General features: G+C 43.7%; 1 protein-coding gene and 1 long non-coding RNA gene across 2 annotated transcripts; one reads left to right on the top strand and one right to left on the bottom strand.

Moving 5' to 3' along the window:
* Positions 1-7,616: 7,616 nt before the first annotated feature.
* On the bottom strand, positions 7,617-10,201 carry LOC108710750. Its single transcript, XR_001934778.2, has 3 exons — positions 10,084-10,201; positions 9,343-9,573; positions 7,617-9,254 (listed from the first exon to the last, which is right to left on the bottom strand). It is a non-coding gene; the product is annotated as an uncharacterized LOC108710750 (long non-coding RNA).
* Positions 10,202-24,309: 14,108 nt separating this feature from the next.
* Positions 24,310-69,387, top strand: LOC108710748 (importin-8-like). Its single transcript, XM_018251908.2, has 25 exons — positions 24,310-24,525; positions 26,115-26,196; positions 26,309-26,465; positions 26,973-27,131; positions 27,281-27,437; positions 27,683-27,772; positions 27,857-27,951; positions 28,145-28,229; positions 29,054-29,188; positions 29,321-29,420; positions 39,838-39,914; positions 39,989-40,105; positions 42,976-43,065; positions 43,151-43,316; positions 43,412-43,572; positions 44,258-44,383; positions 44,470-44,536; positions 44,787-44,912; positions 56,510-56,607; positions 56,698-56,793; positions 56,992-57,212; positions 57,997-58,202; positions 58,283-58,474; positions 58,809-58,925; positions 68,193-69,387. Exons 1-25 carry the CDS (start codon positions 24,442-24,444, stop codon positions 68,258-68,260), a joined length of 3,072 nt encoding a protein of 1,023 aa, XP_018107397.1. The 5' UTR covers positions 24,310-24,441; the 3' UTR covers positions 68,261-69,387.
* The last annotated feature ends 2,702 nt before the right edge of the window (positions 69,388-72,089 follow it).

The following is a 72,089-nucleotide window of genomic DNA, read 5'->3' as shown; positions in this document are numbered from 1 at the left end:
ATTGATGTCCTTCACAAAGCCATATGCACAAAAGGTCGTCTGTGGATCCCTTCACGGCTGCCGCCCCGGCCGGCCCCCCGGGGCCCCCCGCCGGCGGGAGCGGGCCCGGCCCCCCCCCGGGCCGCGGCCCCGCGCCCCCCCCCCACGACTCAGACCTCAGATCAGACGCGGCGACCCGCTGAATTTAAGCATATTACTAAGCGGAGGAAAAGAAACTAACCAGGATTCCCCCAGTAACGGCGAGTGAAGAGGGAAGAGCCCAGCGCCGAATCCCCGCCCGCCCGGCGGGCGCGGGACGTGTGGCGTACGGGAGACCGGACCCCCCCGGCGCGGCTCGGGGGCCCAAGTCCTTCTGATCGAGGCCCAGCCCGCGGACGGTGTTAGGCCGGTGGCGGCCCCCGGCGCGGCGGGACCCGGTCTCCTCGGAGTCGGGTTGTTTGTGAATGCAGCCCAAAGCGGGTGGTAAACTCCATCTAAGGCTAAATACCGGCACGAGACCGATAGCGGACAAGTACCGTAAGGGAAAGTTGAAAAGAACTTTGAAGAGAGAGTTCAAGAGGGCGTGAAACCGTTAAGAGGTAAACGGGTGGGGTCCGTGCGGTCCGCCCGGAGGATTCAACCCGGCGGGTCAGCGCCGGCCGGACCGGGCCACTCGGCGGACCCCCCGCCGGCCCCCTCCCCTCGCCGGGAGGGCGGTCGCGCGGGGGGGACGCGGCCCGGGCGGCCCCGGCGCCCGCAGGGCGCATTTCCTCCGCGGCGGTGCGCCGCGACCGGCTCCGGGCCGGCTGGGAAGGCCCAGGGGTTCAGGGGAAGGTGGCCGGCCCCCCCCAGGCAGCAGCACTCGCCGTCGCCCGGGGCCGAGGGAGACGACCGCCTCCGCGGCCTCCTCCCCGGAACCGTCCCGCTCCCCCCCGGGGGGGCGGGCCGCGGGGCGGGGAAGGGGCCCCCCGCTCCCGGCGCGGCTGTCAACCGGGGCGGACTGCCCCCAGTGCGCCCCGTCCGCGCCGCCGAGGCGGGAGGGCCCGCGGGAGCCGCCAGGGGTCCGCGGCGATGTCGGTGTCCCACCCGACCCGTCTTGAAACACGGACCAAGGAGTCTAACGCGCGCGCGAGTCGGAGGGACTCTGCGCGAAACCCTGTGGCGCAATGAAGGTGAGGGCCGGGGCGCCCCGGCTGAGGTGGGATCCCGCCGCCCCTCCCTCCGCCCCCCCGGGGGCGGGGGGGGGCGCCGGCGGGCGCACCACCGGCCCGTCTCGCCCGCCCCGTCGGGGAGGTGGAGCGTGAGCGTAGGTAAAGTTTTAGATGTTTTCTCTGTTCCATGGAGATGTGGGTTTCCTCCCACCACCCCATATACAAATTGGCATATGAGGGGGCGAATGTTGCACCCATCCCTGTCCCTCGCTTTAATTATGCTCCAGGAGGAACCTGACGGCATCCAGCAGGAAGTGTATCAGTTCCCTTGAATAGGCACTAAATTTCGTCAAATGATACTGGATTGCACATATGATTTTATCATGTGGGATCGAAGAATACAATGAGACCACATCCAGTGTACCCCATGCATTATTCTCTGCCCATCCAGTATCATTTAAACATTGTAGCACGTGTGTGGTATATCTGGTATAACTATCTAGTCGTGCTACCAATGGTTGAAGGTCTGCATCAATCCACTCAGAGATGCTCATTTAGGGAACCAATCCCAGAGATGATTGGTCTCCCCAAGGGGTCTCTCTTTTTTATGGACCTTCGGGAGACAATAGAAGGTGGGGATAGTTATTGCCTGCGGGACCAAATAATCCCGCAATACAACATCTATCACATTGTTCTCCACTCCCTTTTGGACCAAACATTCTAATTCCACCTGGAACTGTCTTGTAGGATCTCCCTTTAGTTTCACATATGCATCCTGATGGCTCATCATTATAAAAACAAAAAGGTCTTGGGATCACGCCCTATCTGCTAATTATTCTGCTTGAAAATAATATTGCATACCTCTTTTTCTGTAACAGTGTATACCATGTAGCCTTACGATTGGATGCGTATATGTAGATTCTAGAATTTGGCTCTAAGGGGAAATTGTTTCATGTGACTTTAGTGTGCACTTAGAAATGTAGAAGAGTGCAGTGACCTATGTATGTGTAATTGAGGGTTGATATGCATATGCTACCCCTAATCTTATAACTCTGCATAAGGACCTCAATTAATAGATTCGGGGTTATTGTGGCCTAATTGAGGGCACAACTCTGGATAAAGTTACTGGTAACTGAGTTTGGACATATTTCACCTTTAGTAATTCGATAGGAACTATCAAGCACCCCAAAAGGGTTGTAATAAGTGACCTACTATTATTTATTATAGTAGAAGACTGTGTATTTATCTCTCCAATTAGGCACCTCTGAGCACATCTCCTTTATATCACTCTCTGGAATACTCTGATATTAATCATATCTTAATATTCTCTAATTAATATATTAATCCATTTAATAAAAAAAACCCTTTATATATTTTTTACATTTTTTATTTGAATTTTCTCACTATATCACAATGAATGAACTATGGAACACAGATGCACGTATCCTGAAGGCCAACTCTGTTTTCAATACAGATGTGGATACCTCCAGTGATTACTCAAGTGTGTCTAGAATATTTCGGGATTTTGAGCACAAGTTAACAAAAGAACTACACATATGGTGGGAAATTGCTTCACTTGAAAAATGTGTTACTTCACAAATGATACCACGAGGTTTACGTATTAAGAAATTCCCATCCTTTATTGATAAAGATTAGGCCTTCGTGAACAGTTGGAACAAGATTCTGTCATTTAGACTTATGGAATTAATGATTGAATATAAAACAAAAGTGCACCGGAGTGTGAAAGGGGAATTGAAAGTGATTGAGAAAGATATAGAACAGTATAAAACACAGACACGGTTTGATAATTTATATGAATCTAATAAAAAGAATATTAAGAAACTTGATAGTGATATTATGGAGAATAAAAAAGAGAAAATACAATAGAGACAGCCTGGATTACATGAAAGATCAGGTATATAATTGGGCAAGTAATAGACAAGAAAATAGGAGAGTATAACGGTCAACGCTCGATCCTCAAAAATACCAGTACTCCAAAGAAGGTTAGCTTTTCTAGTGTTGATAGTGATTCTCTTGATGGTTCCCTTGCTGGCTCTTCCCCTATCTCTTCACAGAGTAAAGGTGGCCATACACGGGCAAACTTTTATCGTACTGCGATGAACGACCGTATCGTTAAACGATCGTCTGACGATCGTTTTACCATACGATATGCCATCCACGGAGAACGATTATATGAACAGATATAATCGTATCGTTTGACAAAAGAAAAGAACGATTATACATCAACGTACGATGCGATATAAACTTGTGGCGGAAGCAGGATGTACAGCATACAGGAAGTGATGTAAAACATTAGTCATCGGTGGATGTTTGTTTGCCGAAAGTTCCTTTGTGTACGGACGAACGTTGATCAACAAACGATCTGTGGAATGGCTTTGTTTATGGATTCAAAGCAAAGAGCTGCACTTGCTATAGTTTTATTAACATCAGTACAAAAGAAAAAAAAAAAAAAAAAGAGATCATTGTGGAGCAAACGATGGCTTATGAAGCGTGAGCAGTATTCACACATGGGTCTATTGAAAGAGTCGAGAGAAAGAAACCCTGATGATTTCAAAAACTACCTACGGATGTCAGACAGCAGTTTTAACACTCTTCTACAAGCAGTAGCACCACGGATTTCTAAACAAGACACATGCATGAGGCAAGCTATACCTGCAGAGCAGAGATTAATTGCAACACTACGATATCTTGCAACAGGAAGGTCCTTGGAAGATTTAAAATTCTCAGCGGGAATTTCTGCACAGGCTTTGGGGCGTATCATTCCAGAAACCTGCAATGCCATAGTGGAAGCACTGAATGCAGAATATTTAAAGGTAAAATCTCTATTTGTTTAGTTTACAAACTTTCAGATTAAAGCCCTGCCAGGTTTACCTCCCACAGCCATCATTGGACAGACAGAGTATTGTAAAGTTTAACATTTATTGAAATGAAACATAAATAAAATATAAACAGAAGTGTAATAAAAAAAGTGCATTCATTTTGCATTAAGTATGCACAGGGTGTACCAATAATACATACAAACTATATAACTGGAATTATAATTTAACAATATATAATTTATATTACAAAAAAAGAGCAAAAACATCCAATTGTGCACAGGTTTATAGATGAGAATATTGCGGTTGTTCCTGTTCTGAAATAGAAACATTATTGTTAAATCCATTGTTTGTTGGTATAGGAGATACCATCGATGGCCATGCCGTTTGTTGGTCATATGTTACAACAGAATTTGGTGTGGACATTCTGTGTATGTGCTGAGGAAATTGATGTGGAGGAAACCAGTTTGAGTTATTAGTGCTTTCATATGGATTGTCCATGCATCTAGTTGTGTCATTTAGTTTTTTTCTTAGGCCTCTTTGCAGGGCTTCAGTTATAATTGATTCTGCAAACAGCCTCTGTTCTTCATCCATTCTTCTCAGTTTGGAAGCAGTCGCGAATCCAAATGCATCAAACTCATCTGATGGCTTGTGAAGAAGAGCAGCAGCTTTGTTTATTAATTTCTGTGTTGATTCTTCATAATTTACTTTATTTTTTCTTTTCCTGCCCTTTGGCATTTTTTGTGACGTTCTATCTTCTTGTCCATCTGTGTTTGGAAGGCTGGTGTAACGTTCACAACGGGGAACCGCTGTAACCGAGGATATGGTGGGAGCCCAGGGGTGTAGCCATAGGTGATTGTAGGCAAAGACATGATGATGATGATGAAAGTAATAGTAGGTTTATTGGCAGTCAGAACACAGAAACCAAAAGGCAGGAACAGGCAAAAAGGCTAATCAAGGTACCAGATGGTGAGGGAAAAATGGGGAACACAGGAACAAAGGTACTCACTCAGGAAACAAGGTAACAAGGTTTTCAGGAACAAGGCATACAAGGTTTACAAGGTTTTCAAGGTTCAGGTTCAGGTTCAGATTCAGATTCGCAGGTCAGGAACAAACAGAATACATTCAATGACTCAGCCCTGAGCAAAGCTCAGGGCAGGGTTTATAAAGGGAAGGTGATTAGGAAATGGGAAACACATGAGGGTAAACGGGCACCCATCACGGGTGGCGAACCAGGAGCACGGGCACCCATCACAGGTGGCGGACCAGAAGCACGGGCACCCATCACAGGTGGCGGACCAGGAGCACGGGCACCCATCACAGGTGGCGGACCAGGAGCACAGGCACCCATCACAGGTGGCGGACCAGGAGCACCGGCACCCATCACAGGTGGCGGACCAGGAGCACAGGCACCCATCACAGGTGGCGGACCAGGAGCACAGGCACCCATCACAGGTGGCGGACCAGGAGCACAGGCACCCATCACAGGTGGCGGACCAGGAGCACAGGCACCCATCACAGGTGGCGGACCAGGAGCCCAGGCACCCATCACAGGTGGCGGACCACGAGCACAGGCACCCATCACAGGTGGCGGACCAGGAGCACAGGCACCCATCACAGGTGGCGGACCAGGAGCACAGGCACCTGTTAGAAACAGGAAGAGGCAAGCCAGGACAACAATACCACCACTTACAACAATAGACCTGATAGAGACAGGATTAACCGCCCTACCAGGTCCAGTAGCAGGAAAAGTGGAACTATCCAGGGCAGGCAGGTCCTCAGGCCCGGAGGCCAGGGCAGGTAGGTCCTCAGGCCCGGAGGCCAGGGCAAACAGGTCCTCAGGCCCGGAGGCCAGGGCAGGCAGGTCCTCAGGCCCGGAGGCCAGGGCAGGCAGGTCCTCAGGCCCGGAGGCCAGGGCAAACAGGTCCTCAGGCCTGGAGGCCAGGGCAGGCAGGTCCTCAGGCCCGGAGGCCAGGGCAGGCAGGGCCAGGGCAGGCAGGTCCTCAGGCCCGGAGGCCAGGGCAGGCAGGTCCTCAGGCCCGGAGGCCAGGGCAGGCAGGTCCTCAGGCCCGGAGGCCAGGGCAGGCAGGTCCTCAGGCCCGGAGGCCAGGGCAGGCAGGTCCTCAGGCCCGGAGGCCAGGGCAGGCAGGTCCTCAGGCCCGGAGGCCAGGGCAGGCAGGTCCTCAGGCCCGGAGGCCAGGGCAGGCAGGTCCTCAGGCCCGGAGGCCAGGGCAGGCAGGTCCTCAGGGCCGGAGGCCAGGGCAAACAGGTCCTCAGGCCCGGAGGCCAGGGCAAACAGGACAGAAACTGGCTCCGGAAGAAGCAGTCGTCTGGGAGCTGGCACGGGAATGGAGTCTGGCTGAGCTGTAGGCACGGAGACCGGAACCGGCTGAGTTGCAGGCACGGAGACTGGAACCGGCTGAGCTGCAGGCACGGAAACTGGAACCGTCTGGGCTGCAGGCACGGAGACTGGAACCGGCTGAGCTGCAGGCACGGAAACTGGAACCGTCTGGGCTGCAGGCACGGAGACTGGAACCGTCTGGGCTGCAGGCACGGAGACTGGAACCGACTGGGCTGCAGGCACGGAGACTGGAACCGACTGGGCTGCAGCCGGCACAGGAGCAGGTGACTGGAGAGCCGGCACAGGAGCAGGTGACTGGAGAGCCGGCACAGGAGCAGGTGACTGGAGAGCCGGCACAGGAGCAGGTGACTGAAGAGCCGGCACAGGAGCAGGTGGCTGAAGAGGATGCTGGGAAACCGTAGAAAAACTAATAAACTGGGGTTCAGGTCTGAGAGGAAAAGAGGGTGACCTGGGTTTGGCAGCTGCCACAGGAGCAGAAGGTTGTGGAGGAGACAAGGGCCTAAAAACTGGAAGTGGCCGATCTGACACAGGCCAGATAGCAGTTTGTAATTCATCCTCATCCGAGTCTAGATCCTCCCAGTCCTCATCGAAGACTGAATCCTCCCAGTCATCATCAGAGACAAAATCCTGCCAGACATCATCAGTGAAATGGATGGCGTCTTCTGCCTTATCCTCTCCATCCCAAGGGAGTTGCAGTTTAACAACGGAGTCAGAAGGCATGGAGGGCTTTCCCAAAGGCTTCCTGCAGTTTGGCTGAGTCATTCTGTAACGTTCACAACGGGGAACCCCTGTAACCGAGGATAGCCACTCCAAGGGAAGTGGATATGGTGGGAGCCCAGGGGTGTAGCCATAGGTGATTGCAGGCAAAGACATGATGATGATGAAAGTAATAGTAGGTTTATTGGCAGTCAGAACACAGAAACCAAAAGGCAGGAACAGGCAAAAAGGCTAATCAAGGTATCCAGATGGTGAGGGAAAAATGGGGAACACAGGAACAAAGGTACTCACTCAGGAAACAAGGTAACAAGGTTTTCAGGAACAAGGCATACAAGGTTTACAAGGTTTTCAAGGTTCAGGTTAAGATTCAGATTCGCAGGTCAGGAACAAACAGAATACATTCAATAACTCAGCCCTGAGCAAAGCTCAGGGTGGGGTTTATAAAGGGAAGGTGATTAGGAAATGGGAAACACATGAGGGTAAATGAGGTGGGTGGAAAACAGACTGTGAATAGGCAGATAACAGAAACAATAGACACAATGAGTTCAGGACCAGTCCCGAGAGCCCCCAGTGGCTCATGAGGTAAGTGCTGCAAATGACCAGAACAGCACCACCAGAGTTCAAGTCCCGGGCTGATCCTGACAGCTGGAAGCACTAGTACTGCTAGTGTGTTGTGATGCCGGTGAAAATAAAAAAAGTGTGAGAAATGTAACATATCAATTACAATGAATATAATTTTTTACCCTTTTTTTGTTGCAGTTCCCCTCAACTGAAGTGGAGTGGAAAGCAGTAGCTAAACAATTTGAAGATTACTGGAATTTTCCAAGCTGTCTTGGATCAATTGATGGAAAGCATGTGAGGATCCAGCCTCCCTCCAGTTCTGGCTCCTATTATTTTAACTACAAGGGGTATTTCAGCATTGTGCTTTTGGCAATAGTTAATGCCAAATATAAATTTTTAATGGTTGATGTGGGGAAAAATGGAAGAGTCTCAGATGGTGGAGCCATGGAACAAACCTTTTTTTTATCAGCAGCTCAAAAATGACCAATTACACCTACCATCAAATTCTGATTCAAGAGAAGGGATGAATTATGTTTGTGTTGCAGATGAAGCTTTTGCATTACATAAACATGTTTTAAAGCCTTTCCTACAAAAAAATTTGTCAACTGAAAGAAGAATTTACAATTATCTACTTTCTCGAGCTAGAAGGGTTGTAGAAAATGCTTTTGGCATACTAGCTAATCGATTTCGCATTTTCCATTCCGCCATAAATCTATCCCCAATAAAAATTGATAGTGTTCTTTTGGCCTGCTGTGTGCTACATAACTTTCTACGCCGCACAAGCAGCGCTTGCCAGGAAATATGGTGGACAGAGAGGACATCGATCAACAAACTGTTATATCAGCCGAGTGGCGAAGTGAGCCAAATGGACTTTTGGAACTGCAAGCTGCTACATCATGAAATGCTACTATTGAGGCCAAATTAAGCAGAGAGAAATATGTTGATTTCTTCAATGGCACTGGCGCAGTAGATTGGCAATCAGCTATGGTTTAAAAATTGCAATCAGCTATGGTTTTAAAATGCTATCAGCTATGGTTTTATGCTTCAGCAGTTAATGTGTACCTAAATTGTGTCAGCATTCATTTTAAAATAAAGTAAACATAATCTTTAAAATGTATACATTGTGTTTTTTATGAACTTACCTGGGACATATGTTCTGTGTGGTCCCCTTGTTCTTCAAGTACTTGTTTAGCTGTGATATCATGCGCTTGTACGGCTGTTACATCCTCTGATTGGCTTGCCTGAGTCAGTTCTGATTCAACATGACTTGAAAAGTTGGACCTGGAGTCCCTTGCCAACTCCTGATCCACTGTAAACAGTAGCAGATCATAGTACCATAGTTTCGGAACATACAGTATAAGTCATCAGCTGAGGCACCTGATTTTTTGGAAGCTTGCACTTTGTTTAATTCTTTTTTAAACAGTCCTTACATTGGAAATTTTCGTCTTCACAAATTGAACATCAGCTTTAGGGCACACTGATTTGCAAAGGTTTGCCAATTCTTCATATGCCTTTTCTCGTTTCATTTTATTCATGTAATCTCCCGATTTCACTTTCCAGAGACAAGGAAGGGCCCGGTACAATTCAATAAATTCTCTCAGGAATTCTGGGTTGGTAAATTTTTCTGCTGGCATGTTGATAATGTAGCTGAGGAAACAATCAAAACAATGATTAATAGTAATAACTACTGTTGTACAGGTAATTGCATTGACTATGTCATAAAAGGCATACTTACCAAATTATGTTAGTAGATAGCAGCAAGAAAATTCGTAGAAAGACGAAGGGATAATTCTACGATCTAGATCAGCTCGTTCGGTCCCACAAACTGCGCAACAAACGAACGAACGTATTTATTGCAGATTTCACTGGCTCCTCCTACTTCCGGTTGTGACATCACACAGGTTCCTCTGATGCAGCAGCACAGTGGAGAAGCCATGGAGGAACACAGTAGCACAAGAAAGCCTACCTATGAGGAAGACAGTGGAAGGAGAAAGGAGGAAGACAGTGCAAGGAGAAAGTTTACTGCTGAGGAAGGCAGTGGAAGGAGAAAGGAGGAAGACAGTGCAAGGAGAAAGTTTACTGCTGAGGAAGGCAGTGGAAGGAGAATGGAGGAAGACAATGCAAGGAGAAAGTTTACTGCTGAGGAAGACAGTGCAAGGAGAAAGGCTACTGCTATGTCCAAACAGGAGATGGTGTACATGGTGTCCATCCTGGAAAAAAAAAGATTATGACTGCAAAGAGGCAGAGTATTCAAGGCCGAATACAAGGAAAAATAATTTCTTTGACATAGTCATCCAAGGGCTTCACAAGAAGTTTGGAGTAACCAGATCAAAAGACCAGCTTCGTAAAAGATGGTCAGATTTGAAGTTGAGAGAGCGAGAACAACTTCTAAGCATTAGAAGGATAATTAAAAAAAGTGTGTATTTTTAGTACTTCACTAAATCGAAGTTCTAAGTTTCTAAAACGTGTTATTTACCCTTTTTTTTTTTACAGAACAAAAGCGTAAAAAGTTGCTTTGGACCAGAAAATATTCTAGAGGAAGTGCCTCTTCTTCTGTGGGCAAGCCTGATCCACCAGAGTCAGAGGATTGTGAGAAGGATGACAGGAAGGAGAATAATGACTCGGATGACACTGTGACCATTGATCCACTTGAGCAGTCCAAAACCTATGCAACCTCTGATGCAACAGAAAATCCAGTGGAAGAGTTGAGTGACATCTCCTAGCAGCCCATGCATTCTATTAACCAGTACAGGTAGGTTACACATTATAGTTCTAAGCAGCCACCACTGTTAAAAAAACAAGAAAAAAAATATTAAAACAATTTTCCACTTTATTTCACAGAAGAATACTGTAACGTTCAGTATCCCACAACCCAGAGTAAACCCCAATGTCCCGGGCTCGGCTCACGCTTCGGCCTATAACCGCCACCTTTCACGTTGGGTGGAGCCCTCCGCTACTCGGATGCCGCCAGGACTTAATAGTGAGGAGACTGAGGGAAGAACTCTGGGCGAGCAAGGGAACTAAACGTAAAGTTTATCAAAGTCCAGGAACGGGCCGAGTCGAAACCAATCGGAAATGCGGTACAAAATCGGTAAACAGCAGAGTAGTCGAGGTCACAGGCCAGTACAGCAACTAACAGGGTCGCAGTACAAAACGGAATCCAAAGAGTAGTCAGGAACAAGCAGGCGGAAGTCAAACAGTAATCAGGAATAGCCAAAGGTCACAACAAGAATCACAGAAATAATCACACCCAGGAACAATAAACAGAACCTACGTTGGGCAAGGCACAAAAGGACTGCTGGCCATTTAAAGATTTGAATTTGGTGCCATTGGACGCTGGCGAATCAGCAATCGCGCCAGCGTGACTGTCCCTTTAATTGCGGCGCGCTCCATAGGAGCTGGCGCCTGAGGCCTAGCCGCATCGGCGGCGGAGGAGAGAGACGGGCGTCCCCGTCGTCCCCTCGGTAAGTAACTCACATTACCCCCCCTCCAGAGGGGGCCACTGGACCCTTAGGTTTGTTGGGAAATTTAGAATGAAACTGTCTCACCAACCTATCCGCCTTAACATCAGAAGCAAAAACCCAGGATCTCTCCTCAGGACCATAACCCTTCCAATGAACCAGATATTGGAGTTTACCCCTAGAGATACGAGAGTCAATCAACCTGTGAACCAAAAATTCAGATTGGCCCTCAACAGAAATAGGGGGAGGAGGAGAATTCTGACGTACCACTCTAGCAGGTCTCAACAGAGATACATGGAAGGAATTAAAAATCTTGAGTTCGGCAGGAAGATTTAACCTGAAAGTACATGGGTTGATAACATCAGATATAGAGAACGGACCAATAAATTTGGGACCCAGTTTGGCTGAAGGGACTTTCAAAGAAATGTTTTTGGAGGACAGCCAAACCTTGTCACCAACCTGATACACAGGAGAATCCCTCCGATGTTTGTCTGAAGCCCTCTTCTGAGCAGCTACTGCAGAAGATAAGGACTTCTGAACCTCCTGCCAAGTCTTAGAAAAATCTTCCACAAAGGAATTAACAGCAGGAAGATCACAAGAACCTGAAAATGAAAAAACTCTGGGATGAAGACCAAACACTGTGAAAAAAGGAGATTTGCCAGTGGAGGAATGAATGGCATTGTTATAGGCAAATTCAGCCCACGGAAGAAAATTAACCCAAAGTGCCTGATTGCAGGAGACATAACATCTAAGATATTGTTCCAGAGTCTGATTTGTCCTCTCAGTCTGACCATTGGTCTGGGGATGATATGCGGAAGAGAAAGACAAATCAGTACCCATTAATGAACAAAAAGCCCGCCAGAATTTGGACACGAATTGAACCCCCCTATCCGACACAATATTGAGAGGAGCCCCGTGAAACTTAAATATATGGACAATGAAAAGTTCAGCTAGGGTCTTGGCAGAGGGAAGGGCAGAAAGAGGAATAAAATGAGACATTTTACTAAAACGGTCCACCACTACCCAGATAACAGTATGCCCCTTCGATGGAGGTAATTCTACAATGAAATCCATGGATATGAGTCCAAGGTCTCTCAGGAATAGGAAGTGACTGCAGCAACCCTTGAGGTAAAGATCTAGATGGCTTAGATCGTTGGCAGACTGGGCATGACTCAATATATTTGGCAACGTCTTGTCTTAAAGTCGGCCACCAGAGAGTACGAGACAACAAATCGCAAGTCTTCGCACAACCCGGATGACCAGCCACTTTAGAATCATGAGTCTCGTGAAAGACTGCTTCACGTAAATCACTAGGAACAAATAACTTGCCCACTGGAATATCAGGAGGGGAATCTACCTGGGCATTCGACAAGGAGGTAGAGAGATCCGGACTCAAGGCTGCCACAATCACCTTCTTAGGAACAATAGGAACTGGTTCCAAATCCTCCCTAGGCTTGGAGACAAAACTTCTAGAAAGGGCATCTGCTTTCAGATTCCTTTCTGCAGGCCTGTAGGTGATGAGAAAATTAAAACGTGAGAAAAACAATGACCACCTGGCTTGACGAGGATTTAACCGTTTAGCAGATTCAATGTACAACAAATTTTTATGATCTGTGAACACAGAAACTGTATGCTTGGCACCCTCAAGGAGATGTCTCCATTCCTCAAATGCCAATTTAATGGCCAATAATTCCCTATTGCCAATATCGTAATTGACCTCAGCAGAGGAAAAATTTTTTGAGAAAAAGGCACATGGGTGAATTTTACCAGAGACAGGATGTCGTTGAGATAATACTGCTCCGGCACCGATCTCAGACGCATCCACCTCAACAATAAAAGGCAAAGATGAGTCTGGATGCCGGAGAACTGGAGCAGAAATGAAGGTCTCTTTTAAGAGACTAAAGGCCTCAACAGCCTCAGCAGACCAAATACTAGGGTCAACCCCTTTCTTAGTTAATGCAGTAATTGGGGCCACCAATTTGGAAAAATTCAGAATAAATTGCCTATAGTAATTAGCGAACCCTAAAAATCTCTGGATCGCTTTCAAAGAAAGGGGTTGTGCCCACTGCTGAATTGCTTGGACTTTAGTGGGCTCCATCTCAAGACCAGTTTGGGAAATAATATATCCAAGGAAAGGTACAGCAGAGACTTCGAAGAGACATTTCTCAAGCTTAGCATACAGATGATTCTGCCTTAACCTGGATAGAACCTCCTGAACATGAGCACGATGGGAAAACAAATTTGAAGAAAAAATTAGAATGTCGTCTAAGTACACAACGACAAACCGACCCAAAAGATCACGGAAGATATCGTTAACCAGTTCTTGAAAAACAGCGGGGGCGTTACACAGACCAAATGGCATTACCAAGTATTCATAATGCCCATCTCGGGTATTAAAAGCGGTCTTCCACTCATCCCCCTCCTTTATCCTGATTAGATTATAGGCACCCCTTAGATCCAATTTGGAAAAAATAACAGCCCCCTTCACTCTATCAAAGCGTTCAGAGATTAAAGGGAGGGGGTAACGATTCTTGACCGTGATCTTATTTAACCCTCTATAATCGATACAGGGTCTAAGAGTCCCATCCTTCTTCTTGACAAAAAAAACCCCAGCCCCCGCAGGGGAAGAAGAAGGTCTAATGAACCCCCGCTCCAAATTCTCTTTAATATATTCCTCAATGGCTAAAGACTCGGGGAGGGAAAGAGGATATGTCCTACCCTTGGGAGGAGAAGACCCAGACAATAATTCAATAGCACAGTCATAGGGTCTATGGGGGGGTAAGGATTCAGCTGCTTTTTTACAGAAAACATCAGAAAAAGCGGCATAACAAGGAGGAAGACTCTTTAAAGAAGTAGCGGCCAGGGTCTGGACAGACTTAACACAAGAATACATACATGCAGAACTCCATTTCAAAATTTTACCAGAGGGCCAATCAACCTGGGGATTATGACCTTGTAACCAGGGGAGGCCTAAAATGACTGGAGTCTGTGGGCACTCAGTAATGAAAAATGAAAGAGATTCAAAATGATCAGAAATGGACATGTGAATAACCTTAGATCGAGTAGATACTAGTCCGGAACCCAAAGATCTACCATCAATGGCGGATAATCTGAAAGATGGAACCTGTGGTTCCCAAGGAATACCATGTTTTTGAATAAACCCAAAATCCAAAAAATTACCCGCTGCCCCAGAATCCAAAAAAGCAGAGCTCTGCACACAACCACTGTCCCAACTCAAAAGAACCGGAATTAAAATTTGAGAAGATTGGGGAGTAGAAACGACATCACCCAAGCAAGACTCCCCAGACCTGCTTAGGTTCTGTCGTTTCCCGGCCTTTTGGGACAGGTGTTGCGAAAGTGCCCCTTATCCCCACAATACAGACATAACCCATTATTCCTCCTTCGAACCCTCTCCTCGGAAGAGAGACGAGTAGAACCAATCTGCATAGGTTCTTCTAAAGATCTAGGAAAGACTTGAGGGGTGTTAAAGACATTTACAGAAGGAGGTGTAATATAGGTAACCTGCTCCTCCTGGAGTCTCTCTCTATGCCTTCGATCAATCTGGATAGCCAGATGCATGAGAGAATCCAGAGAAGACTGTGCGGGAAAATTTACAAGACTATCTTTAATAGTCGGAGCCAAACCAACCCTGAATTGACTCATAAGAGCCGTATCATTCCAGCCCGTCTCTACCGCCCAACGGCGGAATTCAGTACAATAATCCTCTGCCCGCCGTTTGCCTTGTTTAAGGGCACGTATGGCTGCGTCAGCAGAGGCGGCACAATCAGGATCATCGTAAATAATAGCCATGGCATTAAAGAAAGCCTCTAAGGAGTGACGGGCTGGATCCCTTTGAGACAAACTAAATGCCCAGAGCTGGGCATCACCCTGTAACAGCGTAACTACAAAATTCACCCTAGACTCCTCAGTAGGGAAGGAATAGGGTAAAAAACTGAAATGTAATTTACAGGCCTCTTGGAAAGTAAAAAACTTACTTCGATCCCCAGCAAACTTCTCGGGGAAAAAAAACCTTGGGCTCATGGAAGGTACTACCAGCAGGTGGAGGTAGAGAAGTGCTTGCCTGAGGAGTAGTGTTACTCGGACCAGGAACAGGCTGTTGCTGCATCATGTCAAGTCTGGAAGAAAGACCGTGAAGACATTGCACAATATAGTCTTGCTTGTCCTCCTGTTCACCAAGTCTCTGTAGAAGATTTGCCAGAATCGCTTCCGAAGGAGTGGTGGAAGCAGTAGCTTCAGCTGGCTCCATCTTCTTAGTTTTATGGCCCAATGTAATGTAACGTTCAGTATCCCACAACCCAGAGTAAACCCCAATGTCCCGGGCTCGGCTCACGCTTCGGCCTATAACCGCCGCCTTTCACGTCGGGTGGAGCCCTCCGCTACTTGGATGCCGCCAGGACTTAATAGTGAGGAGACTGAGGGAAGAACTCTGGGCGAGCAAGGGAACTAAACGTAAAGTTTATCAAAGTCCAGGAACGGGCCGAGTCTAAACCAATTGGAAATGCGGTACAAAATCGGTAAACAGCAGAGTAGTCGAGGTCACAGGCCAGGTCAGCAACTAACAGGGTCGAAGTACAAAACGGAATCCAAAGAGTAGTCAGGAACAAGCCAAAGGATCAGGGCAGGCGGAAGTCAAACAGTAATCAGGAATAGCCAAAGATCACAACAAGAATCACAGAAATAATCACACCCAGGAACAATAAACAGAACCTACGTTGGGCAAGGCACAAAAGGACTGCTGGCCATTTAAAGATTTGAATCTGGCGCCATTGGACGCTGGCGAATCAGCGCCTGCGCAATCCCTTTAATTGCTGCGCATGCGCGCGGGGCGCTCCATAGGAGCCGGCGCCTGAGGCCTAGCCGCATCGGCGGCGGAGGAGAGAGACGGGCGTCCCCGTCGAGGGGGCGACAGGCGTCCCTGTCGTCCCCTCGGTAAGTAACTCACAAATACATTGCACCACAAAAACTACTGTATCTTTATACAGAGGACAGCCAGATGTTCAAATTTCAGAAGAGTTTTCCATTGCAGCAGCAACCAAGGACTCTGATCCAAAAAAAGAACAAAATATCTTAGGGGATATTGAAAAATGCAAGCAAATCTTGGCAAACATTAAAAAATCTGTAAATTCATTAGAAACAACACTTGAGAACATATGCAAAAAAGGTTTCCAATGCTGATGAATAATTTGCTGTAAAAATCTTGTGCATTTTTTTCCCCAAGTATGTTTATCACATAATGTTTTGCATGTGTTTCAAATGCAACCAATCTTTTATTCTTTTATTCTTTTAATAGTGTTGAATGCTATAAAAAAAATTGCTGCATAGTGTATGAGCAGAATATGCTATAGCACGTTGCTTGCTGCATGTGCAGCTTAAATAAATATTTTTTTTTAAAAAAAAGTATTGGTCTTGCTTTTATTTCTATTACCTGTTGCATATGTTGCATACATATGGCTTTTAATACATATAGAGATTTTTATGTGGTTTATAATGTTTATAATGTTTTTATGTCTGTGCTGTACAGGTGGCAGCCCCTCTTGTCTTGCCCACCATCTGTCTGGCTGCTGTGACTGCTTTGTGTAGTTGTGTATTGGTTGATATTGTTGTCCAGCACCTGTCTGGTTTTTGTGTATCTGATAAAATCAGTATCTATAAAGAGATTACCTGAGATTAAAATTGTAAATGCATTTTTAACAATCAGACACAGACTGTATACCCTGCACTTTCACACTTGTAGCAGTGTTTTCACCTCATCAGACAGTAGGAGTGGTGCCAGCATTGTGTCATTGTCTGTAGGATATAGTCAGTTTCTCCTTCCATGCCCCATGCAGACATATGGATTTATAAATAAACTTTCTTTCACATATGAGGTTATAGGATGATATTTCTGCAGTGAGCACCAATTTATTTTCTTTACATAGCTTCATATGGTTAATGAAGCTTAAGCAAAGAACGTTCTGGTCCTTCTGTATATTTTCGTTGGCTTGTGCTACAATCCTGACATGCGCAAAGAACGATCGTTCTATGACAAATGTCTGTATTTCACACTCACTGGCCGATTTTATTCCTGAACGACTAAAATTTTTCAACTCATCCGATCAATTTTGCGAACGATAATGTTGAGACGATCGTTCGTCCGACGATCGTTCATACACCATCAACTATCCGATAACTTACCGATATTATCGGAACGTTCTGAGATTGGTCGTTTGGAAGTAAAAAATCTGCCTGTGTATGGCCACCTTAACAGGAGTGAAAAAGCTAAAGATGTGTTTCTGGGGGAACATAATTTTTTAAAGAAAAGCTACACGGGTGCCAGGCAATGGACAATACGAAGAGGGAACTGTGGAAGCGGCAACCAGAAGAACTGACCAGGGAACAAGAGGACAAGAATTGATATGCCCTACGGAAGAAACATCCGAAAAAGTATTGAATATATCATCAAGGGACTTGATATTACTGCAAGTACAAGTGTTAAACAAAGGACTCTCATTTTCACCTTACTATGTTTGATACGATAGTTGATGTGAATAATTTTGTACGGAGGGTTGTTCTTAAAAAACACTTTTTACAAATAAGACAGGAAGGTGGGTTATTGACATCGGAAGGAGAAAATGGTCAACAGATTAACGAGATCAATGGGAGATTTAGAAATAAAAGTGACTTCTATCCAAGACAATTGAGGGGCCCCCTTGTGGAACAGTTCCAGAGAAAAGTCGGGGAGAGCTTATCGGAATTTAGTAATACAGTGAAAGAACAAGATAGTAAGTTAACCAAAGTGGGAAGGAGAAGCAGGCATTGAGAGATTTGAAAGAGGATCGGAGTATAACTATTAAAAATGCAGATAAAGGGGGTATGGTGGTAGTGCAAGATACCATAACGTATAGATCAGGAAGCATATGTGAAACTAAAGGGAGATCCTACGAGACAGTTCCAGGTGGCATTAGAATGTTTGGTCCAAAAGGGAGTGGAGAACAATGTGATAGATGTTGTATTGCGGGATCATTTGGTCCCATAGGCAATAACTATCCCCACCTTCTATCATCTCCCGAAGGTCCATAAGAAAGAGAGACCCCCTTTGGGAGACCAATCATCTGTTAGGCCTCACCTGTCTAGAGTCCAGATGTGAGGAGAAGAGGTCAAGCAGGAGCGTCACAAGCTGTTGCAGGAAGTAGTAGTATTGAAGGGGTAGGCAGAAGAGTAGTCGAAAGGCAGGCCGAAGTCAGTGCAGGTGGAGTTCAATCGTAATCGGATAAACAGGCCGGAGTCAGATGCAGGCAGAGTTCAATCGTAAACAGATAAACAGGAAACAGAAAACCGGAATCAAATAGTCAGGGTTCCAAAAAGTACAGGAGCAAGTTTTTATCATCAAGCACAGAGCCTTCTCCTGAGTGTCCTTTTAAAGAAGGCGTTTTGGCGCCAAATGTAATGACGCCTGTGTCACCACGCACGTTCATGTTAGCGGACGTTTTCGTCGTCACGTGTCCGTTTCAGCGCGACGTAAGATGACCCATGCATCCTCGTCGGTGCCCATCTTGACCCGGGTGCTTATGCACGCAGAATTCGTACATTGCCCCCCCCATGGGGTGGCCTCTGGACACCTTTGTAAGGTTTCTCAGGATGACTCTTGTGAAAGGCTCTGATAAGTCTTGGAGCGTGGATATTCCCAACAGGTTCCCAGGAATTCTCCTCATCTGGAAACCCCTTCCACTTGATTAGATATTGCAATTTCCCCCAACGGAGCCGAGAATCCAAAATTTGTCGAAATTTGAAATTCAACCCCTTCTTGGCAAATGACAGGAGGAGCAGGAACAGGATGCTGACTGGGAAGCAGACTTGAACGGAATCTCTTCAGTACGGCAGCATGAAACACCGGTTCAAAAAGTTCCAGTTCAAAAGTAACAGAATTAATGCATCTCTTAATTGAAAAGGGACCAACAAATTTAGGAGCCAGCTAATTCGATGGATGAGGAAAATTAAGGTTTTTGGTAGCTAACCAAACCTTCTCTCCTACTTGAAAACCTGGATCTGCATCTCGTCTCTGGTCAGCAAAATCTTTAAACTGAAGTTGAGCCCTGCGAATCATCGGTTGTAACACTTCAACACTTCAGGAATGATAGTCTGCCCTGAACTGAAGGAAGCAAGACTTCAGGAAAAATACCAGGAAACATCGTAGGATGAAATCCAAAATTGGAGAAAAAGGGTGTCTTGTTTTGTGGATGAATGAATGGAATTGTTATATGAAAATTCAGCCAGGGAAAGAATCGAAGCCCAATTATCATGCAAATAGGACGAAAAAGACAGAATGTACTGTTCTGTTTGATTCGTCCTCTCCGTCTGCCCATTGGTCTGAGGATGATTTGCAGAGGATTTGACCAAAGAGATTCCAAGAGATTTACAAAGTGCAGTCCTGAATTTAAACCATGAAGACGAACTCTCTCCTTAATGAAGACATCCACAGTCTCAGACGCTGAAGGAAGATGAGGAAGTGGTATAAAATGGGATAATTTCGTAAGACAATCTACCACAACAAAAATAGTATTGAACTTACTAGAAGGAGGAAGTTCCACAATAAAGTCCATAGATATGGAACTCCACTGTGCTTCAGGTGGTGGTAATGGTTTTAAGAGACCCATAGGCTTAAGATCTGGCACAATGTTTACACGTGCGGACATACGAAATGCAATCTTTCACCACAGATGCCCATCAGAAAAAACGCCTCACCAAATCCAAAGTCTTCCTGATTCCTGAGTGGCCCACCAAAGGATGATCATGCATAAGTATCAGAGCTTCACCTCGAAGTGGAGAAGTACGAAAATTCGCTGCTCATAAAAGAGAACTCCATTTTTCACATGTAAAGACTTAAAATGCGGGTAGTCCTCAATAGATTGCTGAATCTTCTCCACTTTTTTGAGAAAAGAAGACTGTAGCAATAGAAAGTTCTTGGAATGAAGAATGGTTATAGGAAGGGTTGTCGTTTCCACCTCAGAAAATTGACGTGAAAGAGCTTTCACATTCTTTGAACTGGGCTTATACGTGATGTGGAACTGGAACCGAGAGAAGAACAGAGCCCATCAGGCTTGACGGGGATACAGTCGTTTAGCTGATCTTAGATATTCAATGTTTTTGTGATCAGTAAAAATTAAGATAGGATGCAACGTTCCTTCCAATAAGTGTTGCCATTCTTCTAAAGCATACTTGATAGCTAATAGTTCTCGATCACCCACACCGCAATTCCTTTCAGTGACAATTCCTTTGAAAAAAAAAAAAGCAACTGGTTTGACAATGTACTTAGCCCCCATTCTCTGGGAAAGAATTGCTCCCACAGCATCTTCGGAGGCATCCACCTTGAGTAGAAAAGGCCTAGTGGGATCCGGATGAATAAGAATTGGAGCAGAGGTGAAAAGTACTTTCAGCCTTTCAAACGCTTCCTGAGTACTAGGAGACCAACAACATTTTCTCTTGAGACTAGTTAAGTCCATGATTGGTTTAATTATTGCAGAATTTTTTTAAAGAAACTTTCAATAGAAATTGGCAAAGCCACGAATCTTTTAACTCCCTTCCGACCCTTTGTAGGAGGTCACTTAAGAATCGCATCCACCTTGCTTCCATCCATTTGAAATCCTGAAGCAGATACAATGAATCCCAAAAATTCGAGAAGATTTCTCAAACTCACACTTAGAGGCTTTCGCATAAAGCTGATGTTTTCTCAATCGGTGAAAAACTTCTTTAACATGTTCCCGATGTTGTTCCAAAGACGAAGAAAAAAATCAAAATATCGTCAAGGTAAACAATAACGAATTGGTCAAGCAAATCCCGAAAAATATTGTTCAAAAAATGTTGAAAAGTAGCAGGGGCATTGCAAAGACCAAACGGCATAACTGTGTATTCGAAGTGCGTGGGGTACACTGGATGTGGTCTCGTCGTATTCTTCGATCCCACATGATAAAGGCATATGTGCAATCCAGTATCATTTGACAAAATTTAGTGACTATTCAAGGGAACTGATACATTTCATGCTGGATGCCGTCAGGTTCCTCCTGGAGCATAATTACTTTATTTTTGATGCAAACTTCTATTTACAAAAGCGAGGGACAACGATGGGTGCGACATTCGCCCCCTCATATGCCAATTTGTACATGGGGTGGTGGGAGGAAACCCACATCTCCATGGAACAGAGAAAACATCTAAAACTTTACCTACTCTATATAGACAAACTTTTGTGCATACATCTAGGGTACCCAGAGGGAATTTGACGGCTTTACCTACTCTATATAGACGAACTTTTGTGCATACATCTAGGGTACCCAGAGGGAATTTGACGGCTTTGTGAAGGACATCAATATAAATGACTTGAACCTAGGGTTTACTAGCCAATTTAGCTTAAATAAAATAGAATTCCTAGATGTAATGCTATTGGTGGAAGGGAATGCAATAAACACGAGTATTTTTCGTAAACCTTGTAGCGGCAACACTCTTCTGCATGCCTCGTCCTGTCAGCTCAACAAGCTAATTGAGGGTATACACGTTGGACAGTTCCTGAGGCTTCGTAGAAACTGTTCCACGAATGGGGACTTTGGATGGCAGGCACAAGACATGCGGAGTAGATTTTTGGAGAGGGGCTATAAGCAAAAAACTATACGGAAAGCATTCCAGGGAAAAAAAGGGAGTGTTTGAAAGGATCTGTTCAAATTTAGTGGAAACAGAAATAAGAGTCAGGATTGGTCAGAAAAAGTGGCACTTAGCACCAGATATAGTAAACAGTTTTTTGAAACATCTAAAGTTGTAAAAAAGTTTTTACCTATCCTTTATGGTGATGAGCACTTGGGCTCATACCCTGAAGGACATGCTATCGCCTAGTAACTTTAGATCAGAGGGTCAGAAATGGGACTTGGGGCCGTTAGCATCGACAGGAAACTATAGATGTGGGAGCTACAGATATATAACCTGTAACCAAATGAAAGTTTCCAAGAAATTCAAATTGACAATGACAGGGAGGGAATTTGATATTAAGGGATACATCAACTGTAACACCACTTTTGTGATCTATTTGATTACATGTTTGCAGTGTCAGAAGCAACAGGTGGGCTGTATGACTAAGAAATTGAAGGAAAGGGCAAGAGAACACGAGTCACATAAAAAAAACCCGAACAGCAGAAAAGAGCAATATTACTAGACATTTTGTAACATGTAATGGGGGAGATATAGATTTCTTCTCAATTCAAGGGATATAGAGATTAAGATTGGGAGTGAGAGGGGGAGATCATTTAAGCCTTTTAGAAAGGAGAGAGGTGTTTTGGATTTTCCATTTGGGGACGTTTGCCCTTAGGACTCAATTATGAGTTTGATGTTACCTGCTACATTTAAATGAGACAGAACATAGATTTGCTGTAATTATTCATTATATCTTTATTAGAGAATCTTCAACAAAAGAATTTAGTGACGGCTTTTATAGTTAAATTGGTTTCTGCACTAAGAATTGTATCCTGATGAAGGAGGGTGTTTCCCCCCCTAATTGATTTGTTTGGTGGCATAATAAAAGGGGTATACTCCCCGACTGCATAAGCTCATGTGTGCGGATCCGTTTCTAAACTTGAATGTTATTAAAGGAGACATATAGGATAAATGAAAAACCCTAATTTTGTAGGCATTTATAAGTAATATATTTTGCTTTTACATGGTGCTAAAAATTAATATTATCTTTAAAAATAGCCCCTTTATTGGAGTTCCCTATAGATGTTCTCTGGTCCCTGTCTGGGTTTCAAATGAGGGATGGGCGTGTCCTAACAGTCCTTGCCAGAAGCACAGTTGGAGGGGGACAGCCAATCACAGCCCTGCAGTCACACAAGCACAGGCTTCAGTTCTCTATCAGGTCCTGCTAGCTGCTGATTCCTGTCCTACAGTGCAGTGAGCTGAGAGCTGTTGCCTCCCATGCACAGCCTGGAAATTCAGGGAGCAGGAAGGGAGGGATTATTAGGGTTTTTAGCAGAAATATTCAATAAATCAGTCGGAAAAACTACTTTTTTAAAGGACCAGTAACATCAATTTTTTTAGTATACAATGAAAAAAACAAAACACAATGACAAATAAAACTTTGAAATCGCAAGTCTTTATTAAGAAATAACTTACCGAAACTCCGCTTGCGCTCCTCTTCAGAAAAGGCGATCCATTGTTGTGGCGATCCGGTGCTCCATCTCTGCCTTCCTTATAGGAGATAGCCAGGGAGGAGAAATTGAGTGCCGCACAATGGATCGTCGCCCTGTTGCCTAGGATTGCCACCTGTCCGGTTTTGACCTGGACAGCCCGGTAAAACTTTCTGCACGGTATGCCAAATAAGGAAAACCGGACAGGATTCCCTTGATTAACACGGCAATCAGCAATCGCCCCGCCCCTGATGTCACATGCACGCCCATCTGTCATAGCCCCGCCCAGTAATGGAACTAGTTTGGGGCGGGCCGTGCAGCCGCCCCCCCCCTCGTCCGTGCACGTTTTCTTTGCGGCTGCCGCCGACTCCATTGCACACGATCTGCCGGGGGGACCCTGTGGGGGTGCGGGCCCTGGCCCAGTTGTACCCCCAGCTCCCCTGGTAGTTATGCCACTGGCCCCGCCCCTAACATCACAACCCCGCCTCACCTGCCTGGTCTCCACCATTTCAAAAGGTGGCAACCCTACTGTCGCCTTTTCTGAAGAGGAGCACAAGCGGAGTTTCGGTATGTTATTTCTTAATAAAGACTTAGTGATTTTAAGGTTTAATTTGTCTTTGTGTTTTTTTTGTTGAATACTAACGGGTATTGAAAATATTTTTAATGTTACTGGTCCTTTAAGCACAATTCTTCTGTATCTAAATAAGTATAATGCTCTGGTACATTCTTATTTTTTACACAAAATATCGCCATTAAATTAGGTAAAAACATCAAGAATATAGGAAGGCAGGTATTTTTTGGGACAGTGACCCACAAACCACACAAAGATCCAAAGGCACAGTCACCCCCAACCCATGACAACACCGAGCACCCCCATAGGAACACCAGAGTTATCACAGTGAACCAAGCCTAAAGCAGAAGTTACTTGCTTTACCCCAGGGATTAAGTTGTAGCTCATATGAAGATCGCAGCCTGTCACTAGCGAAGGATCCATGATTTTGCATTGTTGAATTTACCGCTGAATTATAGCTAATCCTCTACAGCTCGGTCACGTGGTTGGATCACATGATCGTTTTGTAACACATGTGACCGTGACATCACCGGGCCCATTTTCAACTTAGAACTAGCAGTGACCGATTCCTCAGCATCTCTACCTGTGTGGTCTTGCCGGCCCGTTTATTTAATCATCCCGGCCTCGCCGCCTCTCGCACAATGGATCCGAACCGGATTATCCAGGCTCTGAGGGGAACGATCGACCCGAAGATGCGCCTGGCGGCAGAGACTGAACTGAACCAGGTCGGTGAATAAATAGCAATATTGGCGGATGTATTGCCCTGGGGTTGTCGCTCACTTTTACCCCTGCTTCGTACTTGCACGCTTGCTTGGGGAAAGTGCCCAGTCTTAGAGGCCTGCTTTGTCCTTCTCCTGATTTGTATTAGCGTGCTGCCTTATTTTGCCATGAGATTTACTGTTCTAGATTTGTCATTGCCATGGGGCGGGCTACTGTTCTAGATGTGTCATTTAGATTTGACATAGAGGTAAAGTATTGTATTTGACTTTCGGTATAATGATACTGTTTGAGATTTACCATGGGGGTGCTGTTCTAGAGCTGTCTTTAGTCACATAGAGTACTGTTCTAGAGTTGCCATGGGGATTGTCACTGGCATGAGTACTGTTCTAGAAATGGCATGGGGGTGTTGTACATTTCTTTATCTGGCATAGATGGATACTGTTCATGATTTGACATGGGGGTACTGTTCGAGATTTTCCATGGGGTACTGCTCTACAGTTGCCATGAGGATTGTCACTGCCATGGGGGTACTGTTCTAGATTTGACATGGGGGTACGGTTCCAGATTTGACATGGGGGTGCGGTTCCAGATTTGACACGGGGGGTGCGGTTCCAGATTTTACACGGGGTGCGGTTCCAGATTTGACACGGGGGTGCGGTTCCAGATTTGACACGGTGGTGCGGTTCCAGATTTGACACGGGGGTGCGGTTCCAGATTTGACACGGGGTGCGGTTCCAGATTTGACACAGGGGTGCGGTTCCAGATTTGACACAGGGGTGCGGTTCCAGATTTGACACGGCGGTGCGTTTCCAGATTTGACGTGAATGTAACCTTATAGATTATATATGGGGACATAGTTGTAAATTTGATATGGTGATATTGTTCTATATCTGGTATAGATGTGCACTGTTCTAGAGTTGATGTGGGAGCATTGTTCTAGATATGATACTGGTGTGGATTGTTGGAATATATGTGTACCGTTCAAGATCTGGCATCGGGGCTACTGCTCTCGATTTGACATGGGGGCACTGTTCTAGATTTGACATAGATATGTACTCTTCTAGATTTGCTATACGGGTACCATTCTAGATTTGCATTGGGGAGGGTGTAGGGTATCGTTCTGCATTTGTAATATTTTTCTCTACATCTGTTTTGGGCCTTGCAGGGATGGGGCGGTTGTTTTTGCTCTAGGTTTGCCATGGGGGGGGGGGGGTAGCAGGTTGTAGGTTTGTCATTTTAGATTTGGCCTGTTGAGGGGAGTGGGATGTAACTAAATTTAGATTTTGGTGGGGTGGTTATGACTCCCTGGGTATCACTCCTTGTGTGTTCTTGTGACCTGTAGTAATGTAGATCGGATCTATCACTATGATCTTTCCTTGAGCGCCCCCCCCCCAGCCTGGATTTTCTAGGTCCAGCTTAGATCATGATTCTTTAATGCTACTTTAGCAGCAAAGAGAGGAGCAGCTTCATATTAATGTTGGACAGGTAGGTGGCCATATAGTGTGTTTGTGTACAGCACCCAATCACCTCATCACTTCCAGTAGAACTGCACTATACAATGGCTCTCTAGTATTTACTGCCTTTATTCCCACAGTCCTACAAGATCATCAGCTTCGCCCCGACCCTGCTGCAGATCATCGTGTCTGACCAGGTGGAGTTTCCAGTGCGCCAGGCAGGTAAGTCTGCGGGTATATAAATGGCTATGCCTGACAGTTGTGGGATCAACAACTGTCATTCCATGCAAGGGTGCAGTTATTTGCTCAACCAGATGTCCTGTCTCTTTAAAAGCGGCTATTTATCTAAAGAACATGGTGACTCAGTACTGGCCAGATCGGGAGCCGCAGCCCGGGGAAGTAGTTTTTCCATTCAACATTCACGAAAACGACCGCCATCAAATCAGAGAAAATATCGTAGAAGGAATAATCCGCTCTCCAGATTTGGTGAGGTGAGATAGATAGGAAATTTTTTTTTTCACCTTCTAGCAGCTCTGGGGGAGGGGGGCCGTCAACCCTGTAAACTGTTCTAAATTGATACATTTAGTTGACACATTTATATTTGTCCCTGCTGAACAGAATCTCTGGGTTTCATTAAAGGCAGCTGTTAGAGTTGATACAATAGTTGCTAATACAGTACAAAATTGTAACTGTTTAGAGTCTGCACCTGAATTACTGAGCTGCCAGACTCCAACACCAGAGACAGGGACATTCAAATTCAAACTTAGATTTTGTGAAAATGGTAAAACATAAAAAATGAAAAGTAATTGAAAAAAGTTTTTATTTCTGAACAACTGAACTGAAAAAAAGTGTTTGTAAAGTGACCAACCCCTTTAATATGTCCATGGGGCTCGCCATCGTGGATCATGTTCGGTATCTTTTGAGTGTCGGTGGCTCTGCACATGCTTAGTGTTCTCTGTGTATCTTATTGATTCTCAGCATATTTCCATTCCCCCCAGGGCGCAGCTGACTCTCTGCCTCCGAGTTATGATCAAACACGACTTCCCAGGCCGCTGGACCGGAGTAGTGGACAAGATTGGCTTATACCTACAGTCACAGAACACTGCCAGCTGGTTGGGCAGCCTGCTCTGCTTGTATCAGCTTGTGAAGACGTATGAGTAAGTGGGAAATGGTTACCATAGGCCAAGCAAGTGATTGGCTGCTCGCAGCTTAGCTTAAAATCAGCCAATTTTTAACTATGCCATCGTGCTGTCAATACTATATGTGGGTATCCAGCCTGGCATTAAAACCTTGGTGTTTCCTGCAGGTACAAGAAGGCAGATGAACGGGCACCCCTCATTGCTGCCATGCAAATCTTCCTACCTAGACTCCAGCAGCAGATTGTCCAGTTACTCCCAGATCCCTCCCATTACTCTGTGCTCATGCAGAAGCAAATACTTAAGATATTCTATGCACTTATCCAGGTAAGATTGACACTTGTACTCCTCTAGTGCATTTCCCACCATGCTCCGTGGCTACAGTCTTGCTGTACTTTGTCTTTTGCCGTCCTTGGTACGCCCTTCCACTCCAGACTGCAGTTCCCAGCATGCTCAGTGGCTGCATTCTTGCTCTACTGTCTTTTCCTGTCCATTGTACTCTCCTCACTCCAGACTGCAGTTCCCAGCATGCTCAGTGGCTACAGTCTTGCTCTGTCTTTTCCCTTCCATAGTACGCCCTTCCACTCCAATTGGTGAACAACCAAATGATGACACAATGGATGGGGATTTTCAGCGCGATCGCCGACAGGGATGTCCCTCCGGTAAGTCTGACTTTAGATTAAAAGCATCTAGAGTATTGTATAGCGATAGCACAATCCATAGGGAACCTGTGTCCTGTCCAACAGGAGACACTGCAAGTGGATGAAGACGACCGCCCGGAGCTGATCTGGTGGAAGTGCAAGAAGTGGGCTCTTCACGTCATCACCCGTCTATTTGAACGGTATCTCTCACCCTGTCATGTGATGTCTGTGATCCTCTCGCTAGCCAATCCCAATATTCCCTTTGTATTTCATTATACTACATTATTTCAGGAGGGCCCTATTATTAGTCACATAATTACACATACCACCGCGTTCAGACCACTCGGGGTCCCCCTGGGGTACAACTGATTTTATTTTTGTCTGTCTTTGCAGGTACGGGAGCCCCGGCAGTGTCACCAAAGAATATTTTGAATTTTCAGAGTATTTTCTGAAGAACTATGCCGTTGGAGTTTTGCAGGTAATGTATTAAAACAGAAGCCTCCATATACCATATACATAGTTTTACAGATATTTGCAAATGCAATTGCTGTTGGCAGCAGCATTGTATGTTTATATGTTTATGCACTGCTATTTTTGACTCAGCAAACTGATTTGGAGGAGAACTAAAGTTTGTCCCATTGTTTTACATGGTAGAACCAAAGAACATAAAGGGCTATGGTGGGCTTGATGCTGTCTCTTGACATTTCTTATTTTTTAGTTGTTTTACAATGCTACCACTTCCTCAACTTCTGATTGGCCAACCAGTCACCCCAATATTGTCTGTCACTGGGCACTTAGTTCATAATTTACAACAACTATTAGAATGCAGCTATAGGAGTGATTGATGTTAAAGGGGTGGTTCACCTTCCAAACACTATTTCTGGAGAACAATCTGAAAACCACTGAACTGAAAAAAAGACGTTTTTCAATTACTTTCCATTTTTATTTTTTACTATAATTCCAAAGTCTAAGTTTAAATTTAATGTCCGTGTCTCTATGTCCTATGTCAGTCTGGCAGCTCAGTAATTCAGGTGAAGACTCTAAAAACTGTTACAATTTTACATTTAGTTGATACATTTCTCAGCAGCATCTCCCCCCAGAGATGCTTAGAAAGGTGAAAAATTAGATTAACGCTTCAATATTAGATAAAAATGTCACACATAGGAAATAGAAAGTAATTGAAAAAAGTCTTTATTTCTGGTGAACTATCTGAAACCAACTGAACTGAAAAAAGCATTGGAAGGTGAACAACCCCTTTAATTGTAATTTCTTATATCATGGCCTGTGTCTCCTCTTCCCCAGGTTCTGCTGAAAGTGTTGGATCAGCACAGACAGAAACAATACGTGGCACCTCGCGTTCTGCAGCAGACACTCAATTACCTGAACCTGGGAGTGTCACACGCAGTCACCTGGAAGCAGCTGAAGCCACACATAAAGGTAAGTCCAGATTACAGCATTTCCTAGCATGCACATATGGATGGAAGCTGCCATGTCGTTTCCCTTAGATTAGAATATATGCACAGAACAGATATATGCGTGAAAACTTGTGATCATGTCCCTCTTAATTAGGGCATTTCGGAAGAAGTAATTTTCCCTCTGATGTGCTACAAGGACGAGGATGAGGATCTGTGGCAGGACGACCCCTACGAGTATATACGCATGAAGTTCGGTAATATATTTTCGCCAATCTTTCTATATCGGGGCCCACCTCTTCGGGTGGTCATTCTATCAGAGCCAAACATGTTAAAATACTTCTTTACATACATAGTTATTACATGTAATATGTTAGGTTGATAGATATATATAGATATAGATATATATATATATATATATATATATATATATATATACTTCCCCCAAATCCCAGCACTCACGATAAATCTTCTCTGATAGCCTGGGTGCATGCCACGTGAAACTTCATACGATCCTCTCCCAAGGAAGCCGCACTACTCAGGACTTATTGTGAAGTAATACTTTTATTGAACACACTAACGTTTCGGCTGCGACACCAGCCTTTGTCAAAGTAACATACATTAAAACATTTACCCTTAAATACCCAAACTATGGCGCGAACATATCCCCAACCCTCCCTCTCTGACGTAAGCACATGTAATTATCCTGATTTAATATATCCTCAACTAGTGCAAATGCATGCTGTTATAGTTTGCAATTGTATCGAACTCGTCTTCTCAATCATTAAATCAGATCCCCAAATGGTAACAAATATAACAAGTAAGTATCGCTTCACTTGTCACTACAGTAATACCCCGATACAGTGTTGCAATTAAGCCCCGCTGGCTCCCTGACATTATGAGCAGTATCTGTATATAAAGCTGCCAAGTCACATCATCAAATACATATCCGATTCAAATAATAATCATATCAGATTCAAATAATAATATTAAAAGCTTACCGCTCATGTGTCACCACCACCGACGCACACCCGTGATGGCCCATCAATAGTGTCTCCTGCTCCCAATATTTACCACAAAATGAGAGTCGGAACCAAGTGTGATCCACCGTCTATACGATCCCCGTGAAAACAAATAAGATCAGATCGCCCATGTAAGTGACAGAAAGCCCCGTGTTCCATGTGTTAATCCATAGTATTGCGTGTAATACGCCGCGCACAGCAAATGCGTCAGCATAGTATCGCCGTATGATAGGCTAAAGCAATTCATTCATTCCCCGTGAGTGTGTCTCCCGATCTGTGGACACTGGCCGTCTCCTGTCAGTTAGGCGTCCTGTACCACAATCAAATCGTGCATCTGTCAAATATATACAAGTGCTGGGACAATTATCGGATCATGGTGAATCCCATCATACCGTGTCACCATATAACCACATCATGGAAAAAACCTAAAATTACAAAATAGCAGGAAAATCATTTTGGTTAGCAGATACATAAGGTGTATAGCTGTATTTAATCGGTCTCAAGAATCCTAAAATCTTAGATAAAAGATTTAATAAAAACCAAAGATTGTATTGTACTCACCCCCTGAATAGAGAGCCTGAGATACCCTAGCAAAAAGCAGGTAGTGAATTCTCAATCTTGCACTAGTTTATCACAATCAGGTCAGATATTAGTCTTGCATGTCAAAGTAATCCCTCAATCAAATATATCTCTCCCTTTTAATGCAGAACTGTGCTAATCAGGTAGTTCCCACCTAGAGGAGTATATTATGTCCCCGTTAAAACTCTACATAAACCAGCACTATTCCCCACATCCCTAACCCGACCCCTAAAAACATTAACCACATTCCTGTATTCCTATAGTTACCTGACGTGACAAGTAACCCAATTGCCATTATACCTATTTGGTAAAGGAATGAGTTAAAAAAGGACAAATAGCATATAGTCACCCAATATCCATTAATCACTGAATCCTAGATTATCAATTTTCTTTTCAAAGTTAAACTTCAATTGCTTAATCATCACAACGTATTATATGTACACCCCCTAATAGAAAGGTGAATAGGACACCATCTCATTAAGTCCACCCGGGCTGATCGTGTTGAGTCTATGGATCCATCTCAATTCAGCTTGCAATAGTAATTTTTCGCGGTCCCCGCCTCTGATTGGTATCGGAATATGGTCAATAATCATGCACCGAAAGCTTGCCAGGGTATGCTTGTATTTCAGGAAATGAGTTGCCACAGGGGTCTCTGCCTTGCCAGTCTCCAGTGCCTGTCGTATTGAACTTCTGTGGTTGGCCATCCGGTCTCGTAGGTTAGTGATTGTTTTACCTATATAAAATAATCCACAGGGACATTTGATGAAGTAAATCAAAAATTTAGATGTACAGGTAAGTCTATACTTAATCTCTATCTTCTTTCCTGTGTGCGGATGGTGGAAGGAAGGCCCCACTATCATGTGGCTGCAGGTGATGCACGAAGGGCATCTATAACACCCATTCTTTGCTGCAGACAACCACGTCCTAGTTTCTCCACTCTGATAACAATGTACTGGATCCGTTTTTACGAGAAGGTCTCGTAAGTTCCGTCCCCGTCTGTATGAGATCCGCGGTTTACATCTAAAGATAGGGGGTAGTGTTCTATCTCTCTCAAGTACAGACAATGTGTATGTATAGCATCTATCAAAGGTCTGTTGTCTGGAGTAAAAGTAGTTACAAAGGTCAATCTCGTATCGGTCCTCTCACGACCCGCTGAGGGTGCCTTCTCCAGTAGATCATCCTGAGTATGCTCCATTGCTTTATCTTTATATTCAAGCAAATCCTGCCGTTTATAGCCCCTTTGGACAAATCGCTCTATCAGATCATCAAGTTGTTCATCAAGCGTGGTGCGTTCAGTATTATTTCTAACCATCCGGATCATTTGAGAGTACGGAATACTCTGCAGTGTGTGTGGTGGATGGCACGAGGTATATAGTAATATAGTATTGCGATCCGTGGGTTTCCTATAGGTGGTTGTTTGAAAGCTCCCCTCATCCAGTTTCACTGTAAGATCCAAAAAGGAGACCTGCTTTCTGTCAATGGAGGCAGTGAACCTAATGGTCGAGTCTAGCGAGTTTAAATCATGTAGCATTTGATCAAACTGCTGCTTGGTCCCTGTCCATACAAGGAACAGGTCATCGATGAACCGATATAGCCTGTGTATAAACTTGCCATACTGTGGTAGTATCCTCTTCTCCTCATACTTTGCCATATAGAGGTTCGCGAAAGAAGGAGCCACATTTAACCCCATACTTGTACCACTGATCTGCAAAAAGTACGACAGTTCAAACTTAAAGTAATTGCAAGTGAGGCATAATCGTAAAAGATCCACCAGAAAATCGATATGAGGGCGTTTGTTGTCAGGAAATTCACATAGAAACTCACGGACCGTCTGAATGCCTTCCTCGATCGGGATCACAGTATAGAGTGAAGCCACATCCATCGTCACCAGCCAAGACCCCATCGGTAAAGGGACAGCTCCCCGGATTTTCTTCAGGAAATCACCTGTGTCACTGATATAAGAGGAAGTTTGCATAACGACAGGTTGCAAAAAATAATCCACATATCTCGCCAATGGCTGTAATAAGGAGCCTCTCGCACTCACAATGGGGCGGCCAGGGGGTGTTTTATCATCCTTGTGTATTTTAGGGAGAGTGTATATTATTGGACAAATAGGATGTTCACTCCTTAAAAAATTTTTTGTAGTTTCAGTGAGGTAGCCCATAGTGTAGCCCATGTCAATCATATTGTCAATCCGGATCTTAAATTTAACTGTGGGGTCCCCGGAGAGTTGTTGATATACGGACTTATCTCCTAGTTGACGTAAAATCTCCCCCCTGTACTCACTATAATTCTGCACCACCACTGCTCCACCCTTATCAGCAGGTCTTATTACAATATTAGTGTTATTAGATAGAGATTGTATAGCTTCGTATTCAGCTTTCGTTACATTGGGACGTGTCATCCTCCCTGGGATTACCTTATGAGTCTCATCTACCAGGAGACGGGTGAATGCCTCTATGGACTTGGGTGTGTTAGCTGGTTCGAAGTGACTTTTTGCTTTGAAAGTTTCAACCTGCTGACCTGGTACTCGAAAATGTTCTTTCAATTTCAATGATCGCTGAAATCTATAAATGTCAGTCATCATATCCAAAGGTTTACTGTGAAAAGAAGGAATAAATGACAAGCCTTTTGTTAACAATTTGATTTCAGCTTCATTCAGTACCTGAGAGCTTAAGTTGAAGATCACTTTCTCGGTGGTTTCACTCCTCTTGTTGTGGATCTTGTGTTTAATCCCACCCCTTCTTTTGTGCGGCCTTCCCTGTCGACCGCCTGTGGGCCCCGATCTAAAAAAGGGGTGGAGCCAAGAGATGCAGAAGAGGGTGTCTGGGATCCCATTCCCTCACGTCCACTGTTTGGTGGATAGGAACGCCCACCTCTCCCTCTTGGATTCCATCTTCTCCTGTTCACTTCAGGGGTATCCACATCAGAGGAATTAGAGGTATATGCAGAGGAATCAAGGCGAGAAGCATGCCCTGCTGTCTGGAATCTCTGTGTTCTACTTAGTTGGTTCATCTCACCACCAGTCAGCCATCGATAGACCCGTCTATTCTGATAGTCAGCATTGACTGTCACCACCTTCTGCTTCTTAAACTTATGCAGATCCGTAGTATAGCGAGATAGCTGTTGCTGTAATTTCTCCAGCCATTTGGTGTCAGTATCTGAAGATAGACAGGCCAGATGTGCACTTTCAAACGCTGCAAGTTCACTCCGTGTGGAGGTCAGGTTTTCACCCGTCTCCTGGTAGATGAGACTCATAAGGTAATCCCAGGGAGGATGACACGTCCCAATGTAACGAAAGCTGAATACGAAGCTATACAATCTCTATCTAATAACACTAATATTGTAATAAGACCTGCTGATAAGGGTGGAGCAGTGGTGGTGCAGAATTATAGTGAGTACAGGGGGGAGATTTTACGTCAACTAGGAGATAAGTCCGTATATCAACAACTCTCCGGGGACCCCACAGTTAAATTTAAGATCCGGATTGACAATATGATTGACATGGGCTACACTATGGGCTACCTCACTGAAACTACAAAAATTTTTTTAAGGAGTGAACATCCTATTTGTCCAATAATATACACTCTCCCTAAAATACACAAGGATGATAAAACACCCCCTGGCCGCCCCATTGTGAGTGCGAGAGGCTCCTTATTACAGCCATTGGCGAGATATGTGGATTATTTTTTGCAACCTGTCGTTATGCAAACTTCCTCTTATATCAGTGACACAGGTGATTTCCTGAAGAAAATCCGGGGAGCTGTCCCTTTACCGATGGGGTCTTGGCTGGTGACGATGGATGTGGCTTCACTCTATACTGTGATCCCGATCGAGGAAGGCATTCAGACGGTCCGTGAGTTTCTATGTGAATTTCCTGACAACAAACGCCCTCATATCGATTTTCTGGTGGATCTTTTACGATTATGCCTCACTTGCAATTACTTTAAGTTTGAACTGTCGTACTTTTTGCAGATCAGTGGTACAAGTATGGGGTCAAATGTGGCTCCTTCTTTCGCGAACCTCTATATGGCAAAGTATGAGGAGAAGAGGATACTACCACAGTATGGCAAGTTTATACACAGGCTATATCGGTTCATCGATGACCTGTTCCTTGTATGGACAGGGACCAAGCAGCAGTTTGATCAAATGCTACATGATTTAAACTCGCTAGACTCGACCATTAGGTTCACTGCCTCCATTGACAGAAAGCAGGTCTCCTTTTTGGATCTTACAGTGAAACTGGATGAGGGGAGCTTTCAAACAACCACCTATAGGAAACCCACGGATCGCAATACTATATTACTATATACCTCGTGCCATCCACCACACACACTGCAGAGTATTCCGTACTCTCAAATGATCCGGATGGTTAGAAATAATACTGAACGCACCACGCTTGATGAACAACTTGATGATCTGATAGAGCGATTTGTCCAAAGGGGCTATAAACGGCAGGATTTGCTTGAATATAAAGATAAAGCAATGGAGCATACTCAGGATGATCTACTGGAGAAGGCACCCTCAGCGGGTCGTGAGAGGACCGATACGAGATTGACCTTTGTAACTACTTTTACTCCAGACAACAGACCTTTGATAGATGCTATACATACACATTGTCTGTACTTGAGAGAGATAGAACACTACCCCCTATCTTTAGATGTAAACCGCGGATCTCATACAGACGGGGACGGAACTTACGAGACCTTCTCGTAAAAACGGATCCAGTACATTGTTATCAGAGTGGAGAAACTAGGACGTGGTTGTCTGCAGCAAAGAATGGGTGTTATAGATGCCCTTCGTGCATCACCTGCAGCCACATGATAGTGGGGCCTTCCTTCCACCATCCGCACACAGGAAAGAAGATAGAGATTAAGTATAGACTTACCTGTACATCTAAATTTTTGATTTACTTCATCAAATGTCCCTGTGGATTATTTTATATAGGTAAAACAATCACTAACCTACGAGACCGGATGGCCAACCACAGAAGTTCAATACGACAGGCACTGGAGACTGGCAAGGCAGAGACCCCTGTGGCAACTCATTTCCTGAAATACAAGCATACCCTGGCAAGCTTTCGGTGCATGATTATTGACCATATTCCGATACCAATCAGAGGCGGGGACCGCGAAAAATTACTATTGCAAGCTGAATTGAGATGGATCCATAGACTCAACACGATCAGCCCGGGTGGACTTAATGAGATGGTGTCCTATTCACCTTTCTATTAGGGGGTGTACATATAATACGTTGTGATGATTAAGCAATTGAAGTTTAACTTTGAAAAGAAAATTGATAATCTAGGATTCAGTGATTAATGGATATTGGGTGACTATATGCTATTTGTCCTTTTTAACTCATTCCTTTACCAAATAGGTATAATGGCAATTGGGTTACTTGTCACGTCAGGTAACTATAGGAATACAGGAATGTGGTTAATGTTTTTAGGGGTCGGGTTAGGGATGTGGGGAATAGTGCTGGTTTATGTAGAGTTTTAACGGGGACATAATATACTCCTCTAGGTGGGAACTACCTGATTAGCACAGTTCTGCATTAAAAGGGAGAGATATATTTGATTGAGGGATTACTTTGACATGCAAGACTAATATCTGACCTGATTGTGATAAACTAGTGCAAGATTGAGAATTCACTACCTGCTTTTTGCTAGGTTATCTCAGGCTCTCTATTCAGGGGGTGAGTACAATACGATCTTTGGTTTTTATTAAATCTTTTATCTAAGATTTTAGGATTCTTGAGACCGATTAAATACAGCTATACACCTTATGTATCTGCTAACCAAAATGATTTCCTGCTATTTTGTAATTTTAGGTTTTTTCCATGATGTGGTTATATGGTGACACGGTATGATGGGATTCACCATGATCCGATAATTGTCCCAGCACTTGTATATATTTGACAGATGCACGATTTGATTGTGGTACAGGACGCCTAACTGACAGGAGACGGCCAGTGTCCACAGATCGGGAGACACACTCACGGGGGAATGAATGAATTGCTTTAGCCTATCATACGGCGATACTATGCTGACGCATTTGCTGTGCGCGGCGTATTACACGCAATACTATGGATTAACACATGGAACACGGGGCTTTCTGTCACTTACATGGGCGATCTGATCTTATTTGTTTTCACGGGGATCGTATAGACGGTGGATCACACTTGGTTCCGACTCTCATTTTGTGGTAAATATTGGGAGCAGGAGACACTATTGATGGGCCATCACGGGTGTGCGTCGGTGGTGGTGACACATGAGCGGTAAGCTTTTAATATTATTATTTGAATCTGATATGATTATTATTTGAATCGGATATGTATTTGATGATGTGACTTGGCAGCTTTATATACAGATACTGCTCATAATGTCAGGGAGCCAGCGGGGCTTAATTGCAACACTGTATCGGGGTATTACTGTAGTGACAAGTGAAGCGATACTTACTTGTTATATTTGTTACCATTTGGGGATCTGATTTAATGATTGAGAAGACGAGTTCGATACAATTGCAAACTATAACAGCATGCATTTGCACTAGTTGAGGATATATTAAATCAGGATAATTACATGTGCTTACGTCAGAGAGGGAGGGTTGGGGATATGTTCGCGCCATAGTTTGGGTATTTAAGGGTAAATGTTTTAATGTATGTTACTTTGACAAAGGCTGGTGTCGCAGCCGAAACGTTAGTGTGTTCAATAAAAGTATTACTTCACAATAAGTCCTGAGTAGTGCGGCTTCCTTGGGAGAGGATTATATATATATATATAATCCTCTCCCAAGGAAGCCGCACTACTCAGGACTTATTGTGAAGTAATACTTTTATTGAACACACTAACGTTTCGGCTGCGACACCAGCCTTTGTCAAAGTAACATACATTAAAACATTTACCCTTAAATACCCAAACTATGGCGCGAACATATCCCCAACCCTCCCTCTCTGACGTAAGCACATGTAATTATCCTGATTTAATATATCCTCAACTAGTGCAAATGCATGCTGTTATAGTTTGCAATTGTATCGAACTCGTCTTCTCAATCATTAAATCAGATCCCCAAATGGTAACAAATATAACAATATATATATATATATATATATATATATATATAAAAGGTACCTAATTTTACCTCCAAAAACTGGGAAAGCTTATTGACTTGAGTATAAGACTAGGGTGAGAAATGCAGCAGCTTCTGGCAAGTTTCAATCAAAAAATTGTGGGTTTCTGCTCCCATTGGAGGTGCCGGCGTCTCATTTTTGGATGCCGGCGAATATTCTTGGAGACTATTCTTGGACGCCGGCGACTATTCTTGGATGCCGGCGACCGTTTTTGCGCTTGAACCGAGTATAAGCCGAGGTAGAGTTTTTCAGCATATTTTGGGGGCTGAAAAACTCGGCTTATACTCGAGTATATACGGTATATCTATATATATTTCCCCGAACTCCCAGCACTCACGATAAATGCATTCACGTCGCCTGGGTGCATACAATCCTCCCCAGAAGAAGCCGCACTGCTCAGGACTTATCAAGAAATATAGATGTTTATTGAAAAACTAACGTTTCGGCTGCAACATCAGCCTTTGTCAAAGTTACACAAGTTTAAAAATGTTACCCTTAAATACCCATGTTATGGCGCGAAAATACCACAAACCCTCCCCCTATGACGTGTTCCCATGTAATTATACTAATTAGATACATCCCCCAATAATACAAATCAATAATACTATAGCATAGAGTGGTAGCATGCTTATCAGTTCAGTCATTCAATTCGATCCCTGAATGGTAACAAATGTGTCAGATAAGAATCACATCAATTGACTCCAGTGTTGCAAAAAGGCCAGAGGGACTCCCAGTTGCTATGAACAGTGTCTGCAGTTGTTCTTCATATAAACCAGCAAAAAGGCAGTAAAATACACATCAAAATGAAGTAATAATAATACAGGCTTACCGCTTCCGTGCAGCCGCCACCATCACGCACCCGTATCTACATATCCCCAATCCAAGTGACACCGTGCTCCCACTGCTCACCGCAAGTAAGTGCATAGACTTTCAGTGCGATCCACCCTCTGTGTGATCGCTGTAAAATCCAAGGCGCAATCCGATCGCCCCCTCATGTGACAGCCCCAGGTTACCATACCCCGTGCTTCATGTGTCAATCCATTCTGTGCAGTGAAATTCAGCGCACACCATTAGTGCGCCAACCCGATGCTGGAGAGTAATTGGTTATAACAGTTCATTCGTTCATCCCCAACGTGTACAGACTTTAACTCCTTCATGTGCAGGAACCTAAAATATAATGATGCAAATCATGTCAGTGCACTTCTCACACTAATATAAAAAATTATTACAATAATATTTGAAATATTCAAAATATGAGTGTCACCAATTAACCACTCTATGCTATAGTATTATTGATTTGTATTATTGGGGGATGTATCTAATTAGAATAATTACATGGGAACACGTCATGGGGGAGGGTTTGTGGTATTTTCGCGCCATAACATGGGTATTTAAGGGTAACATTTTTAAACTAGTGTAACTTTGACAAAGGCTGATGTTGCAGCTGAAACGTTAGTTTTTCAATAAACATCTATATTTCTTGATAAGTCCTGAGCAGTGCGGCTTCTTCTGGGGAGGATTTTATATAGATAGATAGATAGATGGATGCTTGGGTGTCCGCACTCTGTCTTTGTTGCAGGCGAGGTGCACAATCAATTGGAATGATACAATTGATGCATGGATCAGCACACTCTAGTAAAGTGTTTTTATTTGTAACACAGCATTGTCCAACGTCAAACGACCTTTATCCTTGACTCCAAGATGACAATCGGACTAGTCCCTGGATCAACTTGTACTATGAGCTATCTTCCATAACCCTGTATTCCCTTATTGAGTATTTTATTTGAAGTAGGAGCTGCCTATAGCTGCAAATATTTGTGCAGTTTCCTGTGTAGATTCCAAGCAAACATTGCCCCCTAGTGGCCACATATACTATATACATATAGTTGAATGCTTGTAACAACTTACCTAGACTTTATGTACTTGTGGTTGTGTGATTCAGATGTTTTTGAAGACTATGTGTCCCCAGCGACAGCAGCGCAGAATCTTCTGTACACTGCTTCCAAAAAGAGGAAAGAGGTGAGTCAGCAGCTGAACCGTGGGGTAGGGCTGCTTATTCACAGCCGGATGGTAACGGTCTCTTTCTGCCTTAGGTCTTGCCGAAGATGATGACTTTCTGTTACCAGATTCTCACCGGCACCTCAGTAGATCCAAGGAAGATGGACGGAGCGCTGCACGTGGTGGGGTCCCTGGCAGAGATATTATTGAAGGTAAGTTGGTAGTATCTGTGTCTCTCAGGGTACACATGCAGCATAGAATCATTCTCAATTGGCCGGTTCATAATATGTTCTAGAATGTCCTCTTCCTAGCAACTTTGCAATTGGTCTTCATTATTTTTTTTTTTCTATTGTTTGAATTTTCTCTTCTACATCTTTCCAGCTTTCAAATGATTCCTTGTATTCTATTCTTTCAAATGCTCTTCCCTTTTTTTTTTTTTTTTTTTGAGAGAGAGAGATAACAACACCAACAATGTACAATAAAGCCCCTTGATACATTTCTGCAGTCAGTTATTAGGAAAGCTAGAGAAGAGAGGACATTGCGGACATGAAGCTACCATTAGGGGGAACTTGCAGTGACTCTGCATTGAGTCCCCAGGGAAGCCATTGTTCCTCTTGTTCATAATATTTTGGGTGTGAGTAAAATTTTCCTTTTCTAATGACATCCTGTTGTGTAGGGAATGTCAATCTTTTCAGAGTGGCAGCACCAAGCACTTGCTGTCACTTTGTGGATTGCTGACTGTCAAGATTGGGAATGTTCAAGAAGGTCTACTTGCAGAATTTTGTGTGACAATTCTTTATACAAGAGTGAGATTAAACCTTTCGGTTAATTTTTAGTACGTTCTAGAATGTCCTAATCCTGGCAAATTTTCAATTCGTTATACAGGTATGGGATCTGATATCCAGAAACACATTTTCTAGAAAGCTCAGAATTACGGAAACGCTGTCTCCCATAGACTCTGTTTTATCCAAATAATCCAAATGATTAAAAATGATTTCCTTTTTATCTGTAATAATAAAACAGTAGCTTGTACTTGATCCCAACTAAAATATAATTAATCTTTATTGGAAGCAAAACCAGCCTATTGGGTTTATTTAATGTTTAAATGATTTTCTAGTAGACTTAAGGTATGAAGATGCAAATTACGGAAATAACCGTTATCCAGAAAACCCCATGTCCTGAGCATCCTGGATAACAGGTCTGATACTTTTATATAGTTTTTGAGTTAGTTGCCCTCCTCTTCTACCTCTTTCCAGCTGTCATATGGGAGTCAGTGACCCCTGCAGCCTCTGAGAGGCTTCATCCCTCTCCTATTCATATTCTAGTCTTATTCACATAAATGCCTGGTAGCTAGGGAAAATAAGACCCAAGCAACCAGATAGTGGCTCCCCAGTATGGTGTTTTTGCAGCTGAACAAAAACCTAAATAACTGAAAAACCATAAAAAGTGAGGACCATTAGTTCTCAGAATATCACTGTCTCTATTATACTTAAAGATGAACCACCCCTTTAAAGGGATTATTCACCTTCAATTTAAGTTTTAGTATGTTATAGAATGGCTAATCAACTTTTCAAATGACCTTTGGTTTTTTTCCCCTTTTTTATTGGCCTTCTTCTGATTCTTTCCAGCTTTCAAATGGGGGTCACTGACCCCATCTAAAAACAAATGCTCTGTAAGGCTACAAATGAATTGTTATTGCTACATTTTATTACTCCTCTTTCTATTCAGACCTCTCCTATTCATATTCCAGTCTCTCATTCAAATCAATTCATGGTTGCTAGGGTAATTTGGGCCCTAGCAACCAGATTGCCGGCGAGCTTCTAAATATAATGTCTAATCAGTAAATATCTAAAATAATGTGAGTTTTGCAAATTGTGATTCCTAGTGAACGCCTCAAATGGTGGTTGTGTAGAGGGGCTGGATGTCTTTTAGTGATACAAGATTTTAGAGAGAGGATTTTTCTTCTTTTTATAACATTATATATAGGCTTCAGTAACTTATAGGGGGGAAACTACAGGAATGGATGCAATGCTTTGTCTTTTTATTTCCGCCAAAATACATGGGCACACAGTTGCATTGGTTAGTAAATAGCACTGTTACATATACGTTGTGCCCAACCCTGTCCGAGGTCGATAATGAAATTCAATGGTCAAACCCACCAAGCTTCTTTAGATGACATTAGCAGCAGGACGCGTAACCCATGGGCCCCAAAGATTCCGGACCAGCACACATATCACTGACAGGTAGCTCTGTACTTAATCCCTCGTTAATGGTAGGTGTAATGCCTGCTGCCTTTGCAACTTAGTAGGGGGCATCAGTGCAACAGCTTAAGGGGTGGTTCACCTTTAAGTTCACTTTTAATATCTTATTGAATGGCTAATTCTAAGCAGCTTGGCCTTCATTTTTTTATATAGTTTATATATGATTTGCCTTCTTCTGACTGTTTCCAGCCTTTCAAATTGGGTCACTGACTCCATCTAAAAACAAAAGCTCTGTAAGACTACAAATGTAATGTTATTGCAACTTTTTATTAATCTTCTTTTTATTATGTCCCTCTCCTATTCATATTCCAGTCTCTTATTCAAATCAATGCATGGTTGCTAGGGTGATTTGGATCCTAGCAACCAGATTGCTGAAACTGTAAACTGAAGGGCTGCTGAATAAAAAGTGAAATAACTCAAAAACCACAAATAATAAAAATTGAAAACCAACTGCAAATTTTCTCCGAATATCACTCTCTACATCATACTCTAAAGGGAATAACCCCTTTAATAGATGATTTTAAGTTGTGTGCAACTTTTGCACCCAGTGCTGTGCCGATAGTCTATTGAGTTAACTGAGTTAACTGGATTGCCTATAATTTACATGATCAGTGAAGGGTGATTGGCTGCCTTGCCACACAGAAAATACTTGGGGGGGGGGGGGCTGTATGCAAGATGACTGTGTTATCTGACCAGTTACCCCAGACCAATAAATGTGCCCCCTTTTGTACAAAATGTTCCGTGCAAGTGACATAAAGTTATAAAGCCTCTGTACAGCTTAGCTTGATACTTTGACTAATCCTTTTGTATCTGTTTGGCAGAAATCAGTGTACAAGGATCAGATGGAGGTTTTTGTTCAGAATCACGTCTTTCCACTCTTTATGTCGGAGCTGGGGTATCTCCGTGCCAGGGTAAGTCTCTATTGAACCCGGTCATTGAGAACCAGGGAGAGAGAACCTGAGATTTGATTGTTAATCTGTTCTGGTTTTTTTCCAGTCCTGCTGGGTCCTCCATTCATTCAGCACCTTAAAGTTCCACAATGAAATGAACTTGCGGAACGGAGTTGAACTGGCTAAGAAGAGTCTTATCGAGGACAAGGAGCTGCCGGTGAAAGTGGAGGCGGCCATTGCTCTGCAGTCACTGATCAGCAATCAAAGTGCCGGTAAGTGGGAAAAGATCCCTTGTTAAAAGAAATAACCATTTGGGCTTGTGCCATTATTTTCACATTTTCCAAATATTCCCTAAAATCAACGACAGCTAAAGAATACATGAGGCCGTACATTCGTCCCGTCATGCAGGAGCTACTTCATATAGTGCGAGAGACGGAGAACGACGACCTCACCAACGTTATTCAGAAGATGATCTGTGAATACAGCCAGGAGGTGGCGCCCATTGCTGTGGACATGACGAGACATCTAGTAAGTATTTCTCTCTGTTAAAGGGGTTGTGTGCCTTTAAATTAACTGTTATGATGTAGCATGACATTCTGAGATAATATGCTATTGGCTTTCATTTTTTATTTGTGGTTTTTGAGCTATTTATCTTTTTATTCAGCAGCTCTTCGTTTTGCAGTTTCACCAATCTGGTTGCTAGGGTCCAAATTACCCTAGCAAGCATGTGCTAATTTGAATAAGAGAATGGAATATGAATAGTAGAGGGGCTGAATAGAAAGATAAGTACTAAATAGGAAACAATAACAATAAGAGGCACATTTATTAAAGGTCAAAGTTTTTTTTAAAACTATATTAAATTTGAATATACCAGAAATTTGACTGGTGGTTATTTATAAAAAAAAAAATATCTAAAACTCGGACGAATATCCCCTACCCCGAAAACTCGAATCCAATTCAATTAAACTTGATTCGATTTTTTTTTCTTCAAATAATACTCGGTCAGGAAGACTACTAACATGTCCAAATTGGTCCCTGGTTGTCTCCCATTGACTTATACATGAACTCGGCAGGTTTTGGTGGCGAATAGTTGACGTTAACGTTAAAAGTTAACTTTAAAGGTGAACCTGCAACTCTACAAGAACATTTTAGCCATTAACTTTAAGCCTAAAGTGTGTTTAACACTTCTCTGTTGTGTTTTTTTTCAATATAGGCCGAAATATTTGTCAAGGTCCTGCAGAGTGACGAGTACGATGAAGTGGAGGACAAGACAGTGATGGCTATGGGAATCCTGCACACCATTGATATTGTACTGACTGTTGTGGAGGATCACAAGGAGGTAAATGAGCTGGATCTCACTCTGACTGTCCTTTTATTATTGTAATAATACTTATTGTTGGGTTTCATGTGTTTTTTTTCCTCCAGATAAAACAGCAGTTGGAGGGGATATGCCTGCAGATCATTGGACTTGTGCTGCAGAAGCATATCATAGGTAATGCTGGTGATTATATGGAAGTGTGTCTGTATCACTTTAAAAACTACTTAGCCCAGCCCCTGTTACTTACCAGTGCCTCACTTGCTATAACAGATGTTACGGGGGTTCAGGGGGCAGACCAGCCTGCCTTATTTTATAGAAGTATTTTTGCACATCATCAAGCAGCCGCCCAAATCATTGGGGCCAGCAGAAGCGGAAAGCCCAGGCACCATTTAGCTGAACTTGAAACCATTCATTTTCCCTGCAGAGTTCTACGAGGAGATCCTTTCTCTGTCCTACAGCCTGACCAACCAGACCATCTCCCCTCAGATGTGGCAGTTACTTGGGATCCTGTTTGAAGTCTTTCAGAGGGACTGCTATGAGTATTTTACAGGTCTGTGATCTCGTTTGTATGCACTCAAAAGTTCTGGCCACTAAAGGGTGCTTTTGTTAGAAAAAAAAAAAAATAAAAAATATATATATATATATAATACAGTAGTGTGTGTATATATATATATAGTCATTAACTTTTTTTATGGTGTGCTTGGTGGAATTTCGTTAGTAGAACAGAGGTTCTGTCAGAGTTAGTAACACTTTCATTAAAGGATAAGTAAACCGAATCCACTCTTTTGGATTCGGCCTAACATTCTGCGCAAAAAGTTTTTGGCCGAATACCGAACCTGAATCCTAATTTGAATATGCAAATTAGGGGTGGGAAGGGGTATATATAAATATTTTTTGCTTCCTTGTTTTGTGACAAAAAGTCACGCAATCTGCCTCCCCGTCCCTAATTTGCATATGCAAATTCGGATTCAGTTTGGCCGGGCAGAAGGATTCAGCCGAAATCCGTATCCTGCTGAAAAATGCAGAATCCCTAATTTTAAGCAATGTACATTTATTTATTTATTGTTTTTTATTTTTTGTTTTTTTTTTAATTCCAAGATATTCAAGAATAAGTAAACCTTTTTTTCCCCTAACTCTAAAATGACTCAGCTTCCCAGAACAGCATACCATAGTCACTGCATTCAGTTTAATCTGGTTTCTCTTGCCTAATTGGGGGACACAAGGACCATGGGGTGAAGATCCATCAGCTTGGAGAGTGGAAACTAACATGTTAATTGTGACTCCTTCTCCTGCTCTGGGCTTCATCCCCTGCCTCCTCCTATAGTATTCAGCTTCTTTTAGTGTCCTCAGAGGACTGGAGCAAATGGTCAGGACCACGGTTAAGATCATGCCACACCAGGGGCACCTGAGCTCGCTTTATGTGCCCCTCCAGCTGACTAGGTTCAAGACCTACCACAACGCCCGATAGCCTCCCCGCTCCACGGAGTACTGCAGGCTCGCTCCACCCCCCCCCCCCCCGTAGCTGAGTTCCTGCTCCTCGTAGGTCTGCACCAGCTCTTCGACAGACACTACGGATATGTCTTATACACAGGGGCAGACATGTATGGGCAATTCAAGCTGGACGGTTTGGTGAGTTTAATTAAACAAGCTCTCACAAAAACTGCTCCTTCCCCCCTTCCTTCCGACTTACTCGGCAAGCACTTCTAGCCTGAGGCCTTTTTCCTAAGCACTGTTGCGCCTCTGCTACTCTCTGTGTCCTGAACCGGCAAAACTCCCGCGCCTCTCTTTGCGCGTTCTCAGTGACGCACTTCCGGGACTAGGAGTATTCTGGCGGCAGAGAAGGAGCACCTGTTTACAGCACCGTAAGTTCTCCTGCACGGACCCTCGCGGATAGCAGCTGACAGGTACTCTCTTGCACTAGACCTGTCTCTCCTGCTGTGCAGTTTACTTCTGCGCGCCTCAGCCGCCGACCCTGACTCCTTACGCGCTCTCTCCCTTCTCGCTACAGACCCAGCCTTGCCTAAACCCAACAGCACACGTGGCGGACAACCCCTGCTCTCCTCCTTTAAAAAAAAAAAAAAAGAGGAACAGTTTATTGTCTTACTTGGCTATAATGGCAGACAAAACAGAGGAGCCCAGGACCTCCAAGTCCTCAGCACCCTTTCGCAAGACAACATGTGCTACCTTCCTTGCCTGTACACTTTGCAAGTCTAAATTCCAAAGTGCTTCGGCTGACCCTGTTTGTTTAGCATGTAGGCCCAACACTTCCAGCCCTACACCTCCACCAGCTTCCAGTGCACCCACTACAGACTCTGAGTTGGTTCGGGCACTATCCCTCTCACTTGCTGGCCTGCACAACCTAGCCCGCATCCCTAAAACACTAGACAAGGTCCTTGAATGTCTGTCTACCCCAAGAGTAGCAGACACCCATCCTACTTCCTCAAACCGCACCACTGTTTCACCTCCCATCTCTCCAGGTGAACTTCTCACTCATTCAGACGAGGAAGGGCAAATCCCTTCTGAGGAAGAGTCGGACCAGGAACATCCTGATCCAGACCAAGATAATGCCCAGAACACAGTGAAGTAGAATGTCTCATACAGGTGGTACTAAAGACTCTTAACATAGAAGACACTTCTTCAACCATAAAACCGGCAAAGAATAGCTTTAAGAGACAAAACTAAAGCTCATACATCTTTCCAGCATACGAACAGCTAGAAGAGATCATTAAGTCTTAATGGAAGACTCCTGACCACAGAGTACAAATCTCCAGATTCTCACAAACCTATCCCTTCCCACAAGAGAACATAGATCTCTGGTCAGCTCCTCCGGTGGTCGACCCACCCAATGACAAAAGACTTGAAGGGTTCTTCAAAGCAGCAATCACAGCATCTGGCACAGCGTTCAGACCGATTTTTGCCATTTTTTTTTTTTGGCTGGGTGGCAAAGGCTATGGAAGTCTGGGTAGAGCAAGTAGCTCAGCTCATCGGGTCTGAGGATCCCACTACAGACTCTATTCTCTCACAAATACCAGATGCTACAGCCTACATCTGTGACGCATCCCTGGACACGGTGAAAATGGTTGCCCAAGTGTCTGCACAATCCATTGCTGCCAGACGATTCCTTTGGCTGAAAACATGGTCAGCAGATCTCCCTTCCAAAAGATCCCTAGCGAGCCTTCCCTTCCAGGGAAAACAGCTCTTCGGGGCCGAGCTAGACAAGCTCATATCCCAGGCCACTGGTGGCAAAAGCACCTTACTTCCACAGGCCAGGCCTAAGAGACCTACTTTTAAGCGAAGACCCTTTTTTTTTGTCCCTTTCGCCAAGGACAGAGGACGAAACCACAAGCAGAAAAAAACAATTCCACCTTTCGCCAGTGTTACCTCTGCCAAGGGACAGACCAAGCCCTCCAATGACAAATCCACGTCCGCATGAAGATGTACCCACCCCCGAAGGGATTCCCTTAGACGGACACCTCAATTTCTTTCGGGAGGTGAGGAAAAGCCAAGTAAGAGACCAATGGGTCCTACATGTGGTATCCCAAGGTTATTTTATAGATTTTGTTCAGCGTCCTCGATGCAGATTTTTCATTTCCCGACTACCCACACGGGCCCCCGAAAGGGAAGAACAGTCATAAACGACCTCGTGTTGGCAGGGACAATTCAGCCCGTACCCCCAGTGAATCAAGGGAAGGGATACTATTCCAACCTGTTCATGGTCCCCAAAAAAGATGGCTCCTTAAGGCCAGTACTGGACTTAAAATGCCACTTCAAGATGGAGTCCATACAGTCTGCATCTATGGTAGAGATCGAATTCATAGACGTCAAGGATGCCTACCTCCATAAACCGATCCACCCCTCCCACCACAAATACCTCAGATTTTATGTGGCAGGAAATCACTGGCATTTCGTGGCTCTACTGTTCGGCCTTTCGTTAGCCCTGCGCACTTTCACAAAGGTTATGGCGGCAGCACTGGAGAGCCTCAGAAACAAGGGAGTAACGGTCATCCCATATTTGGACGATCTGCTTATAAAGGGCCCGTCTTCGGACATAGCCAGTAACAGTACACATCTCAGGTACTCCAGGTTAGGTTGGGTAATCAACTACAACAAGTCCCACCTTTCACCAACACAAAACATAGAATACTTTGGATTAATGCTGGACTCCAGGAAGGAAAGAATGTTTCTTCTGGTGGAAAAGGCAACCACCTTAAAGAGAAGTATTATCTCACTCAAGGGAGACAATCCAGTGACTCTCTGAACAGCCTTGCAGACTCTGGGTACGATGGTGGCATAATTTCCAGCTATTCCTTGTGCCCAGTTTCACACCAGGTCCCTTCAACACCTGATTCTACATCATTAAAGGAGTGATTGCAAGAACCTAGACCGCCCAATAGTCATTCCGGAACAGGTCAAACTCTCCCTCAACTGGTGGACACATCCACCACGACTAATACTGGGAAAACCCTTCCTCAACCATCAATGGACTGTTGTAACCAGGTTAGTGAGGTGTGCTCGGACGTGCACGGCTCAGGAACGACTACTCCTGATCAACTTACTAGAGATAAGAGCGATAGTTTACTCTCTGGAGCACTTCACAACACTTCTGTGGGGGCTCCCAGTAAGAATACAGTCGGACAACGTTACAGCTGTAGCCTACATAAACCACCAAGGGGGCACCCGCAGCACTAGAGGAGGCAAGCAAGATTCTACTATGGGCAGAAAACAACATACCTGCAATATCTGCAGTACACATCCCAGGTATCGAAAATTGGATGGCAGAGAAACTCTAGACCAAGGCAAATGGAGTCTACATCAGGAAGTCTTCCAGATGATAGTACAGAAGTGGGGACTACAAGAGGTAGACTTGATGGCATCCAGATGCATTGCAAGGTCCAAAGATTTGTAGCAAGAAGTCTAGAACCTCAGGCTCACGCAGTGGATGCACTGTTGATTCCCTCGGACTTCAACATGGCCTAGGTCTTTCCTCCTCTCGCTCTACTTCCAAGAGTCCTAAAGAAGATAAAGCGAGAAGGAACACAAACCATACTGGTCGCCCCCTTTTGGCCAAGAAGGATGTGGCTTGCAGACATAGTGGACTTGACGATTGCTCTACCCTTTCACCTACCACAAAGAGACGACCTAACACGGGGTCCAATCAGCCATCCGAATTCTCATGTTTGAGCTTTGACGGCGTGGCTCTTAAGACTGCAGTCCTAAAGATGGCGGAAGCTCCATCTGTTGCGATTCCCACTATGCTTCGAGCAAGAAAGCCAGTATCGGTCAAGATCTACCACAGAGTGTGGAGGACTTTCATAGGATGGTGTGAGTCCAATCACAAGGAACCTCAGAAGGCAACAGAGAGTGGCATATTGTCTTTCCTTCAGGAAGGCCTCAACAAGGGCCTAGCATTAAGTTCTCTAAAGGTTCAGGTTTCAACGCTGTCCATCCTTTTTCAGAATAGGCTAGACCTGCGGAGTAATATCAGAACATTCTTACAAGCAGCAATGAGAATAGTCCCACCATATAGATACCCAATTCCTCCATGGGATCTCAACTTGGTACTCTCAGTCCTGCAGGAAGAACCTTACGAACCAGTAGACACTATTGCGTTATCCACACTCACGGAAAAGGTGGTCTTTCTTCTGTCACGTCAGCGCGTAGAGTGTCCGAACTGGCTGCCCTATCCTGCAAAGCTCCTTTTACCATCATCCACAAGGATAAGGTGGTATTGAGACCAACACCTGACTTCTTACCCAAGGTGGTGTCAGAATTCCACCTAAATAAAGATATTGTGGTACCCTCTCTTTGCCCAGAGCCCAAGAACCCGACCGAAAAGAGATACGCAAGTCTGAAGCACTTTTGGTTATTCCAAGTGGGCCCAGGATGGGGACCAAGGCAACCATAGCAAAATGGATTTGGTCCACCATCATAAGAGCTTATGCGATAAAGGGGAGAAACTCTCCACTGAAAGTAAAAGCACATTCCACAAGGTCACTCAGCACATCCTGGGCAATTAGACATCAGGCCTCAGCTGTACCTGGATAGAGAACTGGCTAAAAGATAGACTACAAAGAGTGGCGGTTAATGGAACATTTTCTAATTGGACCAGTTTTGTTAGTGAAGTACCACAGGGTTCTGTACTTTTCAACTTGTTTATTAATGACCTGGAGGTGGGCATTGAAAGTACTGTTTTTCTATTTTTGCAGATGATACTAAATTGTGCAGAACTATAGGTTCCGTGCAGGATGCTGCCACTTTGAAGAGTGATTTGTCTAAGTTGGAAAACTGGGCAGCAAACTGGAAAATGAGGTTCAATGTTGATAAATGCAAGGTTATGTACTTTGGCAAAAATAATATAAATGCAAGTTATACACTAAATGGCAGTGTGTTGGGAGTTTCCTTAAATGAGAAGGATCTAGGGGTTTTTGTAGATAACAAATTTTCTGATTCTAGGCAGTGTCATTCTGTGGCTACTAAAGCAAATAATGTTCTGTCTTGCATAAAAAAGGGCATTAACCCAAGGGATGAAACATTATTATGCCTTTTTATAGGTCCCTGGTGAGGCCTCATCTGGAGTATGCAGTGCAGTTTTGGACTCCAGTCCTTAAGAGGGATATAAATGAGCTGGAGAGAGTGCAGAGACGTGCAACTAAATTGGTTAGAGGGAAGGAAGACTTAAATTATGAGGGTAGACTGTCTAGGTTGGGGTTGTTTTCTCTGGAAAAAAGGCGCTTGCGAGGGGACATGATTACACTTTACAAGTACATTAGAGGACATTATAGACAAATAGCAGGGGACCTTTTTACCCATAAAGTTGATCACCGTACCAGAGGCCACCCCTTTAGACTAGAAGAAAAGAACTTTCATTTGAAGCAACGTAGGGGGTTCTTCACAGTCAGGACAGTGAGGTTGTGGAATGCACTGCCGGGTGATGTTGTGATGGCTGATTCAGTTAATGCCTTTAAGAATGGCTTGGATGATTTTTTGGACAGACATAATATCAAAGGCTATTGTGATAATAAGCTCTATAGTTAGTATAGGTATGGGTATATAGAATTTTAATTAAAAGTAGGGAGGGGTGTGTGTATGGATGCTGGGTTTTCATTTGGAGGGGTTGAACTTGATGGACTTTGTCTTTTTTCAACCCAATTTAACTATGTAACTATGTAACTATGTGTAGCGCACCAGTAGGTGTTGGCTGTAGTATATATGAGTCTGCTTTCCTTAACCAGGTGACAGCCCAAGGCCCCAGTAACCAGGCACACAAGATGGCAGTGCAACAGGCACAACCTGACCACTTTAGGTTGCAGCTGAACTGTACAACTGGATTATCTCCCTGGATGTAACCACAATAAAAGAACTGGTGATGTGTCCCTTGGTAAGGGTACAGATGGTGCTCCCTCTGGTGCTGTTGGAAGTGTGCAGCAATGCTGTCAGCTCTCCTTGCACAATATGTCTCACCCTCCAATGGACTAGCAGGATAATGTCTGTTTTATAACTCCCAAAGTTCCTTAAACTGGTAGCACAAGGGTTAATAACTTACAGTTGACAAGGAACCTTGCTTCTTGCCACACTGTGGCTTTCTCCTTATCAAGATGGCTGACTGTTGTACTCCTGGATCACAATGGGTGCTGACAAAAAAACTTCCTCCAGGGAACAGCATCACACAGCTTCAAGCAGGCTGCACACTGCAGTGTTCTCCCCTTGCAGGTTAATAGCAGTCTCTCTCTCTGGCTGGTCACTCAGCAGGCTGGAACACAACCCCCCAGTCTCTAGATCTCTCAGCACATCTCTCCATGCTGGCTGGTCTCCCCTCCTGTTCCAGGCTGAATCCTGTTCCTGGCTGAGAGGGCAGGGCACAGACTGACTCCTTTATCATTGGCTGGAGAAAATCCCTTCCTTCCTGCAGTCTGAAGCATTAACTAGTTCCTCTGTACTGTAGTGGAAGGCATGGGGGGACTACATTACTCAGCAGTCTTACAGGTACAAACATTAAGTGTGCTACATATGTAACTATGAACAAGTTTGCAGAGCGGCTACCTGGGCATCCTTAGATACCTTCTCACGCTTCTACAAGCTTCACACACAGGCTTCAGCCAAAGCAAGCTTCGGGAGGAAGGTGTTACAGATAGTTCTTAACTGAGCACCTACTAAGAGTTACAGTGTCCCACCCTCAGGGGTTGCTTTGGGACATCCCCATGGTGCCTGTGTCCCTCAATTCGGCAAGAGAAAGAGATTTTTGTACTCACCGTTAAATCTTTTTTTCTCTTGACCTATATTGGAGGACATAGGCCTTCCCTCCCTGATTATAAACATACTCGCAAACAGTAGTAACAAAAATGTGCAACCTTGGTTGTCTTAACTTCAGTGTATAGAGGGGTTTTGGAGAGACTCCTTCTCTGTTTTGGGTTGCCATGAGTAGATCTCCTCTTCGGTTAAAACTGAATACTATAGGAGGAGGCTGGGGATGAAGCCCAGAGCAGGAGGATTAGTCACAATTAACATGTTAGTGTCCACTCTCCAAGCTTATGGATCTTCACCCCATGATGCCTGTGTCCCCCAATTTAGAAAAAGATTTAATGGTGAGTACAAAAATCTCTCTTTCTGAATAATAAGAGGAATTCCCCTGCTCCTGTCACCTACTTCCTGCTCTAGCGTTAAGCCCAGTCAGCTTTTCTCTCTGAGCTGTCCTTATCTCTTCGACTATGAAAGTAGTCGGAGAGGAGCCAGCTGCAGGTTAATGTGAGACCAAAAGAGAAACAGGATCCAGTGTGCATGTGCAGATTTTTTTTTATAGCCATTCCTGCCTGATCTGTTGCTCATTTCAGTTCATTCTAGTTCTTGGCACATGCTGCAAGGATGGTCAAGAAGAGCTCAGCTACTGCACTGTAATGTACTGGCAGCCCCATAATAAATTCTCAGATCACTTTGATTTACTAAATTAAAGGATAAGTAAACCTTAAAAAATAAGTTAATGTAAAACTGATGAGGGTGCTATTCTAAGCACTTTTGCAATGTGCATTTATTTAGTTTAGTTTGACCACCAAGTAGTCAAGGAAGTTGTCAGGAGAAAGAAAGAGGCTGCTCTGATGTTCTTCTGCTTAGGAATAAAATTAGAAATCTTTCTCAAATATTTCCTAAGCAGAAGAACATCAGAGCAGTGTCTTTCTTTCTCCTGACAGTTTCTTGACCACTTGGTGGTCAGACTGGTGGTAAAATGGCCAGCAGGTGGCGATGTAACAAAACTCATTCATATTAACAGTACATGTATCCCTTAATATCTTGGCATTAAAAACAAAATAAATAAAGCCTAATCAAACAAATGATTTATGATTTCAAAGTTGGCCACAGGGGGATGTCATCTTAAAACTCATTTATACAACTTTGCAAGACAAGACTGTGCACATGCTCAGTGTCGTCTGGGCTGCTTATGGATCATCATAAATCATCAAAACAGCACAAGTCAAATAATATCTGCCAGAAGCCGATACAGCAAGACTGATTAATAATCGGAATATACAGACTGCACTGGGTCCTGTGTTGTCATGTAATCTAATGTGGATTTTATAGTTTTTGTATTGTTTAAAGGACATGTAAACCCCCCCCCCCCCCCCCATAAAAATGTAATCAGTGAACGGCCTCTCTGAAATATTTAGATAACTGCCACTCTGGTTGTTAAAAGGTTAACAGTAAGGATGTATGATTCCACTGATTTGTGCATAATCCCACTCACTCGTGCATAATCCTGCTCAATTGTGCATAATCCGTCTCACTCGTGCATAATCACAATCACTCGTGCATAATCCTGCTCAATTGTGCATAATCCGTCTCACTCGTGCATAATCCGTCTCACTCGTGCATAATCCCACTCCCACTCACTCATGCATAATCCTGCTCACTTGTGCATAATCCCATTTACTTGTGCATAATCCCACTCACTCATGTATAATCCATCATAATCCAGATCACTTTTATGCATAATCCCACTCAATCATATGCATAATCCCACTCAATCATATGCATAATCCTACTCACTCATATGCATAATACCACTCATACATGATATCCCACTCACTCATGCATAATACCACTCACTCACATGCATAATCCCACTCATACATGTATGAGTGAGTGGGATTACATGTATGAGTGGGATTATGCATATGAGTGAGTGGAATTTGGAGTATGAGCGGGATTATGCATATGAGCGAGTGGGATTATGCATGAGTGAGTGGGATTATGCATATGAGTGAGTGGAATTACATGTAGGAGTGAGTAGGATTACACATACTTGCTAATAAATTTTCATTACAAAAAAAAACTTCTGAGCAAGGTCATCAGGCGTGGCTGGATATACAAATATAAATGATGATGTAGCCGATAGAAAATGGGCACCTAGTTGAAGCACATCTTGCATTCAGGAAAACACTACAGTGCAGGCTAACGGAGGGGATACATTAAAAAATGTGTACCGTTTTTATAAGAAACTTCCTGACCCAATACAGAGACAATGATGCTTTTTGTGTGGGGAATATGTGCCCAACCTAACGGTGGTAACGGTTTACATGTCCTTTAACACAAACTTTCTCCAACTCTCCATAACCAGTGGCTGCAGCAAAGCATCCTCCAAATTGAATCCCAGTTTATCTGTTTAAATCTGGCTCCATGATCTTTGTCCCTGCAGCTGGAGTTGGAAACAGTAAAGGGGATGTAAAGGCAAAAATAAAATCCAATACAAATCTCTACACAGTCGCCGACTGCTCTACAGGGAAACAAACAAAGCTGCTTGAGTTCTGCACGGCTGGGAAGTAAGGCGGGGGCTCCCCCTGCTCTTCATAAGTATGATTGTTTCCCTGCCCAGCAGCAACCGTCTGATAATTCCTATCCACAGCAGTAAATGAAGGGGGAATTTCACTGCAAACAGTCAGGTTTCTTATAAAAACGGTACACATTTTTTAATTAAAGCATATTGGAGCTAGGTTTCTTTTTCATTAAAGAAAGTAAAAATGGGATTTTATTTGTTTGCCTTTCCTTGTCCTTTAAAGGAGAACTAAAGCGTAACTAAAGAAGTAGCAAGAAATGTATTACATGATGTTTTTGGCTTCTCTACCAGCCCAAGGCAACCACAGCCCTTTAGTAGTAAAGCTCTGTGTCTCCAAAGATGCCCCAGTAGCTCCCCATTTCTTTTCTGCTGATTCACTACACATGCTCTGTGCTGCTATCACCTACTGCGTTTAGGGACCCACTCACAATATACAGTACACATACAATAGAAATGTCACAATATAAGGCTGATTAGTTATATCTAGTATAGGTCAATCTAAAAAAAATAAGTTATTATGATTAGTTATTAATACAGATAATTACTACATGGCAGCACAGAAACCAGTGCAATCAGCATCAGAATTTAATAATCAGCCCTGTAGCATCATCTTATATTAGAGGCCGACCCCCTTTTCTGCTTAATAATTTGCGACGGCCCCTAAGCTTAGCTTATCAACAGCTGCTCAGAGCCCACTGAGCATGTGAGTGTCCCTTTCCAAGATGGTGACCCCCTGTGACAAGTTTGAAATCCTGGATCATTGCTGCTATTGTGAAGCTGAAACTTTAGGCTGGTGCAATAAGTTCACTATATAAAATATGGCATTTTTAGCCATATTCATTTTTAGAGTTTAGTTCTCCTTTAAATGATTCATATACTGTTAACTTTAATGAATTCTGTTACAACAGCACCACCTGCAGTTCATTATCCAACCTGTCTGACCACCAATCTGAAAGATTTGAGAAAGGTTTCCATTTTTTTTTCCTAACCAAAAGAGCATCAGAGCAGCCTCTTTCTTTCTCCTGACAACTTCCTTGACTACTTGGTGGTCAGACTGGTCGGAAAATGACCTGCAGGTGGTGCTGTTTAACAAAATTGATGTACATGTACAGTACGTGTACCTTTTAATATCTTGGTAATAAATTTATGTAAATTGCAAAAGTGCTTAGAATAGCCCCCTCATCAATTTTACATCACTTATGTTTAAGGTTTACTTATCCTTTAACTTATCCAGGTCTGGGATTGGGCAGTGAACAATAAGGTGTGTGTGCCCCCCCCCATAGTATAACCAAATGTCATTGGTTCTGTTTTCTTTCTTGCTATAGATATGATGCCTCTTCTTCACAATTACATCACTGTGGATACAGATACTCTGCTGTCAAACCCCAAAAATGTGGAGATTATCTACACCATGTGCAAGAAGGTAGGAAGCTAAGGGGTTAAGTGCTGGAGGTAAGTGGGCATATGGCTGTGGCATTTGGACAGTGTTTGCATCTTGTTGTGTCTCTGGCAGGTATTAACTGGGGATGCCGGGGAAGATGCTGAGTGTCATGCAGCCAAACTCCTGGAGGTCATTATTCTTCAGTGCAGAGGCTGTGGGATTGACCAGGTAATATGACTGCAACATTGTGGTTAATCAACAAGTAAAGCAATAAGAGCCCATATTCTTGTGTGGGTGGAAGCTGCCATGTTGCACAACTTTAACATAGTAACCATGTATATAGGACAAGTTGTCTCATAACTAGATGTTGCAGCAGCAAATGAATGGGATTCATAATTATTATGCTCTTGCTTTATATTTCCACAGTGTATCCCACTCTTCGTCGAGGCTGTTCTGGAGAGGTTAACACGAGGGGTTAAGTCTAGCGAGTTGCGCACTATGTGTCTGCAGGTTGTAATCGCTTGTCTCTACTACAACCCTTCCCTTCTCCTAAACACCCTGGAACAGATGCGCTTCCCCCACAGCTCTGAACCAATCACTGCTCAGTTTATTAACCAGTGGGTGAATGATACCGACTGCTTCCTGGGGTAGGTACTGTATTAATGGTCACCTAACCATGATAATGCTTTTTATTCTCTAGTTCTGTCTGCAGCTGACTAGGAAGACTTATACTGTAATTAACCGTTTATTTCTTTAATCCTATTGGCTCCCTTGAGGGGACGTTGATAAGTGAGTGATCATATAAGCACAAGAGAGGGGAGAGGTGAATCAGTGGGGAAGGTAGAGGAGAATTCAGTAGATTGTGGGGATTGAATTTGGGGGAGAATGGGAAAAGATTAGTTGTAGTAGATGGTTGTAGTATGATATACACAGACAGGTGGGCCACACTTCACTCGATGACCAATGGGCATCTTATGTCTGAAGCCTATATAGACCCTGTATGAGGGGATAGCATAACCCTGTGATCGATACCTGGTTGATCTCCAATAAGGGTTTCACATATTACTTCACAGGGCCCCAGTTTATAGCCCCTTAGCCCCTTGAGCTCTTTGCTCACTAAGTACAATGGGCCCCAATATAAAAGAAAAAAGCCCAAATCATTTGCATGCCCTTTTTTTTTTAATTAGGCATTGTGTAGGGCATTCAGCAGGGCCTGTCTGGCAAACTCAATAGGTCGTCTTTGTCCTCTGAGCCATCAATCGAATCAGCCCAATTTTGACCAGCTCGTTGGTGGTCAAGCAATCAACTCTGCTTGCCAGACAAGTCTCTGATTGTTACAAAAGAAGAGTGCCAGATGGGAGGCAGAGTGTAAAGCACTCACCAAATTATTATACTGTCTAACTTTCCCTTTGATCTGATAACTTCCTACAGGCTGCATGATCGGAAGGTTTGTATAATAGGACTGAGCATCCTAATAGAGCTTCCCAACAGACCCCCAGCCGTCAGTGCTGTGGCATCTCTGCTTGTCCCTTCCATATTACTTTTATTCCTTGGCTTGAGGCAAGTGTGTGCCACCCGGGACCACTCGGATCATCGGACGCCCTCCCGGGTTCCAAAGGCCGAAACAGAAGAGAGCGGTGAGTCCCTGCAGTCTGTATGCAACAAGAGACATGTAGAAACTGCAGAGCTTACAACCAATCGCTGTGTTTTATTTAAGAGGAGATTGCAAGTGACGAGGAGGAAGCCAATGCCCATGCCATGCAGCAGAACGCAGGGGAAGATGAAGATGAGGAAGATGAGGACTGGGACGATGAGGTTCTGGAGGAGACTGCTCTGGAAGGATTTAGTACCCCTCTCGACTGTGACGATGCACTTGATGAATATCAATTCTTCACCAACGCTTTGCTAAGTAAGGGAGACCATTCTGCCAGCCAGCCTCATGTTTCACTGTCTGCTGTATTTCCAGTTGTTCAGACTGTATCTTCCATTGGGCCCCTGTTGTAGTGGCGCCCAGCCAAGGACAATTTCCATCAGTCCTTCATATTCCTACCATGGGTCTATATGACACCTATTACATTGGTTCTCTGGTGATCCATTGAAGGCCCGAGTATTGTTATATATTATGTTATAGTATTTGCACATTTCTAGTCTCTGTATAATGAGTAGGCTTATATAGTTCTTCTAATGCCCATTTACCTGGACAGATTGTGTATAATAAATATCTGACTATTTGTCTTGCCCAGATGTACAAAGCAGAGACGCCTCCTGGTATCACTCGCTAACAGAGAAGCTGAGTAATGACCAGAAGAAGCAGCTGCAGGAGATCTACACGTTATCGGAGCAGAGGAGAAATGCTGCAGGTAAGTCCCTCCTTCATGGCACAAAGACAAGAACAGAATAGCAGAGGGGCAATTGTCTGGGGAAAAACTCACATGGGGCATTTATTAATTTTTTTTATGGTCCCATGGCACAAAGGACCACACGGGGGAAAGCTCCACCCTTTAGAAGGAAAGAAATGCTGTGTTTCTTTTGACAGAGCAGCATTACTTTGAGGGTTTACTGGTGTATTCATATAGACCTTTCTGATAAAGCTTACTTTATTTTAGCATTTCCTTCTCCTTTAATATAATATAGCGAATAAAGTACCCCCCTCTTGTAAAATATAAGGATATTATAAGTTACCGAGCAGTTCCATGGCCATATAAAAGCATGAGGCTGAAGGTCCTGGATCTCCAAGGTGACTTCTAATATCTTCATATTTTGCAACAGGGGGTACGATATTTATTATAAATTATAAACAAGTTTTAGTCATGTACAGAAATTATCAGTAAGCACCATTTATAAGGCTATAATATTACAGGATATTCATGGTTCTTGCTTATTATATAGTAAATAAAGTACCCCCTTTTCTCTAGGTCTGCTTGGCGGACACAGGGACAGTGGGGTATAGCTGGCACCACTAGGAGGCAGGACACAATAAAAAAATAGAAACTTGATCCCTCCTCCTCCTGCTATACCCTTCCTCTGTAGGCAGAGACACTCACTCAGTTTCGTTGTGTCCTCAGGAGGTTAGGACCGTCTCCTGCATGCAGGAGTATTTTACTATTTATTTTGCCCTTGTCCTGCCAACCTCAATTTGATGGCGTGGCTACTGAAACCGCGATCCTGAGACAGAAGGGGTTCTCTGACGCTGTCATTCTACCATGTGTGCAGCCCGCAAACCGGTCTCCGCCCAAGACGTACCATCAGGTCTGGTCCACTTACCATCGGTGGTGCCATGAAGTCACTGAAGTTTTCCACTCCACACCTTCTGGCTTTTATACAGGAGGGACTGTCCCTGGACATGTCCCTCGGGTCGCTGAAATCTCAGTTTTCCACACTTTCCATCCTGTTCCAAAGACGTCTCGCCTTGCTCCCCGATGTTAAGATTTTTCTTCAGGGAGTGGCCCACGGTACGTTCACCAGTGCCCAATTGGGACTTAACCCTAGTCCTACGTGCCCTGCAATGCGCTCCCTTTGAGCCCATGGATTCTATTCCACTTCAGTGGCTCACGTGGAAAACCGTTTTTTTTCTGCTGGCTATTACCTCAGCACGGAGAGTATCTGAGATCTCTGCCCTCTCCTGTAGGTCTCCTCTGTTGACCTTCCACAACGACAGGGCAGTACTTCATACTTCTCCCTCTTTTTTTCCCAAGGTGGTTTCCACTTTCCACCTCAACCAGGAAATTACGATTCCTACCTTCTGCCCATCCCTTTCCAATGCGAAGGAAGCGGCACTGCCACCCTCGACCCTGTTAGGGCCCTCACCGACCTGCACTGGGTCGAGGACATCCGTTAATCGGACTCCTTGTTCATCCTTCTCTCAGGGGCACATCTGCTACTAAGACTACCATCACAGGGTTAAACACAGAACAAAAATGGGAAGTCTTTAAAATGCTGCTTAATAAATATACTTGTCAGCATATTCCACTTGTAAGCAAGGAACATCGTTGCAAAGCCTTTTTGGTTCAATAGAAGCGTTGGTGTTGAGGTGGGTAAGAAAAGGCTTTCAGGTTAGCTGGGACAGCCGAATCATTTATAAGGTACAAGGAGGCCAATAAATCATGCAAAGAAGCTATAAGGCAAGCTAAAATTGCCATAGAAAAGGATATTGCAGCAAGCAGTAAAAAAAATCCAAACTTATTTTTTAAAAATGTTAATAGTAAAAAAATGAAGCAGGAATGGGTGGGACCCTTACTATCAGAGGGGGGTCAGCTGCTTGATGAAAACAAGATAAAAGCGCAGATTCTGAACTCATATTTTTCATCTGTCTACACAAATGAGGAACCAGTAAGTGACGGTTTCTTTCTTAATAGTCCCAATTCTAGTAATACAACTAATGATGTATGGTTCACACATGAAGAAATTCAAGAGACTAGAACATCTTAAGATTAACAAAGGTCCTGGGCCAGATGGTATTCATCCCAGGGTAATTAGCGAGCTTAGCTCTGTGATTGCCAAACCTCTTTACTTAATTTTTCAGGATTCATTGAGATCTGGCATAGTGCTGAGAGACTGGCGAATTGCTAATGTGGTGCCTCTATTCAAAAAAGGATCCCGTTCTCAGCCTCAAAACTATAGGCCAGTTAGTCTGACGTAAGTGGTAGGAAAGCTTTTTGAAGGGTTAATAAACTATAAGATACTGGACTTCATAGCAAATCATAATACTATGAGTTTGTGCCAGCATGGTTTTATGCGTAATAGATCTTGCCAGAGGGAAAGTTGTGGAAGCACTCAAGGCTAAATCAAAATATATTTAAATATAATGGAAGTGCTACTTACAATGCACTTCCCTGGGCCCCTGTCTCATAAATAATTCAGTATAAATGCAAGTGCATGTTTACAAAACAGGGGTTTTTAGTTACCAAAGTTATGATCATAAAATTGAAAAGCCACCATACCACGTCAAGGTAAACCCCATATGGCGGTCCCTAACTTATTTTAAAAAGAAAAATTTCCCTGCATAATAGCATTACCTGTGTTCAGTGTGTGTTGAGCATTGGTTTCAATTTGAAGACTGAATCCTCCCCCACCAGTAAAGGCTTTTAAGAGAGAGGGATTGCCCAAACCAACGCCCACATTTAAAAGCGTAGGACCACCAATAGTTTTAAAGGGTGGGTATGAGGTGCTATTGAAAAACCACATGAAGCTATGCCACAGCTTCAGGCCAATATACTATATTAGAGGGAAAATTGTGGAAGCACTCAAGGCTAAATCAAAATATATTTAAATATAATGGAAGTGCTACTTACAATGCACTTCCCTGGGCCCCTGTCTCATAAATAATTCAGTATAAATGCAAGTGCATGTTTACAAAACAGGGGTTTTTAGTTACCAAAGTTATGATCATAAAATTGAAAAGCCACCATACCACGTCAAGGTAAACCCCATATGGCGGTCCCTAACTTATTTTAAAAAGAAAAATTTCCCTGCATAAAATAGCATTACCTGTGTTCAGTGTGTGTTGAGCATTGGTTTCAATTTGAAGGCTGAATCCTCCCCCGCCAGTAAAGGCTTTTAAGAGAGAGGGATTGCCCAAACCAACGCCCACATTTAAAAGCGTAGGACCACCAATAGTTTTAAAGGGTGGGTATGGGGTGCTATTGAAAAACAATAGATCTTGCCAGACTAACTTAATTTCTTTTTATGAGAAGGTAAGTAGAGACCTCGATTCTGGGATGGCAGTGGATGTGATTTACTTAGACTTTGCTAAAGCATTTGATACAGTGCCACACAAAAGAAGAAAGGAATGTTGGCCTGGAACCTAGTATTTGTACCTGGATAGAGAACTGGCTAAAAGATAGACTACAAAGAGTGGTGGTAAATGGAATATTTTCTAATTGGACCAGTGTTGTTAGTGGAGTACCGCAGGGCTCTGTACTAGGTCCCTTGCTTTTCAACTTGTTTATTAATGACCTGGAGGTGGGCATTGAAAGTACTGTTTCTATTTTTGCAGATGATACTAAATTGTGCAGAACTATAGGTTCCATGCAGGATGCTGCCACTTTGCAGAGTGATTTGTCTAAATTGGAAAACTGGGGAGCAAACTGGAAAATGAGGTTCAATGTTGATAAATGCAAGGTTATGCACTTTGGCAAAAATAATATAAATGCAAGTTATACACTAAATGGCAGTGTGTTGGGAGTTTCCTTAAATGAGAAGGATCTAGGCGTCTTTGTAGATAAAAAGTTGTCTAATTCTGGGCAGAGTCATTCTGTGGCTACTAAAGCAAATAAAGTTCTGTCTTGCATAAAAAAAGGGCATTAACTCAAGGGATGAAAACATAATTATGCCTCTTTATAGGTCCCTGGTAAGGCCACATCTGGAGTATGCAGTGCAGTTTTGGACTCCAGTCCTTAAGAGGGATATAAATGAGCTGGAGAGAGTGCAGAGACGTGCAACTAAATTGGTTAGAGGGACGGTAGACTGTCTAGGTTGGGGTTGTTTTCTCTGGAAAAAAGGCGCTTGCGAGGGGACATGATTATACTTTACAAGTACACTAGAGGACATTATAGACAAATAGCAGGGGACCTTTTTACCCATAAAGTGGATCACCGTACCAGAGGCCACCCCTTTAGACTAGAAGAAAAGAACTTTCATTTGAAGCAACGTAGGGGGTTCTTCACAGTCAGGACAGTGAGGTTGTGGAATGCACTGCCGGGTGATGTTGTGATGGCTGATTCAGTTTATGCCTTTAAGAATGGCTTGGATGGGTTTTTGGACAGACATAATATCAAAGGCAATTGCGATACTAAGCTCTATAGTTAGTATAGGTATTGGTATATAGAATTCAATTAAAAGTAGAGAGGGATGTGTATGGATGCTGGGTTTTCATTTGGAGGGGTTGAACTTGATGGACTTTGTCTTTTTTCAACCCAATTTAACTATGTAACTATATCCCGCTGGATAAAACAGGCCATCCAGAGATCCTATTCATCACAGGGTCAGGTTACCCCAGACTCAATCAGGGCACATTCCACCAGAGGAATGAATGTGTCCTGGGCTTTTCGTAACCAAGCTTCAGTGGAACAATTGTGCAAGGCTGCAACGTGGTCTTCAATCCATACTTTTGGCAGTTTGGCACCTTTGCGGTATCTGACACCCACTACGGCAGGAAGGTACTTCAGGCTGCAGTGGCTGGTTCCACGTAGGCCTCTACTTCCCGCCCTTGATTCAGGGGACAGCTTTGGTATGTCCCCACTGTCCCTGTGTCCCCCAAGCAGACCTAGAGAAAAGGAGATTTTGTGTACTCACCGTTAAATCTCTTTCTCTTCAGTCGCTTGGGGGGGGGACAGGGCTTCCCTCGCTGGATAGAGGCCTTCTCTTGGCTTCAGACTTGGTTGATTCAACCATCTGTTCTTCTTGTAATTAGTTATCCGTTTTTCTGTTGATTATTAATAACCTCCTGTTTCTCCTTTGGTACGAACTGAGTGTCTCTGCCTATAGAGGAGGGGTATAGCAGGAGGAGGAGGGATCAAGTTTCTATTTTTTTATTGTGTCCTGCCTCCTAGTGGTGCCAGCTATACCCCACTGTCCCTGTCTCCCCCAATCAACTGAAGAGAAAGACATTTAACGGTGAGTACACAAAATCTCCTTTTGTAAAATATAAGGATATTATAAGTTATCGAGGAGTTCTATGACCATATAAAAGCACAAAGGTCATGGAATTCCAAGGTGACTTCTAATATCATAATATATTGTAATACACAAGTTTCCGTGGAGTCATGTGACAGAAATGACATCACTAAACTCGGATTATAACCGATGACATCACTGAGCACAGTTTATAAGGATATAATTTACAGGATATTCATGGCTCTTGTGTATTTTTATTTTCCGTTAAAGGAATATAAATATAAATATTGTAACAAAGCAGCTGGGTTAGTTATAGATGGGCGATATGTTTCTCCCAGGGTGTTCTATAATACAACACCCTGGAACATGGATTAATTAATACAGACCAAAGCTGCAAGGTAATTGCTGCAGCTAAAGTACCTGACTGACCTTGGGAGGAGGGACCCCTCCCACCTGAGAGTGAGAGAGAGCAGGAGCTGTACTGCACAGGGAAGGTACTGGTTACCAGAGTTTTGTGTTATATTTTGATTCTTTTGTTTTTAAGTTGGTGTTGGGAAAGCCACCCAACTGTAGTTAGGCTGCCAACTGTCTTTAGCCAGCGCTCTGGTGCAATGGTTGATTTTTCCTTGTTTTGATTTCTTTGTGTGCTTGTAAGATTATCCTACCGCGCAAGTCACCCTGTTAACCCCATGTGGGTCTGTGGAGTACCATGTCGGAGTGGTTCCCCAACTTGCACATGAAGTTGTGTTGGGAAGAGATTTCCCTTATTTCCTTGATTTATGGGCTTTTGTTAATAGTGAATCACAAGAACCAGCGGGGGATACAGATAACCTAGAGTATGTATTTCCCTTTGCTGATGTACAGTGTGGTGAGGCCCCAACCCCTCTCCCTGCTTTGGCAGTGGATAACAAAAGTAGTGATACTGAGCCCCATACTTCTGATGAGACAAATAAGGAGTAAGCTGACCTAGAATTCAGTCCTCTTAATTTTAAAAGTGCTCAGTGGGAGGATCCCACTTTGGTGGAACCAAGGCATAATGTTCAGGTGACAAATGGGGTTGTGAATAACCCAGGTGTCTCACTTTCATATCCTTATTTTGAAGTGTCTAATGATCTCCTGTATCGTGTAGAAAAGAGAAATGATGTTCTACACTAACAGTTACTGGTTCCCTAGGTGTTCCATAATGCTGTTCTAAGGCTGGCACATAGTCATGTATTAGGAGGACATTTAGGGGTAGAGAAAACAAAGGAACGGGTTTAAGGAGGTTTTACTGGCCTGGTGTATTTGCCTCCATTAGCAACTATTGTTCCTCATGTCCCGATTGCCAGCATACTGCCCCCTGAAAGTTTATAGAAGCCCAATAATTGATGTTCCTTTTTATAGGATAGGCATGGACCTAGTCGGCCCACTTATAAAATCTGCTAGGGGACACCTATATATTCTAGTTGTTGTGGACTATGCCACACGATACCCTGAGGCTATTCCTCTACGCAATTCATCAGCAAAGACTATTGCAAAGGAATTAATGTTAATGTTTAGTAGGGTGGGTATCCCAAAGGAAATTCTAACTGACCAAGGGACATCATTTATGTCTAGGGTCATGAAAGAGTTGTGCAAGTTGTTGCAAATAAAACATCTCAGGACATCTGTTTACATCCCTCAGTCAGATGGCCTTGTTGAAAGGTTCAATAAAACCCTAAAAACGATGCTCTGAAGAGTAATTGACAAAGATGGGAAAAACTGTGACTTCCTGTTGCCTTATTTAATGTTCTCAATCAGGAAAGTTCCCCAGTCTTCTCCATTTGAATTATTATATGACCGGCACCCTAGAGGGTTGTTGAATATAGCGAAGGAAACCTGGGAGCACGAAACTACCCCTGAAGCATTATAGAACATGTGGCTCAGATGCAGGATAGGATTGAGGCTTGGGTTACATGGGGCCCCTGCAACTTTTCAAAGAATGATAGACCGAATCCTAAAGCCCCATGGTCGGTATGCTGCTGCTTACCTTGATGACATAGTCATTCACAGCACAGATTGGGAATCCCACCTACCAAAAATTCAAGCCGTTCTAGATTCAATTAGGAAAGCTGGCTTAACGGTTAATCCAAAAAAATGTACTATTGGGCTTGAGGATTTTCCATAGGAAGGGGTCTAGTTAAACCACAAATCACAAAGGTGGAATCTATTCAGAGCTGGCCACAACCTTCCACCAAGAAACAAGTTAGGACCTTTCTGGGCTTATCAAGCTACTACAGAAGGTTCATACCTGATTTTGCTACTATTGCCAGTCCTTTAACTGACCTTACTAAAGCAAAAGCTCCTGTAATAGTACATTCGTCAGCAGAAGCCGAAGAAGCTTTTGTTAGGTTAAAATAAGCCCTCTGTGTACATCCAGTCTTGGCGGCACCTGATTTCACTAAGCGATTTATCTTGCAAACAGATGCCTCGGATGTTGGCTTAGGGGCAGATCTGTCACAAGAAGTGAATGGGGAGGAGCACTTAGTAAACTACTTGAGTAGAAAACTTAGTTCCCAGGAGAGGAACTATTCAATTGTGGAGAAAGAATGTTTAGCCATAAAATGGGCTCTGGAATCGTTGAGATATTATCTCTTGGGCAGACAGTTCAGGCTTATTACAGATCATGCCCCACTTACGTGGATGAGCCAGAACAAAGACAAAAATGCAGGGTTACCAGGTGGTTTCTGAGCTTGCAGCCCTACAGTTTCACTGTGGAACACCGGGTTGGAATAAAGCAAGGCAATGTTGATGGTCTGTCAAGGTTATACTCTTTAAGGTCCATGGTTGCGCACCCCTCTAGGTCTGAGCTGGGGGGGGGGAGGATGTGTAACAAAGCAGCTGGGTTAGTTATAGATGGGCTCTCCCAGGGTTTTATAATACAACACCCTGGAACATGGATTAATTAATACAGACCAAAGCTGCAAGGTAATTGCTGCAGCTAAAGTACCTGACTGACCTTGGGAGGAGGGACCCCTCCCACCTGAGAGTGACAGAGAGCAGAAGCTGCACAGGGAAGGTACTGGTTACCAGAGTTTTGTGTTATATTTTGATTCTTTTGTTTTTAAGTTGGTGTTGGGAAAGCCACCCAACTGTAGTTAGGCTGCCAACTGTGTTTAGCCAGCGCTCTGGTGCAAGGGTTTATTTTTACTTGTTTTGATTTCATTGTGTGCTTATTACTAAAGACTGTGTAACAGAATAAACTGCAGGCACTTGCCTTTAAGAGGAGCGACTACTGTTTTTACCCGAAAAGACTGTGGAAAGCGGCCCCAAGACACTGACCCAGGTACCCCATACAGGTCTAGTTGTCACAATATATACCTGTCACAGCAAAATGTTTTGCAGGTTATTGCAGCTTGGAGTTCCTGGTGCGGGTAGCCATGTAGAGGAGGCCCCCCAATGAGAATCCTGCTCTTGGGTTTCATATTAAATAAGTTTACTAGTTCTGATCCCCTAAACAGCACTATATCTGCCCCCCCCCCCGATGACAGGGACATTAATGTGTGCAGATTGTCATTATTCCACAAAGTTAATAATAGAGCTGATTCTAATCAAATCTTTCTGATCAAACCATTCCTTTCATATCTCTACGGTTTAAATGCCCAATAGATTGAAGTGAAGGTGTGCGTCCCCTTTAAATGGCGGATTTCTGTTGCAGTTTATATAATAGGATCCTTGGCATCTTTACGAAGCACATGACCTTGTTTATGAATCCAACGCGACCTTCTATCCTGAGATATAAAACCAAGAGGAGCTAGAATAAACCTCTTATATAACTGACAAACAAGGCCAAGGCCAAGCAACGAGATAATACTCACTTCATGTATATATTTCTGTAGCTGCTGATAATCCTTCCGGCCAGCTGTGCATATACCACGCAAAGCCATAGTCCGCTTCATCAGGATATAAAGATTTCAATATAATAATATTAAAGGAGAAGTTCACCTAATAATTTTGTTTATGATTATTAATTTTTTTTTATGTCTGTTTTCAAGTTTCTCGGAAGACTGAACAGCAGCTCTTGGCACAGAGTTTTTGCGGGAACCAGCTTGGGCACCAATGAATGAAGACCCCCCCACTCATCCCCACCAAGGCTGCAGGGCTTGTACAGAATACTGACTTAGCAATGAGGTCAGGGGTTTAAAAACGGGGCAAGCTGAAGTTGCAAAAGGTCACCAGCATAAAACTGGCAGGTTAAATCCAGGAAGCTGGTCCTTGGCTCGAGTCTGGGAGTTCCGAGGCTCAAGTGACTATGATTTTGGAACGGAATTTAGAACCACATATGATATTGGTCGTTGGATTTCACTGGAAAATGCTTTGTCTGAGCACCATGCTTGATCCTTACTGTCTGTAACTGCATTGGTTATTTCCAACCTACTCATCAATATTAATCTGCTGTGTGTCCTGCGTCTCCGCCATCGCTGGGCTAAACCATTTCAGCTTTCCCATTTGGAGTTAGCAGCTTCCAGCAACCTACTCTGCTCCGAGGAGCATTCAGATGACACTACAGCTCTATTTGCAAAGGGGGGTAATTCACCTTAAAATCAAGAAAGTGACATTCTGAGACAATTTGCAACTGGTCTACTTTATGTTTCCAATTTTGTTTTGGAATTATTTACCTTTCTCTAGCTTGGATTTTTATAGCAGCTATCTGGTTGCTAGAGTCTAGTTAACCCTAGCAACCAGGCAGGGGTTGGAATGAGACATGGGAAGACAAAAAGAAGAGGGATTGCATGGAAAGAGAAGTAACAATAAAGTTGTAGCCTGCACAGAGCAATAGTTTTTTGTGGTTTCCAGGGTTCGTGACCCTAATTTCAAAGTATAAAAAGAGGAAAAAACTTTTTCAAAAGACCAATGAAAGTTGCTAAGAATAAATTATTCTGTAATCGGATATATACATAAAACATGAACTTCCCCTTTAATGTTTCGGTTTCCCACATCCCAGGGGATCATTAGCTGTCGACAGCCCAGAGAAAATTAATGAATTGCTGGGAATATGTCATTGTGTGGGAATGTAGTTTATATGTGTCACTGCTTGTTTGGGTCTTTTGTGTGTACAGCGGAACCCAAATACATGCACTCTTGTGTTTACACTAGTCACTGGTCTGTTGGAGAGCCAAACTGTAAAATTCATATTTGCTCAAATTTAGTGTTTTAATAAACCTTGTTTTTTTTCTTATGTTTCAAAAACACATCTGTTTTTTTTATTTATTAAAGGTGAACCAAAGCCTAAAAAAGGAATCTGGCCAGAAAAGCTGTGTTTTATATAGTATATTCTTAATGATCCAGACCTTCAAAGTTGTCCCCCAGCAGCTCCCCATCTTGGATCTTGTTAGGCATCTTTTGTGTGTCAGTGGCACTGCACATGCTCAGTGGGCTCTGGGCTGCTACTGTTGGGAAGCTAAGCTTAAATCATCAAGCAGAAAAATATGTTCACCTGTCATAGAAGCTGATGTTATAGAGCTGATTATCTGATTCAGACTGCACTGGTTTCTGTTGTACCATGTATTAATTAGTCTTGTATAGTGACATTTTTCCCCTGGACAGTACCGAATTTGACAGCTCAACACACAGTCCCGGGTTTGTTACTGAAATGTCCCAACATTCTCTTTTTATGGCTGTTCTGTGAGGAGATCAGTTTCTAACTTAATTTGCTTTTGGCAGAAAGCCTAGAACACTCAGCAGGTGCACTTAGATACTTTTGTAACAATTTAAGTTTACCAAAGAAGCAATTGTAACAATTCACCATCATTAGGAAAACTGTAATAACACCTAAAAACCACAGAAATGTATATACAACACAACTTTCTAAAGTATTGGATCAAGGATCACAGGGACCTGCAGCAACAAATACCAGTAGACCCAACCACCAGAGAGAGCCTACAATGGTGGACAGTAACATCCAATCTGCAGCAGGGTTGGAGCTGGGCAACCCCTTCTTGGGAGATAGTGACCACAGACGCCAGCTTCAGGTTCTGGGGAGCGGTGTACAAACACCACACTCCGCAGGGACGATAGACACCAGAGGAAGCCTCGTTACCCATCAATATTTTGGAGCTTTGAGCAATTGTTTTACCCCTGAGGGGTTGATCAACAATGCTACAGGCTCGACAAATACGAATTCAGTCCAACAATGCCAAAACGTTGCATAAATCAACAAACAGGGGGGAATACGCAGCAAGATGGCCATGCAAGTGGTGTCGCGGATCTTCACTTGGGCCGATACTTCAGTACCCAGCATCTCTGCAGTGTTCATCCCAGGAGTCCAAAACTGGGAAGCAGACTACCTCAGCAGAACGACGATCGACCAAGGGGAATGGTCATTACACTAGAAGGTTTTTGCCCACCTGACATACAAATGGGGCATGCCAGAGGTGGACATGTTAGCCTCCAGACACAACCACAAGGTCCCCCAGTACTGCTCCAGAACCAGAGATCCGAGCTCTCCCAGGGCCCTCTCAAGTATCCAAATTTCCAGCTACTTCGTTTAACGGCTTGGCTATTGAGACCACATGGTGGACCCGATCAGCAATAGACATTCTTCTAGGGGCACGTAAGGCATCGACTGCAAAGCTCTACCATAAGGTATGGAACACCTTCCTTGCTTGGTTTTAACGACACTCGGTCCGTTGGCAAGAAAAAGGGATTTATACTTACGATAAATGTTTTTCTAGTAGGCCCGAACTGTCAGTGCAGACGTATGGGTTATGTCCAGGTTCACCTCTGGAGGCAGGACAGAAGAATTGGTCTCTTGGCCCCTCCCTCAGGATATATAGGCTGGCTCCACCTCTGTTCCTCAGTTCTGTTATAAAGCTCATTGTGAGGTGGTTGAAGAGACAGCAAGATATGAAGGAAGGTCAAGAGACAAAAGTAGGAGTATAGAGAGATAGAGAGACAAGAGAATAGAGTCCACAGACCCATACTAAAATCAGCCTGGGCGGGACTAACTGCACTGACAGTTCGGGCCTACTAGAAAAACATTTATCGTAAGTATAAATCCCTTTTTCTCTAGTCGGCCCTCCTGTCAGTGCAGACGTATGGGACGTTCCAAAGCTGTCCCTCAATAATTTGGGTGGGTATAGCCTGATTTAAGCCAAATGAATTTTAGACATGCCTCTCAGCAACTGCAGTGTGTAAAACTTTACGGCCAAACACGCCCGACGTAGAAGCAAAAACGTGTAACTGGTAAAACTTGATAAAAGTGTTGGGCGAAGCCCATGTAGCAGCCTTGCAGATTTGTTCTGGCGTAGCTAAATTCTGGAGAGCCCACGAGGTTCTCTGTGCCCTGGTAGAGTGGGCTACAACTCTGAATGGTTTCTGTTTGTGGCTGAGCAGGTAGGCTTGGTTGATAGTCTCTACGAGCCACCTAGCAATAGTGCGTTTGGACACAGCTAGGCCTTTGTGTGCAGGTGAGTAGGAAACCAAAAGAGAATCTGATCGTCGAAAACCAGCCGTTCGCTGTTTGTAAATCCGAATTGCCCTCACAACATCCAACTTGTGAAGTTGACTTTCCTTGTCATTATGCGGATTTGGACAGAATGAGGGAAGAACAATGTCCTGATTAATATGAAAAGCCGAGACGACTTTAGGGAGGAAACCAGGAACAGTGCGAAGGACAACCTTTTCGTTGTGAAGAACCAGCCAAGGTTCTTTATGTGACAACGCCGCTATCTCAGACACTCTCTTGGCAGAAGTGATCGCAATGAGAAAGGCAACCTTAAGAGTCAACCATCTGAGGTCACAGCTGGGAAGAGGTTCAAACGGCTCCTTTTGTAAGACAGATAAAACCAACGTCCGATCCCAAGGGGGTGTAGGGTTCCTAAAGGGAGGCCTGGCCCTCAATGCCCCTTGGAAAAACTGCTGAATATCCGGATGATCCGCCCATTTCACTT

The sequence above is a fragment of the Xenopus laevis genome, chromosome 3L (assembly GCF_017654675.1).
Source record: "Xenopus laevis strain J_2021 chromosome 3L, Xenopus_laevis_v10.1, whole genome shotgun sequence".
Classification (NCBI taxonomy): domain Eukaryota; kingdom Metazoa; phylum Chordata; class Amphibia; order Anura; family Pipidae; genus Xenopus; species Xenopus laevis.
This window is presented reverse-complemented; position numbering and strand designations above follow the sequence as displayed.

Bases quoted from the DNA above. Each gene is read 5' to 3' on its own strand.
- LOC108710748 (XM_018251908.2), top strand. From the start codon at position 24,442: ATGGATCCGAACCGGATTATCCAGGCTCTGAGGGGAACGATCGACCCG. The intron at 43,573-44,257 runs GTAAGTATTTCT...TTTTCAATATAG, and splicing joins TGGACATGACGAGACATCTA to GCCGAAATATTTGTCAAGGT. The intron at 44,384-44,469 runs GTAAATGAGCTG...TTTTTCCTCCAG, and splicing joins TTGTGGAGGATCACAAGGAG to ATAAAACAGCAGTTGGAGGG.